This window comes from Tyto alba, unplaced genomic scaffold (assembly GCF_018691265.1).
Source record: "Tyto alba isolate M040663 unplaced genomic scaffold, T.alba_DEE_v4.0 Super-Scaffold_37, whole genome shotgun sequence".
NCBI classification, from domain to species: domain Eukaryota; kingdom Metazoa; phylum Chordata; class Aves; order Strigiformes; family Tytonidae; genus Tyto; species Tyto alba.
Genome location: NW_024881312.1, coordinates 214,467 through 266,475, shown reverse-complemented (window position 1 = coordinate 266,475; position 52,009 = coordinate 214,467). Strand labels below are relative to the sequence as shown.

At 49.8% G+C, this 52,009-nt stretch overlaps 3 protein-coding genes across 3 annotated transcripts; 1 reads left to right on the top strand and 2 right to left on the bottom strand.

Moving 5' to 3' along the window:
• Nucleotides 1–8,948: 8,948 nt before the first annotated feature.
• LOC122154295 (olfactory receptor 14J1-like) lies at nucleotides 8,949–9,866 on the bottom strand. Its single transcript, XM_042801635.1, has one exon. It carries the CDS (start codon nucleotides 9,864–9,866, stop codon nucleotides 8,949–8,951), a length of 918 nt encoding a protein of 305 aa, XP_042657569.1.
• Nucleotides 9,867–28,048: 18,182 nt separating this feature from the next.
• Nucleotides 28,049–29,008, top strand: LOC122154290 (olfactory receptor 14A16-like). Its single transcript, XM_042801634.1, has one exon. It carries the CDS (start codon nucleotides 28,049–28,051, stop codon nucleotides 29,006–29,008), a length of 960 nt encoding a protein of 319 aa, XP_042657568.1.
• A 4,895-nt stretch (nucleotides 29,009–33,903) lies between these two features.
• LOC116960029 (olfactory receptor 14A16-like) lies at nucleotides 33,904–36,838 on the bottom strand (the record flags this gene model as incomplete). The annotated part of the gene is made up of 2 exons (XM_042801633.1): nucleotides 33,904–34,284; nucleotides 36,047–36,838. Coding segments are annotated over 2 exons (1,173 nt in total), but the record flags the coding sequence as incomplete, so codon positions are not given.
• Between the last annotated feature and the right edge of the window lie 15,171 nt (nucleotides 36,839–52,009).

Sequence of the window (52,009 nt, the reverse complement as noted above, 5' to 3'; positions counted from 1 at the left end):
GTCTCTGCTACCAAGGCCTGGAAGGGAACATGATAATCGCATGGAACTGGGGCCTCGTGGCTTCCTTGCAGCCCCCCAGGGAGTCTGGGAGCTGTGGCACCACTGTCCTCCACTCAGCATTGCCCACCCCACCCCACAGTGCCCCAGGAAGAGCCCTGAGCCAGTGTGAGGGAGGATCCCCCTTTTGGGGCTGACCACTTGCCATGATAAAATATATCAAGTTTTACTCACCATCAGCTCCCCTTGCACAGTGCCTTTGCCTACCTGTACTCACAGCCTCCAATTTTCTTCTCTAACTAATCCATGGGGACACCTGGTCTGTAATGGGCCTCAGAGGGGCCAATTAACACTCCAAGACACTTTGGCTTTTGCTTCTGACTTTAACTCCTTGAGAGGTTGGTTCAGCTCCTCTCAGTATCTGAGGTTCAAGCACCAAATACACCACGAGGCTCATTAAATAACAGAAAACATGAGGGAGACTCATTTCTCCCATAATATATTTCAGGACTTCAGGCTTGTACAGGTAATTGGAGAGGCTTCAGGAGTCTACTTAAAGTGGAAGATTTTAATGACAACTTCATAAAATACTTTTTTTTTTTTTTCATTTTGAAGGGGGTTTTAATTCTTTTTTAATTTTACAGAAGTGATAGAAGCTTTCTCCAATTCAGAGGGTCTTCTAAGGAGGACAGGAAATGTAGCAACAGCGGTCTCCTCATGGTCCCCCACTGTATGGGCAACTTTCCTCCCCACCTCCCCAGCCCCACCATTTCCCTCAGGGGCTGCCTGGGACTTGCATTCTTCTACATCAGACTTCCACACTGATGTTCACAGCTGAATGTTACAGCTCCTTTGCACCATTTCCCACCTGATTTACCCTGAGACTTGACTGTAAATAGTCACAGGAATCTTATTAATTTTGAAGAAACGGAAGTAAAATATGAAACAAATTATTAAAAAAAAAAAAAACAAAAACAAACAACAATGAAGTCCTCAACTGTATGCCAAGTCCAAGCCTCCACTAAGGTCTACCTTACTCAAGTGATGACCATAAAAGAAATATGCTAGACAAATAGATAGGAAATTATAAATATACACACAATTAGCAAGTAGGCTAAAAAGAGAGTTTGGCAGTTTAAATCAACTTTTCCACCTTCTTGGCCAAATTTCTAGCCCAGAGCCTTGTTACGACCTCATGCCTCTAGTGATCTCCCAGCCCATCTTCCTGTGCCTCCTTAGCCCATGCCTACCTTTAGCAAATGAATTTGGGGTGTTGTGGGTAACATTTTACAGTCAACAGAAAAATCATTTGTCAATGTTCAAAGCATTTCTGAGGTATAACTGAGAAAGAAATGCACTTGTTTTACATCATGTGCTTGTTAACATCATTATATTTAGCAAAACCCATCATCGAAACAGCCTGTCCTAAAACCCCCCCTGCGACTGGACAGAAATTAAGATGCAAGAATAAACTAATTAGAGTTGCTGCACTCCAACAAGCTCCCAGGGGAAAGTTACTGAGTCTGGAGAGCTATGGGAGGAATAAAGAGTCTTTGGGGTTTAGTGGGGCGTGCTGAGGGGTTTGGGTGAGGAAGCTCCCTCAGGAGATTGACGTGAGCCTCTCTGGGGGCTGATTAGAGCAGAAGAACAGAGGCAAGTGACTTCAGGGTGACAAAGAAAGGAGACAGAGACATCCTGTGTCTTGTAGCCCCTTGGATGTGCCCTGCCAAGGGGCTCAGTGCTAATTCCCAGCCCATTTGAATGGTGATTCCTTTGGTCATCAGCAGCTGAGGTTTTCCCCTGGTCACTCTGAGGACAAATACACGCCGAGTGCCACATCCTTGCCCCTCAGGCCTGGCACTGCCCAGCTCACCCTAAACCTCTGCCTATACCCTAACACCTAACCCTGAAAGGTGAGCTCTCATCCTTAGCCCTGCCCTGATCACTGAAGCTGAAACCTTCACCAGATGCCAGAAATCTAAGCCCTACCTACCTCTCTAATCCTTTCCCTCAACACCGCTCATCTTCAACCAAGTCCTTCCCTGGGCTGGCCTAACCCTGGGCAACAGCCCTGGGTGGGGTGCAGCTCAGCAGAAAAGGCCCTGGGGGTCATGGTGGACAACAAGCTGCACATGAGTCAGCGGTGACGACTGGCAACCCAGAAGGCCAACAGCATCCTGGCTGTCTGAAGAGGAGCATGGCCAGGAGATGCGGGGGAGGGATTCTCCCCTTCCATTCAGTGCTTGCTAGACCACATGCCCAGTACTGCACTGAGTTTGGGGCCTCCTGCCCCCAGTACAGGAAGGACATTGATCAACTGGAGCGAGCTCAGTTAGGAGGCACCAATACAGTCAGGCATGTGTAGACGTGCAGGGGGCTGGAGAGCTTCCCACCTGAGGAAAGGCTGAGGGAACACTGTCCAGTATGGAGACGAGAAGGCTTTGGGAAACCTTGTAGGAGCATTTCAGTACCTGTCAGGCAGCTAAGAAAATAGAGCCAGGATCTTCATTGTGGTGGATGGTGGGAAAAGGAGAGGCAAGGGACAAAATTGGAAAGAACGTTCAGGCAGGAGATGAGGACCATGAGGTCATAACCATGAGGTCACTTACACACTGGAAGAGGTTATCTTGAGAGGCTCTGCAGCCCAGACCCTTGGAGGTTTCCAAGCCTCCTTTCCCCCTACATATGGTCTCCCAATATTGAACAAAACACTCTGGCTCAGGCAAGAATGAAGCAAAAGCCTATGGCACCAGCATGAGCTCTTCCTCCCCTTCTCTTCCCTGTGAGAGGGGTCTTCCACCAACCCCACATTCCTTCACCCTCAGCCTTTGCAGCTGTACGCTCCTGGCCTGATCACTTGACTTTGCAACCATCACCTTTGTATTTAAGGCCCAACACATACCTTGTCACTACTGCTGTAAGCTGGCACCCACCCCGCAACTGGAGCCCACCTGGCCACAGGGGCAGAGAGAGGCCAGACCCACTCTGCTTGCAATGGGCACAGCTTTTTCCTGGGAATGTCCCGAAGGAGCTCTCCTCGCGTGTGTCAGGCTGTGGCCTGGCACGGGTGGCACAGGGACAAGGGCTGCTGGGGCAGGGCTGAAATAGCTCAGCTGGGAGAGCGTTAGACAGAAGTTCTAAAGGCCCCTGGTTCAACCCCGGGTTTCAGCAATGCTTTTCTCCCTTAGGGTCTTGCAGAGCCCGTCTGCCTTCGTCCATCCTGCCCTGTCCCTCCTTACTCCTTCCCCTCTTGCCAGAGTGCTGCCCGTGCACTGTAGCTGCACATCTACAGGTTAGAAGGAGCCTTCCTCTTGCACCACAAGCCCCCAGCCTTCCCCTGGGCAGGACTCTCCACTCAGTGTGTCTTTGGGGTGTTCTCCAGCTGGGTGTCCTTCCCTGCTCCACAGGGATCGGGATCTCTCCACTGAGGGGTCTCTGCAAAGACTCTGTCTCTCTCCTCATGGTCATTCTCACTGGTGCACAGACTGCTCCCCTCCTCACACACATCCTTCACCTCAACCTCAGTTCCCAGACAGGGGCACACTGACCACAGGGAGGCCACTGTCCCCCCAGTCCCTGGGAGAGGCACTTCTTGCAGCTGAACAGCACAATTGTCCCATGTTTACCACCACGAAGACACCACCCCTGCGTGTGGTCAGGCTCTCAGCCTTGGAGTTAACAGCTGCCTGTGCTCAGCCACCCTGCCATCGAGACCCCAGCCAGGGCTGTCCCAGGGCACTGCTTTGCTGTCAGGACAGGCCTCAGCGCTGAAGGAGTTGGGAGGTCCCTGAGCCCACCCCACACCCGCAGCCCCAGGGAGATGGAAGCCTGCTGTCCACCTCACCTCCTGGGATGCTGGTGGGAGGAGTGGTGCAGGGCAAGGCCCAGTGACTGGAGGAGGGGTTATAGGATTTCTGCCCCTGTGTGCGCCTCCACACACACCCTGGGGTGCCATCAGAGCCTGGGGCACCTCACCCCAGGGAGGGAATTTCCCTCACCCTGTTGCACTGCTCCTGCTGTGGAGTTGGGGACAGACGTGGCAGAGAGGGGTGTTTTCCTGGGGGGCAGAGGAGGCTCAGGGGTTTTCTCTTCTCCATCGACCTAGGCCAGAATGGGCCAGAGCATGGGAGAAGTGCCTGCAGCAAGAGCCTCCTCCTGCCCCATTTCCCTGCAGAGATGGTAAAGGGGCAGCACTCTGCAGTGCAGCCCTAGGGCAGGATCAGGCCCCAGTGGAGAGCTAGTCCTGACTTCCCCCATCTCAGGAGGCTTCAGGTGCTGTTTTCTGCAGAGGGTCCCAGGGTACCTGGGGGACAACGGCACTGTGATTGGCACAGACACATCATGGGAGGAGAGTGTCTCTCCTGCTGGCAGGTCTCAGGGGGCTGTATCTCAGTGGCCGAGCAGCTGCTTTGCATGGGGGAGCTCCTGGGTTCCATCCCCGGCACCTGCAGGGGTGCTGTTGCCCTGACTCCCCAGCCACAGGCAGGTGTGGGCTGGAGTTCAGGCTCTGGTCATCTCCAGGCCCTGTGGGTCTGTCCTGCACAGCCAGGGCTTGGCTTTGAGGGCAGGAGGGCGGTGGCATGGCTGGGTGTGCTGCCTCGGCCGAGCACTGTCCTGGAGGAGAAGCGGGCAGCTGTGCTGGACCTGAGCTCAGGTCACTGCCCGGCACCACAGAGCCACCCCACCCTGATGTATGAATGAAGAGGCATTAACCAGATGATTTCTCAAGAAAACATTGACTAGATAACTCCCTTGCGAATGAATGAAAGAAAAACAGGAGGAGCCCACCATTGTCCTTGAGATAAGGAAGGAACTACTGAGCCACCAAGATAAAGGAGCTGCAAGTTAGCAACAAACCGCATCCAACAAGGCCTGAAGGACGAGATGTGCGTAACTACAGAACTGAGTCTGCCCAAAAGCAAGGGTCAGCTAGTGAACACAGTGAAGAAGACTACGAGCCTTCATCAGAAGAGCCCTGCCCACGACCACCAAGAGACATTGCACAGGCGTGATGGGGAGGGACTTGGGGCGGGGGATATGTTAATGATTTCTCAGAATTAATTGTAATATTCCCTCCCTATTCCCGGAATTATAATGCATATGTATTAGGACTGATGAATATGTAACTTTGGTATCATAAACTTTGGTATCATAATTTTGGTATCATGGGGCTGCTTTTGGCTCCAGGGCACACACGCTGTGGAGGAGCGATCCCCCGTGAGCCCAGCGCTGAATAAACATACCTACTTTATAACCTTACTGGTTGTAAAGTCATCCTTCTGCACGTCAGTATTACCCTCATAATTAATGGGGGCACAATCACCTGAACTTCAGACGTTGTCCACCATCCTTCTGGATTTTTCTCTGCACTCAGGAATTGATCTAATTTTTCATTTTCTTTTGAATATCTTGGTGGTTCCTTAGGGAGAATTACAGTTCTAGTAGGAATTACTGCCATTTGTAACCCTCATTGTTTAGCTGCATTCTTAGCAGCTGGGTCTGACAATCTATTTCCTTCTGCTACTTTTGTGTTTCCAGAGTGATGTGCTTTACAGTGCATGACTGCTATTCGGGCTGGTTTCTGAACTGCCAGTAACAATTGTAAGATTTCCTTTTGATGCTTAATATTTGCCCCCTGGGAGGACAATAGTCCTTGTTCTTTCCATAGAGCTCCATGGACATGGACTACTCCAAAAGCATATTTTGAATCTGTCCATATATTCACTTTCTTTCCTTTGCTTAGTTCCAGAGCTCGTGTTAAGGCAATCAGTTCTGCCTTCTGTGCTGACATAGTGTTGGGCAGTGCATTTGTCTCTATCACGGTATTTTCAGTTGTTACTGCGTATCCTGCGTAGCGAGTTCCATTCTGTACAAAGCTACTGCCATCCCTGAACAGGGTCACTCACATTCAGGGTTTTCAACAGGGACATCCTTCAGATCTTCTCGGCTGGAATACACGTGCTCAATAGTCGTTATGCTGTCATGCTCGGGTCCTTCTTCTTCCTGTGAAGCACTCAGAAAAACTGCAGGATTTACAAGGTTAGTTGTTTTAGGACCACATCATCTTGTTCCATAAGGATTACCTGATATTTCATCATTCTGCTGGGGATAACCAATACCCCCCTTTTTGTTCCAGCACTGTAACAGCCATATGTGGAACACAAACCGTGAGGATTCTTCGCAAGGTGAGCTTTCTGGCTTCTTGTATCAGTATTCCCGTTGCCGCTACTGCCCGCCGGCAGGAAGGCCATCCTTCGCTCATCGTGTCCAGTTCTTTAGAAAAGTACCCCACAGGTCTCTTCCAGCTTCCCATCCTCTGAGTCAGGGCTCCCAGGGCAAGGTGCTGTGCTTCATGGACAAACAACTGGAAGTCTTTAGTTAAATCAGGTAATACTAAAGCTGGTGCTGACATTAGAGCTTGTTTAAGTTTTTGAAAGGCCTCTTGTTGTCGATCCCACATGAAAGGAACAGACCTCTGGGCCTCATATAATGGCTTGGCTATCAAGCCAATATTAATAATCCAGAGATGGCACCACCCAGCCATTCCCAAAAATGCTCTTAATTCATGCACAGTTCAGGGTTCAGGAATGGCACCAATTGCTTCCTTTCAGTCAGTTCCCAACTTCCTCTGTCCCTCTAAAATCTCAAAGCCTAAATAAATTACAGTTTAGCTTGCTATTTGGGCTTTCTTCTTAGTCATCTTATATACATTAAGTCCCAAAAAGTTTAAGAGTTCAATGGTTACCTGAATACAGGTTGACTTTTTTTCAGTATCTACTAAAATGTCACCCATGTACTGTAAGAGCAAGTGTTCTGCTCATGAGGTCACTGTTTTTTTCCTTTGTCCAGATCTCCAATTCCTTCGCTAGCTGGCTACCAAAGATTGCTGGCTATTCTTAAATCCTTGGGGTAGTCGTATCAATGTCAGTTGTACTTTACCCCCTGTTTGTGGGCTCTCCCACTCAAAAGCAAACAGTTTTCAACTTTTCTGTTCCAGGGATATGCAAAAGAAAGCATCTTTTAAATCAAGCACTCTAAACCACTGATATGTTTCTTTAAGGGCAGTCAGTAAGGTATATGGATTTGCCACTACCGGGTGGATGTCTTTCACAATATGATTTATGTCTCCCAAGTCCTTTATCAATCTATACTCACCCATGGGCTTCTGTATTGGCAAAATAGGGGTATTATATTCTGACTCACACTCTTCTAAAATCTTATATTGAAGAAGTTATCAATCAGCTTCCTAATTCCCTGTTCTTTGATCTTAAAAGGTTCCTGAACCTTTTTATCCTTTATCATGAGAGACATCACTTGATTAATCAGCCCACATTCTTTTGGCCAACTCCGATGCTGTCTGAGCTGTGTGACCATACAGGGTGAGGACACGTTCCTGTGTGTGTGTGGGACAGAGACCAGTCTCCTGGAAGGGAGCTGAGACATGCAGGTGTAGGAGACAGGAGGCTGCTCTGTTCCCTTGGTGGCACAGACAGACGGACAAGGTGCCTCAGGGTATTTCTCACTCCCCAATCTCCCATTGGCCATTTCCAGCTCTGTCCAGTTGATCCAGTTTATGGGTGGTTTTGCTCTGTGGCCATCTCCTTCCTCCTGCTGGTCCTGGTGCCTGTGGCGGGGGAAGAGCCAGCCCTGCCCCAGCCTCTCTTCTTGCCCAGACCTTGGCAGACCCCAGAGCAGGGCTGAAAAACTAGTCATGATAGGACAGAGAGGAAGAAGGCAGAAATCAAGCAAGTGATTGGGACAGAATTTCAATAATGGTCACCACCATGGGCCCGTGGAACCCTGTGTGGGGAGATGTCCAAATGTCTTGAGGTTTCAGTGGTGGACGGTCGTGGTCCCGCGTGCACAGGTCTTGTCTGGACGGCCCTTTTTATACCTATTCAAGTCTGTGGTTTCCATGATGACGGCATGTACCTGCAGTCCCCACACACTCCTGCACATGCGCACACACTACATGCCCATCCCGCTCTTCACGTGACGTCACATGGTAACATTTTAGGGGACTTCTCTGAGACCTTGCAGTCATCGTTGTATGACAGCAGTCCTCAAGGTAAGCAACTCAAGGCAAACAGTCCAGAGTTCAACTTCTCACAGTCTTTGAGACAAACAGTTCATAGTTCAGTCTCTCACATCATCACACATGGGCACAGCCCAGCCCCTGCTCTGCTGGGCCTTCAGGTCTCTGGCAGGAGGCCTGGCTGTGTGAGGACACTGCTGTGTGCCCACACCGTGCACACTCACACTGCTCAGCACTCCAATGGTGTTTTCATCTGCAGGCCTCTTTCCTGGGCATGTTCGTGAAAGCAGCTTTGGAACAAGACCTGTGCCTTCAGGCAGTGCCCTGAGAAGATCACCTTTCTTCATGGAAACGCTGTTGTGGAGGCCAGTTCTGTCCCAGAAGTGCCCACTGCCTGTCCCTGCCTGCGGTCACAGAGCTCCCACCCAGCAGGAATGGGACCAAGCTGCCAGAGCACTCTGGCCTTTCACCAGTGCAAGGGCTGAGAATAAGAGAGTGGAAATGGAGAGTGAGCAGTTTGGGAAACAACAAGCACTGGTTCTCCCTGGCACTGCTGCTTTTCCGGGACACTTTTCCTCTCCACTGCACACAGACACCTTCCCAGTATCTCAAGAGAAGGTTTCAAAGAAGGACCTCAGGCAAGTCACTATAGAGCTCTTTGTTTAAAAACACAGACAGCATGTCTGCTTATTTACAAAACCTCTATGTAAAATGGAATTTGGATAGATATGTAATTATAAATGCCAGAAAGAATGACATTCCTTATTAGACAACATCACTTCAAGTAAAACAAAAATACACACCTCAAATCAACAACCTAAAACAACAGAACCTGAAAGACAGATGGAATTTGCCCATAATGAGCTACATGGTGAGTGATTTAAGGGAGATGACAAGCAGTTTCTGATTTTGAAAATCATCCAGTCATCAGTTTCCACAGTGCCTCTTTGATCTCCTGGTTCCTCATGCTGTAGATGAGGGGGTTCACTGCTGGAGGCACCACCGAGTACAGAAATGACACCACCAGGTCCAGGGATGGGGAGGAGATGGAGGGCGGCTTCAGGTAGGCAAAGATGGCAGTGCTGATAAACAGGGAGACCACAGCCAGATGAGGTAGGCACGTGGAGAAGGCTTTGTGCCGTCCTTGCTCAGAGGGGATCCTCAGCACCACACGGAAGATCAGCGCATATGACAAAATGATGAAAACAAAGCAAACAAATGAAAAACAGACAGCAACAACAAGAATCCCAACTTCCCTGAGGTAGGAACCTGAGCAGGAGAGCTTGAGGATATGCGGGATTTCACAGAAGAACTGGTCCAGGCTGTTGCCATTGCAGAGTGGTAGGGAAAATGTGTTGGCAGTGTGCAGGAGAGAATTGAGCAACCCAGTGCCCCAGGCAGCTGCTGCCATGTGGACACAAGCTCTGTTGTCCAGGAGGGTCCCGTAGTGCAGGGGTTGGCAGATGGCAACGTAGCGGTCATAGGCCATGATGGTGAGAAGATACAACTCTGTTGAAGCACAGAAAAAGAAGAAATAGACCTGTGCAGCACATCCTGCATAGGAGATGTCCCTGGTGTCCCAGAGGGAATTGGCCATGGCTTTGGGAACAGTGGTGGAGATGGAGCCCAGGTCGAGGAGGGAGAGGTTGAGGAGGAAGAAGTACATGGGGGTGTGGAGGTGGTGGTCGCAGGCGATGGCTGTGATGATGAGGCCGTTGCCCAGGAGGGCAGCCAGGTAGATGCCCAGGAAGAGCCAGAAGTGCAGGAGCTGCAGCTCCCGTCTGTCTGCAAATGCCAGGAGGAGAAATTTGGTTCCTGAGCTCTTGTTGGACATAGGTTTTCTCTGGGCATGGAGAGACATTCAAACAGAAGAAGGGAGAGAAGGTATTAGGACTGACTTCTCTGAGCAAATCTTACTCCATTTCCAGCAAAATCCCCAGCCCCCAGACTCTATCCTTCCAGAAGTGCCTTCCTGCTGCTCCCTGGCTATATCTCTGTTGTTTGCTGGCTGAGGGCATGGTGGGGAACAAGGGATTCTGCTGTGGGCTCTGCAGGAGTCAGTCCTGCTGTGCCCCAACAGGCAGAGAGGAACCCGCAGTGATCGCTCCTTAAATCCCCTCATGAAATCACAGAGATTTCAGCACTGTCCCTCAGGGCACCCGGCTGCAGAGCAGAGCTGTGGGGCTCTGCTTTTCTTGCTTTTTCCCCTATTGCCCTGTCCTACCTGAGCAGTGAGGTTTGAAGGCAAACAGCCTTGATATTTCTGCTACACTCAGGAGTTCTGTGGAGATCCCAGGGATGCAAACGGACAGACCCTCAGTGCAGAGTGAGGAGAGCCACTCTGTCCATCAGACTTGCTCTCAACTGCCCTGGGCTTGTACCTCTTGAATCTGGAGGATTGTCACCCCGAGCTCTGCCCTTGAAAGGCAACTCCATGCTGCTGAGAGCAGAGGAATCCACATTAAAAATCCCCTCCCCATGGAAGATCTCTGAGCTTTTAGATTGCTAGCAGATGGGGTGTTTGGCAAAATGGTCAACTTTCTCCACAGCCCATGGAGAGCTTTTCCCAAAGAGCCTCAGGCTAGAAGGGGGCTGGGGCACCTTGCTCCCATGGACATATCTGCATGGCAGGACCTGCAGGGCCAGTGGCTGAGCTGCAGCTGAAAGCCCCATCCCCAGAGAGCCTGCAAACCAGAGCAGCAGCAGCAGGGGCAGGTGGAGAAACAAGGAGAAATGCCCCAATGCTTCTGCCAAGGGAGGCAAGGCCAGGGAGGGACAGACGGGCACTTGGGGGAGTCTCCTCTGCTGCAGCTCTGGCTGCGAAGGAGGCAGCTGCTGCCCTGGAGCCCAGGGCCTGGAGGGCAGAGGATGTGCTGGCTGGGGGAGGAGACCAGGGGGGCTTCTTAGGGAAAATCTCCTTCACTGAAGGGCTAATAGGGCAGTGCCCAAATACCACCCCTGAGCCATTGCTGACAGCCTGTTTCTGTCCCTCCCTGCCAAAGCGTCTTGTGCCTGCAGCTGTCCCTGCCTGGAGCTGATTCTCTGTCCCCTTATCTCCTCCCTGACAGTGCTTCCAGCCACCATCCCACCCACCGTGTGCTCAGCTCTGCCCTGCAGACCCCTCCTGGCAGCAGGACACTGCCCAGGGATAGCCATGTGTTGTCAAGCTGTAAGAGGACACCACAGCAGTGATGGGGCCTTCAGTAGACAAAACAACAGGTGAAAGGACTTAAGCAGTTTCCTCACAGAACTTCTCAGCTCTCACTCTAATGCTGTAGGAGTCTGGGTCAAACATAATAGCTCCACTACTATTCACACCCTCCCAAATACATCAGGAAGCTGTAGGCACAGATCCTAGAAAGCCCCTTTCCTTCCACGTAGCCCCTACCTTGATGTGCTTCTTGAAAACCTGCCTCTGACAGTGTGGTGGGGCTAATATGCAACCCTGATCCACGCAGCAGCAGCCTCTGGAGAGCAGAAGGAGCCTGCCCTGGCGGGGTTCTCTCCTTCCCCCCACAGCTTCTCCCCACAGCACCGTGGGGAGCTCCCCGGGCAGGCTGAGTGCTGACCCTGGCAGGCGGCAGAGTCCCTGCCCCAGCACACAGCCCCCTGGGGTGCAGGGACCCTGCTGGGAAGGACAGCCCTGGGCACCCCTGCCTGCACACCCGGCTGCACACCCCTGCAGCCGGCCCCGCCAGAAGGCAGCCCTCATGCCCTGGCCCTCGCAGGGGGCACCAGGGAGGCCCTGCTCGGGAGCACCTCTTCCTCCTCCTCCTCCTCCTCTAGGTAGGAGGCAGATTCTTGGCAGCTCTGCGCCTTCCCCAGATCCCTCCCCAAGCTGCAGCTGCATTGCCCTGCACCCCCAGACTTACTGTGGCCAGGGCCCTGATGCTTTCTCCTCCTCGGAGCTCTCAGCAGCCTCCCAGCCCAGGCTGCCTTGAAGCTGTGTGTGCCTCGCTGCTCTGCCCTGGGTGCCTGCAGGCAGTGCCCCCAGCCCTGCTGCGCTTTGCAGAGGAGCTGCTCCTGGGCAGAGCTGTCTCTCTGCAGCGCTGCCCACTTGCCAGGAGCTCCCTCCGGCCCAGGAGCCCGGCCCAGCTCAGCACCACAGCAACAGCCCAAGGCAGTTTAATGACCCCTCAGGAGGGTTTGGTGCCAACTCCATGAACATCAAACACAGAGAAGCTGAAGAAACCTCTGAAGAATTCAAAGTTTTATTCAAACTCCAAAGTTTCTTTTGGCTTTAATTGTATCCACTGAGGACACTATTGACAAAGCCTCCCCAGTGTCCTGTTAGAGCAGAAATCTGAAGGCAGTTATGAGAAGTCGGGAACAAAAAGGAAAAGGTGTCTCTGATGCTGAGTAATCCTCAATTTGTTGCATTATCCAAAGTTCCAAGCCCTAAGCCCACTAACCAAATGGCCAAGCCATGACCCCCAGCCCCTGGGAAGGGAGATCCTGTCCCTCCCACATTCCTCAGGGCTCTTCCTGGGGTAGGGGCTATGGAGATGTGCACCTCCCAGGCTCCTGAGGATGCACAAGCAGGCCATGAGGCCCCCGTGCTGCAAGGGACTGTGCCTCCTCACAGGCATCAGTGGCAGGGACAACACCCATAGCCAAAATCGTGATGGAGTTGACTTTATTAGGGTCTTTCAGCTTTCCCACAGCCCTCTGTCATCTCCACCACAGGCTGTTCTATGGGGTTGCACACCCTGCGCCTCTTTCCCTGCAGGCTGTCCTCATCCCCCCAGCTGTCTCACCTTGCTCCTCCCGAGCATCCTCCTTCCTTTCCTGATCTCTCACCATCCTTCCTGGCTCTTCCTTGAAAAACAAAGCCTTGTTCTGATCCATACTCCTCCTGGGTCATGTGTTGCACCACAGCATTTATCCTGTTGTCTAGTCTGGACTTCCCCAGCTGCACAGTATGACATTATTTCTTTCTCATGCTGTTTTCCACTGTGAAGAAAAAGTCCACCGTCTCTCAAACCACCCTTCAAGGGTTCTTGGGCTACTCCTAGACTGTCCCAAGTCTCCACATCACTTAGCTCAGAATGTTTATATCTAAGCATATTGGACATGTGCTTGAGCCCTCTAAACCCCATCTTGGGGTGATGTCTGGGCAATCTCAAAGGTGTTTGGAGATGAAAACATAGTGGTTACAGGTCAAGAAAGATGGAGTGATACTTTTCACCAGGATCTGTATTAGAAGGATAAGCAGCAATGGTGTTAAAATGAAAGAGGGTAGATTTAGATTTGAAATAAGGAAGAAATGTTTTACAATGAGGATGCTGAGATACTGGAACAGGTTGCCTAGAGAAGTTCCAGGGAGGGGAAATTCACCACTTCTCTGGGCAACCTCTTCCAGTGTTTCACCATCCTCATAATAAAGAATTTCCTCCTTTTATCTAAGCTAAATCTACCCTCTTTCAGTTTAAACCCATTACCCTTTGTCCTATCCCTGCAATCCCTGACAAAGAGTCCCTCCCCATCTTTCCTGTAGCCCTGTTTAAGTCCTGGAAGGCCACTAGAATTTCTCCCTTGGAGCCTTCTCTTCTTCAGTCTGAACAAAACAAACTCTCTCAGCCTGTCCTCACAAGGGAGGTGCTCCCACCCCCCAGTCATCTTCACGGCCTCCTCTGGACCTGCTTGAGCATGTCCATGTCCTTTTTATGATTGGATCACAAGAGCTGAAAACCAGACAACAGGGCCAGTCACATGAGAGCAGAGCAGAATGGGAGAATCCCCCACCTTGACATGCTGGCCACGCTTCTCTTGATGCAGCCCAGGACACGGTTGGTTTTCTGGCCTGCGAGTGCACATTGCTACTTCACAGCTAGTTTTCCATGAACTACCAACCCCAAGTCATTCTCCGCAGAGCTGCTCTCAATCCACTCCTTGCCCAGCATCTATTTGTATGTGAGGTTGTCCCAAGCCATGGGTAGGACCTTGAACTTGGCCTTGTTGAACTTCATGAGGTTTGTATGGGTCTACTTCTCCAGCCACTCGATCCCACTGTCCATGACAGCGACAAAGATGTCAATCAATACCAGCCCCAACTCCAACCCCTGAGGAATAACACTCATCTCTGTTCTCCAATTGGACATTGAGACTGTGACCTCAGCAATTTGAGTGTGACCATCCAACCAATTCTTTATCCACCGAGTGGTCTATCCGCCAAATCACTGTCTCTCCAACTTATAGACGAGGATTTCATGCGGGACCATGTCAAGTGCTTTGCACAAGTCCACGTAGATGACGTCAGTTGCTCTTCCAACTGTTCTTTGGTGAGGCCAGCAACAGGCAAGACGGGTGTGTGTGCATGTCATGTTGGTGTGTCTGCCAGTGGGTGTAACTCATGGTCTGAGCCTGGTCGGCAGCCAAACACCACACAGCTCCCACCTGGGAATGGGGAAGGAAGCAGAGGGGCAAAGAGAGACTCATGGGTTGAGATAGGAACAGTTGAATAATGGTGATAAAATAATACGGTGGTGGTATGAACGGGTAATGTACAGTGCAATTGCTCACCGCCCGCCAACTGACACCCAGCCGGCTCCCAGCCAGCGATCCTGAAACACAAAGATGCCACAACAACAATCCCAAAAGTGAGAGCGTGCCCATTCCCACCCACCCCTCCTTTATATGGTGAGCGTAATGTCACATGACATGGAATATTGGCCAATCCAGGCCCGGTGCTCCAGCTGTGTTCCCTCTCTGCTTCTTGTGAGCCTGTGCACAGGCAGGACACGGGGAGCTGGAGCGTCCCTGAAATCTCCTTGTGCATCAGCACTCCTACAGCTACCAAAAAGGAACATGAACTCTATTCCAGTCTGAACCAGGACCATGTCCACCCCTTGTTCCATATCCTTTGCATTATCCTCAGGTTCCATATTTCCTAATACAGTCTAATTAATTACTGTCCTCTTCCCTGGTCTTAGTCATGTGCACACAGATATAATTCCCTTAGCCCATGGGCCATGGTAAGCCCATAGGTGGAATTACCTTTGCCCAAGGATCTGGGTGCACTTGGTCCTTGCAGTCTATATACTGCAGAATGTATAGTGAGTTCATTTGGTCCATAGCTTCAGGTTCCATCTGTCATAGCAGTCTCTTAAGGCAGGAGGAGGGATGCTCAGTCGGTAGGGCACAGGTGTCCTTGGGCCTGGCAGGAGGATGGCATGCAGTCCCTGTTGCAGTTGGAGCTGGTGGCTGATGCATCTGACGCTGTCTGTACTCAGTCTGCAGCAGTCGATGGGTATCAGTTGCTGAAACCAATCATGACTTTATCGAAGTTCGTGTTTTTCTTTATGAATATGATGCCATTAGCATAATATGTGTCAACCATAGCAATGCATTTATAGGGTTGTTTGGTGATTAATGTAATACAGTTTATTGGCTATTTTCACGTAACATTAAGTCCCCTTGAGGCACACATCGGACTTCCTCGTCCTTCTGCATTGCCCACCAAGTGCATCCAGGTCCTTGGGCAAAGGAAATTCCACGTATGGGCTTATCTTTACCTGAAGTAGGAATAACCCAAATAGTCTTCCCCAGCATGTTCTTAAGGTGCATTACTGGGACTCTATCTCCATCTGCAGTATGTAGAATTTTGACTGGGCAGGGCCATCCTGGTTGGTAGATGCTCTAGTTTTGACTAACCAGGTGGGCTTTGCTAAATGTGTGTCCCAGTGTTTAAAAGTTCCTCCTCCCATTGCTCTCAGCATGGTCTTTAGTAGCCCATTGTACCACCCAATTTTCCCAGAGGCTGGTGCATGGTAGGGGATGTGATATACCCCTCAATGCCATGTTCTTTTGCCCAGGGGTTTATGAGATTATTTCAAAAATGAGTGCCATTAGCTGACTCAATTCTTTCTGGGGTACCATGTTGCCACAGGACTTGTTTTTCAAGGCCCAGAATAGTGTTCCGGGTAGTGACATGGGGCACGGCCTATGTTTCCACCCACCCGGTAGTTGCTTCCACCATTGTGAGCGCATAAAGTTTGCCATGTCAAGTATTGTGGAAGTGCGATGTAATCACTCTGCCAGGCCTCCCCATATCTATATTTTAACCATAGCCCTTGATACCAAAGAGGTTTTAACCTCTTGGCTTGCCTGATTGCAGCATGTGTATCACATTCATGGATAACCTGTGTGACAGTTGTCGTGGTTTAAACCTGGTCAGCAGCTAAACGCCACGCAGGCTCTCACCCACCCTCCACCCACTTGGGAATGGGGAGGGAATTGGAGGGGCAAAGGGAGACTCGCGGGTTGAGATAAAAACAGTTTAATAACAGTAATAGAATAATGTGGTGACAGTATAAACTGGTAATGTACAATACAGCTGCTCACCACCCACCGACCGACACCCGCCTGCTCCCAGCCAGTGATCCCGAACACAAAGACCCTGTGGCAACACTCCAGGAAGTGAGAGCCCCTCCCGTCTCACTCCTTCCTTTATATAGTGAGTGTAATGTCACATGACATGGAATATCAGCCAATCGGGGCCCAGCACTCCAGCTGTGCTCCCCCCGCCCCCGCACACAGGCAAGGGCTCTCGGACCTGGAGAGCCTCTGGGCCCTCAGTGTGCTGCAGCTTTCCTCCAGCTACCGAAATGCACATGATCTCTATTCCAGCCCGAACCAGGACAGGGGCCCTGTGTGTAACTGCGTGTCTGTGTGCCTGTATGCCTGCATGAGAGAAGTGAAACGCAGCACAGCTGCGAAGTGACTGCGGAGTTCTGATCCCCGCTTCCATGTCCTCCACGAGGAGAGCGGCCGGAGGCGAGAGAAGCGAATGAAGTGTATGTCAGATTTTAAAACAGTATTGTTTGAGCCTGTGGTTAACTTTTGGTGCCCCATACACAGACCCGAGGATTTTTCTTGTAATCCAATCTTTGTTTTGGAATGCTTTGGTTGTGACAAGACGTCTGGGTGGAATTTGGAGACGATTTCTGGTGTAGTAAATGTCAAGGGAAGTGGTCTGACTGGGACAGAATTGAGCGCTCAGGTGAGCTTAAAAGTACTTTTTGTGGGAACCTAGGAAACTTACAGAGGCAATAGAAGCAGAATGTGGATAAGCCCTCCAGGCTAACAATATGGGAGGGAAACAGAGTGAGGGTATAGTGAAAAAGAGCCCTCTGGGCTGCATCTTAGCCCATTGGAAGGAAATCAGAGGCACACCAGGTGGAAGTGTGAACTAAAGGACCTTAACTAAATACTGTAACCGGTGGTGGCCCCTGTAGAAATTAGATGACAGGGGGAAATGGCCCTTTAATGGAACCTTGAATTATAATACTTTGTTGCAACTGATGTTGTTTTTGAGGAGAGAAGGAAAGTGGGATGAGGTCTCATATGCAGACACTCCGAAATCACCCTGAGTATCAAACTGACTGTGGATTAAAGACCCCACAAGACACAATGGTTTTGGCTCTAGAAAAGGAAAATATGAAAGAAGGATACCCCAGGACAAAATATTTAACCAGTCCCATGCTCCAAATGGTGTTTTGAGGTCACCATGGAAAAGGGTAAGACAGGGAGCTTATAACCCGCTTATAGAGAAACCGTTAGGGTTTCATAGCTTCACACAGTGGTTCTTACCCTGGTTGGGAGTTAGTGAGATTGAAAAAGCCATAGTAAATATTTTGGCAGAAATGGAAATAATATCAAACACAACTACTGATGCCCTTTTATGTTTAGACCAGGAGGTAAAATCCCTGAAGGGAGTAGACTTTCAAAACAGAATGGCTCTAGATATAATCACAGCTCACATGGTAAGGGTGTGCACCTTGATCAATACAAGCTGTTGTATTTATGTAGATGAATCAAGTAGAACAGAGATTGACCTTCAGAAGATTTGGGAACACTCAAAAGTCTTACATCAGGTATCCCTGGATGATACCTCGTATGGGTTTTCTAACCTCTGGGAAAAGCTCACCTCTTGTCTACCTAATGTCGCAAAGCTTAAGCAGCTTTTTGTTGTAGTTATTGTGATTATTGTATTAGGATTATTAGTCTGTTGTGTGTTGCAATGTTTTATGTGGATGGATAAACAAACTGGGAATACCAATGAGGAGTGGAAGAAACACAAATTACAGCAAAACAATGAAAATGGCAAGTATTTTGCTAAAAAGAATGGTGCCATATAGCAAAAGAATTGGCAAGGGTAAAAGAGAAGGGGGGACTTGATATAGAAAATAAACGCTTAGCAAAATAACTAGCAAGATAACGGGATACTTGGTTGCAAAAGACCTTGAAAGATAACAGGAAACTTCTTTACAGGAGGCTTCCATAGATAACAGGATATCCATCTGTTAATTAAGGCGTCTGCAAGAAGGAGCCATCTGGCTGGAACCGGTTCTGCAGTTACCGGCTGAGGTAACTCACCATTCTGGGACAAAGGTTTAGAGTACATGGTGAAGAAGACCACAAGCCTTCCTCCAAAAGACCCCAGCCCATGACCACGGGATGGCAGTACGCATGTGGCAAGAGGAGGAGATTAAGATAATGAGTCCCCGGAAATAATTACAATAATCACACCCATTCTTAGAACTAATTGTAATAACCCAGCCTATACTAACGAATATGCATGTTTTTGTATCATAAATGATGCCTGCTTCATGATATTGTGTAATAACTTGGAGGAGAGATTGCCCTTGATCCCAGCGCTGCAATAAACATACCTGCTTTATAACTCTTTGTGAATTGTAAAGCGTGTTTCCACACGTCAGAAAACAGCATGAGGAAGACATAACAGAACAAAGTACAGGAGGGGAGGTAGAGAATGGAGACAAAGAGAAAGAAATGTCACCCCAAGGGCAGTGCTGTGCTGCAACAAGTCACCCAGAGGGAGTCTGGAAGAGCCCACAGCTTTGTGTTTCAAGGAACAACGAGGAGGATGGATAGATACTCAGCAGTGGTGCGGCCTCACCTTCGATATTGTGTGCAGTTCTGTGCCGCACAGTTTGAGAAGGATATGAAGGTCCTCGAATGCATCCAGAGGAGGGCAACAAAGCTGGTGACAGGGCTGGAAGGAATGTGCTATGAGGAGTGACTGAGGAGTTTGGGTTTGTCTGGTTTGGAGAAGAGGAGGCTGAGGAGTGACCTCATTGCTCTCTGCAGCTTCCTGAAGGGGGAGGACATGGAGTGGGAGGTGCTGATCTCTTCTCCCTGGTATCCAGTGATAGGACATGTGGGAATGAGCCAGGGGAGATTTAGACTGGACATGAGGAAGCATTTGTTTTACCGAGTGGGTGGACGAACACTGGAACAGGCTTCCCAGAGAGGTGGTCGATGCCCCAGGGTGGTCAGTGTTTAAGAGGCATTTGGCCAATGCCGTTCATACCATGCTGTAACTTGGTCAGCCCTGAATGGGTCAGGCAGTTGGACTAGATGATGGTTGCAGGTCCCTTCCAACTGAAATAGCCTGGTCTATTCTATTCTCTACCAGTGAGGGCAGTGAGATGCTCAGGTGAGAGCGAGGTGGGGAAGAAAGGCTGATGTTGAGAGTCTGCAGGGAAAGAGCTGCAGGTGTGGGACACTGAGGACAGCCTGTGGGAAAGACAACTGAAGGCTCTGGCAAGGCTAAGAGCCCCCAACAGAGCCAAGGTCTATTCCCCCTTGCCTCTGGCCATTGCTTCTGCAACTAAGGCCTACCTTGACAAACATTAACTTTATGGCACCAGGACTTTAACACCCCTCTGCCCTAGCCCAGAGAGACCCATAGGTGTCACCATAGTCCTGCCCTTGTCACTGCATATTCCCACATGACACTGCCCCAAGAATAGCCCTGGGCAATGTGTGAGGGACAGGATTTCCCTTCCCAGGGGCTGATGGTTGGGCTTTGGCCCTATGGCCTAAACACATTAAGGTACAGTAAGCAGCAGAACCACCTTAACATTGTGTTTGTTTGCCTCTTTGACACCTCCAACTTCCTGCTCTAACCAGCCCCTGGGGAGGCTTTGGTGCTGATGGCCCTCACTGGGACCCATTCACACTCCTTGAAACCTTAGGGGTTGCTTCTGATGTTGATTTCTTCAGCCCTTTGCTCAGGCTTCTCTTGGTGTCTGAGGCTCAGGACTCAGCATCAAAGACACCATGGGGCTCATTCAAATGCAAAAAGCCATGCCTCTTTTAATTGTTTTCTTCAGTTTTCAAGCCTTTGACAGATACCTGGAGAGGTCTCTGGAGTGTATGTAAAGGGCAACAATTGACCGAGCATTTACTACAGAAGTATTTTTTAGGTTTCAGTTTATTGTATTTTTCTGTTTACAGAAGAAGTGTTTGCAGTGTCCTCTGATCTTGATGCAGAGGGTCTCCTAGTGCTGTCAGGATGGATAGTACAAGATCCTGCTGGAGATCAGACACTGCATGGACCGCTAGATTCCTCACCTCCCCAGCCCTGCCACTTCTCTCATCATCCCCCTGGCACCTGCAGCACTTCTCCTTCCATCAGACTTCTCCACCCAGGCCCGCAGCTGGACGTTACAGCTCCACTGCACCAGCTCCCACTGGCTTTCCTCAGAGACCTGGCTGCACACGGGCACAGCAGAATTTACCTTCATTGCAAACCAACAGAAGGAAAACATAGTAAAACAGAAAGGTCTTGGTGGGTTGGAGAGGAGGCAGCTGTGTGCCCTGGCAGCAAGGGAGGCCAGCTGCACCCAGGCCTTTGTGGCCAGCAGGACGGACAGGAGATCAAGAGAGGGGCTTGTCCAGGTTACTGTGTCCGGATTGCAGATCCCCAGTACAGGAAGGATGTTGGCAAGCTGGAGGGGGTTCAGTGAATGGCCCCCAAGACAGGCCGGGGCTGGAACACTTTGCCTGTGAGGAGAGGCTGAGGGAGCTGGGCTTGTGCAGCCTGGAGAAGGGAAGGCTGAGGGGCACCTCCCTGCAGCCTCTCCACACCTATGAGGAGGTCTTCAAGAATACAGAATGGGGTTCTCCACCATGGAGCACGTTAAGAGGCTGAAAGAGGAGGGTTGGATGAAACGGGATTTTCACCCTGGAGATAAGGAGAAGATTTTCCATCAGTCTCAGGGCTCGTCCTGAGCAGGGTGGCCATGAGCCCTGCCTGCCCTCCTGTCTGCCATGGCTGCTCAGGTCACAAGAACAGAGGTGCCCCCAGAATCAGAACGCAGGTGGGCCTCTTCCACCTGCCTCAGCCGTCCCCTCCCCAAGGAGGTCGTTTCTGTTGGGTGCCTTCTCAGATGCACTGGATGACCTAAGAATGCCTGCTGACCAGCATGTCTCCTGAGGGCCAGTCAGGCTGCTGCAGTGGAAGCCACCTCAGCATCATCACCATTCGTGCCACCTGCCCTTGGTCTGTCTCTCCCCTGCCTCTCTGTCCCTAGCTTCTCTCTGCTGGGATGAGTGGTTTTGTGATGCACGCCTTGGCCCCAAATTTCTGGGGCCAGCTGCTGGCCAATCAGGCTCCTGTAGCAGTCGTGGCCTCACAATCACCACCACCATTGGTGTTGCCTTTGCCTGTCTCTCCCCATCCTATCCCTTGACTCCTCATCTCTCCTGCAGCCCATGTTCAACAGCCAAACCCAGCCCCTTTCCTGGACTTTTCCTCTCCCCTGCCCCACGGCTGGACAGAACCAGCCTGGGACGTGGTGTGTTTTGGCTTTGCATTTATTGTGACTTACGCTTGTGATTATGTGTTCCTGTTTTACGAACTGAGCTGCTGTTCCAAACTTCTCTAGCTCATTTTCTAAAATCTGTAGTTCTCTTTCTAAATCTTGCACCTGGCCAATACCTAACTGTAGTTATTTAATCTGTAACCAGAGTCTGTGTCTGTGGACCATAAGATCATCCTCATTTGTGATTAAGACTGTTCCCTTCCTTTGGGAAATTGCTCCTTCAATTTCTTCATGTCTTTTTGTATGTTCTTTAGCATCAGTTCCTCTCAGGAGAAATCTATTTCTGTATGCAACAGCTCAGGGCAAGATTCTCTATTGCTGGGGCAAGTGGAGGAGCCCGAGGAGCCCCTGGGCCAGGAGTCTTTTCCTGGGAGAGGGGCTGGCACAGAGGGGCTTGCTGGCAGGGGACAATAAGGATGCCTGGGAGACCGGAGCAAGGGACACAGGGAGACACTGGCCTCCGTCTCCTCATGCCATGGCTGACCCTCAGCCCTGGGACTGATGGGGAGGCTGAGACACTTCTCTTACCTTTCTTCACTCCCCACACTTGGATGGGCCTCAGGAAACATCCAGGAGCCTGGAGAATGAACAAACCTCCTGGTCCAAGGGAGTGGGGTTATGTGTGACAGTGTGTGTGTGAAAGAGATGAAGAAGATGTGAGGTGTCTGTGTGAAGATTCTTGAGCATCCCCTGAGGGGAAGGATCCCCATTCCCAGGCTATGGGGGTCAGGGCTTGAACATCCTGCATGAGGAAACACATCAAGGGCTTTCACAGTCACCTGAACATTTGATTTTTAGCCCGGCAGCAGTGCCTCTGCCTTCCTGCTTCACCACCCCCAAGGACAGGAACCTTGTCTCCTCATTCCCTCCATGGGCTCTTCAGTGATGGCCCTCGGTGGCGATCACTGACACCCTCAGGAACTTGGAGGGTTCCTGCTGACTCCTACTTCTCTAGAGGCCAGGTCAATCCCTTTCCAGGATCTGCAGTTCAGCAACTTGGCACCAGAGGGGTCATTAACATGAAAAACGGCTGCACAAGAGAAGTCTCTAGGTAAAACAGAATTCCTCAGTTCCCATGTGGTGAATTTGGGTGGTTTCAGGAGTGTAGTCATAGTGTAAATCTTTCCATAATACATATCAATAGGAAACAATATCTTCTTTTTCGATTAGTTCTTACTTTTGTGCTTACACACTAAGAGACATCACCCAACTCCAATTGATACTGATCCTGAACTTCTCCCTATCGAGTCTGAATATAGGGGGAAGTGAAAATGGTGTATATCAGACACTCTCTGGACAGTGTTTGTCCCTACCTCCAACCCCACATGTCTCTCACCAGCCCCCTGGGACTTACAGCACCTTTGTTCCAATCTGAGCTTTCTCCACGACAGGCTGTAGCTGCACGTTTCAGCACACAGACACCAACTCCCACCTGCCATACTTGGGAATCAAGCTATACGCAGACACTGAAGGATGTTTCTTAATTGCCAAAAAAGCAAAACCAAATGCAGGCAGAGTTTAATAAAACATAAAATATACATCTCTGCTGTATATGAAGCCCAACTTCCCTCGTCTGTAGTCCAATTTCCATAGCAGAGATGGCCTTATACCAAAGAAAATCACATTTTCTGTCAAGCAGAGATCCCAAGAACCCCCAGAGCACTCCCTGACCCAGACTCTGTCCATTTTCACTCCCAGCTACTCACACCCTCAAGTCATGAGCTCCCTCGATTCACAGAGGGAAGAAAAGAATCAAAAGAAATGAATCGCCCCCTTTTGCACAGCCAAATCCATACTCAGCCCAGTGTATCAGAGTTACAGATGCATCTTCAGGTAGGCTCTGCAACACCTAGATCCACTCATTTCTCTTTCTCGTCCAACACGCGACAGCTTGAGTGCAATTGTCCAGGCTTCCTCTTCTACTCAAGAGAGAGAAATTTGTTCTCTCAACTGCCTGTCCACCAGGTACCCCTCCAGAAAGTCTCCCATCAGCCCAGGGTCACATTTCCCTCTCCCATGTCAGGGTTTCATCTACCCTCATGTATCTTGGAGGTGGTGGCCACAATTTTGTGATCAATTGCATCAAATCTGGAGTGAAGATATTAGGCAAAAGTTTCAACATTTCCAGAAAAGTCCTTGGTGCAATCAGTGTGTAAGAGGAGTTCATTTTCAGAACTTTGACATTGTTCTGTACATTCCCGTAAATATTTTCATAGGCCATGGACAAGAACGAGCAAGCTGATGACACTTTCTTTCCCCTATGTATAGACAGATTGATAAATCTTGTTCTTTTGGACAGGTGACATTTGAGTTTGCTCAAGTAGCCCCTGATTTGATTCCTCTCCACCTTCGTCTGTTTTCCTCCAGATGCCTGCCTTGAGGCACAATGGCTTAGGAGAACTTGGTGAAAGATGAGGCAAAGAGGACATGAAGTATCTCAGCTCTCTCGCCATCTACGTGTGATAGAAATAGGACAGGGAAGTGCAGTCCTGGATAGATTCAGGTTAATTTTACTGCTGTTTTCTCTGCTAGGGATGGACATCATTGGATGTGGAGGTGATCTGCATGAACAACTAGGTTCTGCTGACAGGCCCGGTGTGAAAATTGTTGGTCATTTCCTTGACTGCATCTTCAAGGGGGTGGGTAATGTTTGTTGGAGATAAAACCCAACAGTCTGAGAAGATAAACACTTGTGTGGAGTCCGCAGTGTGATGTGCCTGGTGTTCCTGGACTGCTCTCCATCTCCTGGATAGAGAAGGGACAGACCTTGCCACGCTGCAGTGGTGGCAGTCGGTGGCTTGCACAGCAGCCCCGAATCTGTCTGCAGTGCTGTGCGGGGGGTCTGTGACAGCCCCGATCTGGAGGGAGATTGCTTGCATGTATAGTACCAGTGCTGTCCCAGCCAACCCCATGGAGCTGTGTGAGAGAGCCTTGGCACCTCACGTAACACTGGAAGCCCCTGTTTGGCATTAAACAGCATAAATGCCCTAAGATTGGTGAAGTAATGTGGAGGTGTTCATGAGACCACTGTTGTGGGGATCAAGTAAATTCAGCTGATGGAAAAGACAGAGAGAAACTGAGCTCTCCCAAATGTACATGACTCCATTTGCTCAGAGGAATCCTTGCACAGCCTGCCCGGAACAAAACAGACAGTGGCAGAGTCACTTGTACTAAATGTGGGCATCTGCTGTCATTGCTGTTGGCCAAAGATGTTCCCCTTCAGACACCAAGAAGATGCCCCCAGATGCTGTCCTGTCTCTCAGCATTGCTCCATTAGAGCTTGCAGTATTCTGCACATTTCTTGGAACACCTCCTGACCCTCAGATATCTCTAACTGTGTCTGAACAGCTCACTCCTGATCTCCATCTCTATCATGACCTGAGATGACAAAAGGAGGTCAGCTACAGGTGACTCCCAATAAGTGTCTGGATGTCCTATGTAATGATAGGACAATAAAAGCTGATTATAGGAACCAAATTGTAATTTGTTAGGAGAAATGGCAGTGCTGGAAAGTAGTGCCTCTCCCAGCTGAGGGAGAAATTATCAGTGATTGCATGAGGCTGTGTCACAGCAGGTTCCCCTGGAGCCCCAGGGACAGCTGGAGGGAGCCCAGAGGGGCCACAGCAAGTGGCACCTTGGGCTGTTGCTGTGGTGCTGAGCTGGGCCGGGCTCCTGGGCCGGAGGGAGCTCCTGGCAAGTGGGCAGCGCTGCAGAGAGACAGCTCTGCCCAGGAGCAGCTCCTCTGCAAAGCGCAGCAGGGCTGGGGGCACTGCCTGCAGGCACCCAGGGCAGAGCAGCGAGGCACACACAGCTTCAAGGCAGCCTGGGCTGGGAGGGCAGAGGAGATCTCACTGCAGGAGAAATCTTCATAGGCCTCTATGTGGTAAGTGTCTGGGAGCAGGGCAATGCAGCTGCGGTTCCTGGGAGGGTCTCCTAAAGCTGTCATAACCCTCAGCCTATGGGATCTGTCAGGAGGACTCCCAGTCCAGGGGCGCATGTCAGACAAATGTGAAGGGGTGAAGCCAGGGTGTGCACCCAGAGCTGCTCATGGTGTTTCAGGGGGACTCTTCCAGAGGAAGATCATAGCAGAGGCTACCTTAAGTGCTTTCTGTTTCCTGCTGTTTCTGGGAAAAGGGAAAAGGAGCTGCTACACTTGGAGAGGGAGACAGAGATATGAACCATTATAGCAAGTGATCAGTAGGTCTGGTAGGAACCACATAAACTGCTTTTACCCACTCCTCTACCTACAGAGAGCACCCGCATAATTTTTTTTTTTTCTCCTCATCAATGTTTGTCTAACCTGCTCCTTACTGCCTGCAAATGGGGAGAGGCACTGAGTGAGTGCCTGAAACTGGGAGGTCTCTTCAGGTCAGAGCTGAGCATGCAGCAGTTGCTGATGAAGTCTGTCATCTCTGATAGGAAAGGAATTTGAGGACAGAGAGAGTTCTGGGCAGGCACAGCTGCAGGCAGCAGGGACATGGGCAGAGAGCTATAGGAAACTGCAACCATAAATGTCATGGGAGGAAGAATTTGTAAATCTCCCTGTCATCCCCTCCAATGCAGACACCTTCCTCTGAGAAACCCCTCAGATCAGTAGGTCTTTGAGGAACCTGATAAAGCCCCTTCACCCAATCCTTTGACTACAAAATCCCTTTGCTTTTGTGGTCTCTTCAGCATTGTGGTCTCTTCTGACCTGTTCCTTAGGACTCTACAACACAGAGCTGTCCCTTGGCAGTGTCCTGCTGCCAGGAGGGGTCTGCAGGGCAGAGCTGAGCACACTGTGGGTGGGATGGGGGCTGGAAGCACTGACATGGAGGTGACATGGGGACACAGAAACTGCTACATCCAGAGACAGCCCCAGGCAGCAGAGACATGGGCAGGGGATGAAAGTGCTGACAGCAAAGGCTGGGAGTGGGGATTTGGCCACCTCCCTGTCACACCTTCAGTGAACATGGTTTTCCCCAGACAACACTCCCTGGTCTCCTCTCCCACCCAGTAGAGTCTCTGCCCTCAGGGCTGTGGGGACCGGGGCAGGAGCTGCCTCCTCTGCAGCCCGAGCTCCAGCACAGCAGAGGTCCATCTCTCCTGCCACGTGCCCATTTCCCCTTTCTGAAGGGGCCGAGAGTGACTGCCCTGGGCTTTTGCTGCCTGGGAGGTACTGTTCTCTGCTGGGTAAGCAGAAGGCTTTCCTGAGTGCCTGGCTGTCTCACCTCTCCTTGTTTCCCTCAGCAGGAGAGCCATGCAGATTTTCTTTATTTCTCCACCGATTTGTGCTGCTTTTCTTCCTTCTCTTGGGTTCCCTGCAAATAATGGTGCTGGTGTGGCACCAGGCGTAGGGATGCTGAGCTCCTATTTTGATACTGACCCAGAGGGTGCTGCCCTGGAGGTGTGTGCATGGGCCCAAGGTGCCCGAGCCCTCTCTTCACTTTCCAGGCTTGAGGCAGTGCTCTCAGTGGTTGGGCAATGAGGCACCGCTCTCCATAAGAGATGTCACCTTAATTCGCCTGATTATGCTGGATGCAGAGTCCTGTGGGGGTGCAGACATGGCTCCAGAAGGGCACAGCTCTCATGTAGGACCCTGGTGATGTCTGAGAGCCCCTGATCTACCCATGTGAATCAGCATTCTTGCCCTGGATAGAGGTTTACACAGAGAGCAATGGGGAGATGGGGAATTGATAAGGGTGACCAACAACATTTCCCAAATGGGATGGGGGTGTCTGAAGACTAAAGCATTGTGTAGTGGCACATATTTTCTGCACCTTACTTTCCACCTTCACCTGCAGAAGAAAATGTCCTTCAGAGTTTTTTACCTGCTGATAACCATATAGTACAGATGGTACAGGGATGAGAAGATGGCATCTACCTCACCAAAACAGGAACTTCTGTATTGAGTTGGGACTGCTCTGCCTGCACATGCCTATTTCTTTCCCTTGCCCAGCATAGGAGCTGATGGTGTCTGATTCTGAGAGGGATTCCTCTTGCCAAGGACTGTATAGTAGGAGGAGATGTTTCCCTTTCATCTCCTTCGAGAAACAGCTGGCATGCAGGCTAATTTCATCTCTCTGTGTGGTGAATAAGGAATAGCCACAGACTCTCTGAACTGAATTCCTCTCACTCAGCCCAGGGAAGCCCTCCCCAGGCACTCTCCCTGCAAAGACACTGGGCTGTTGTTACCTCCACGTGTCACTGCTCTAGAGCAGGGATGATCCATCAGGATCTCATGGTGCCGCTCTGCAGGGCACACTCAGCCAGCACCACCCAGAGCTCCAGCCAGGGAGTCTGTGGGCTTTTGGGTGGTGAAGCGAGTTCTGCTCATAAAAGCTTCTTTTAATATTTGTATGTCTTTTCCTCCTTGGGCTGACTCCATATTAAAAGGGAAAAAATGTCCAATGTCAGCTCCATCACCCAGTTCCTCCTCCTGGCATTTGCAGACAGACGGGAGCTGCAGCTCCTGCACTTCTGGCTCTTCCTGGGCATCTACCTGGCTGCCCTCCTGGGCAACAGCCTCATCATCACCGCCATCGCCTGTGACCACCACCTCCACACCCCCATGTACTTCTTCCTCCTCAACCTCTCCCTGCTCGACCTGGGATCCATCTCCACCACTCTCCCCAAAGCCATGGGCAATTCCCTCTGGAACACCAGAGACATCTCCTACTTGGGATGTGCTGCACAGCTCTTTTTCTTTGTCTTCTTTGCTACAGCAGAGTTTTATTTTCTCACCGCCATGTCCTATGATCGCTATGTTGCCATCTGCCAACCCCTGCACTACGGGACCCTCCTGGGCAGCAGAGCTTGTGTCCACATGGCAGCAGCTGCCTGGGGCACTGGGCTGCTCTATTCTCTCCTGCACACTGCCAACACATTTTCCCTACCCTTCTGCCAAGGCAATGCTGTGGAACAGTTCTTCTGTGAAATCCCCAAGATCCTCAAGCTTTCCTGCTCAGACTCCGACCTCAGGGAAGCTGGGCTTCTTGTGGTTAGTGCCTGTTTATTTTTTGTTGGTTTCATTTCCATCGTGTTGTCCTATGTGCTGATCTTCAGGGCCGTGCTGAGGATCCCCTCTGAGCAGGGACGGCACAAAGCCTTTTCCACGTGTCTCCCTCACATGGCCATGCTCTCCTTGTTTATCAGCACTGGCACGTTTACCTACCTGAAGCCCCCCTCCATCTCCTCCGCAACCCTGGACCTGGTGCTGTCATTTCTGTACTCAGTGGTGCCTCCAGCAGTGAACCCCCTCATCTACAGCATGAGGAACAAGGAGCTGAAGGATGCCCTGAGGAAGCTGTTTTCATGGACATTTTTCAGCAGTGATAAACTCCCCATTTCTCTCTGGAAATGATTTCCAATATATCCCACACCAGGCCTCAGGGTTGGTTTGGTTTTTTTTTTTTTTTTTTTTCATGTATTAGTATTATAATTATTGATAATACTTCTATTATTATCATAATCAACTTCATTATCATTATGTTCCCACTATGTTCCCATTGTGTCCATCCCACTTCTGCAGAAGCATTAATCTTTTCTGTTTCCGCTGGAGCCCATGTAAATGTATTTTGAACTCTCTCACAGCATCTCTATAATAAAATCAGATCTCAGCAGTAGAACATTTGAAGTCTGGGCTCTTCTTCCAATGTGGATGTGAACAATAGGACCAGGGAATTACATTCTGAAAAGAGACTTTTTGGTTATGATTCTCCATGGCTTCAGGAGCAAAGAGCTTCCAGACACCTTGTGACCTGTTGAGACTGACCTCTGCACTCCGCTGTCAGCACTTGTGACAGTGAAGATGGTGAGTGGGCACTGAGGTACATACTCAGGCCTGTCCCACATGGGAGGTGGCAGGTGATGTCCTTCAGGAGGGGAACCTGAAGCTCGATGGAGAGCATGGGGGGTCTCCAGGGACACTGTGTGACTGGGGTGACCAGGGAATGGAGCCCCACAAAGTGTGAGATTCTCTGAGGTCGAGTCACCCAAAAGTTTAGTCCCAGTATCCACAGGAGAACGTGGATTCTGAAATCCCAGGAGATGGGGAAGGGAGGCTGGTGAGTGATTCATGTCACCATTAGTAAAGTACAGCTGATAGAGCTAGAGATAGACCTGGTGCCTTTGGAAATGCTCCACGGTCCCTCCAAGCACCACTGTCAGGGCCTCGGGAATCCATCCAGCCCGCACACCCCACGTGGTCCTCAGTGATGTCACAGCCCCACAGGGAACCCCCATCTCACAGAGTTCCCTGTGATGTCACTGCCCAGGCAGGGACCCCCCCACTCCAGTGATGTCACAAACCAACGGGGAACCACTCCCACCTTGAAGGATTCGCTATGTGAGAAGTAACGGTAGAATTTTGCTTTCGCTAACAGTAATGAAAGAGGTACTTTTATTGAATTAGGCTAAAGCTGTTATTAAATTAGTGTTGCTAAAATTATAACAGTTGAGCACGCCTTTTTTGATCAGAGGTCAGGCATAGGGTTGGGCATTGTGGGGAGCTGGGCAAGCAGGAGGATGGGAGGTGTGTCTGTGGTTAGGTATCTTGTAAAGAGGAATGAAAGCCAGCAGAAAAGGGTTAAGCGAAGAACTCCTGATGAAGTGGAACCTGGACTTCATCCCCTCCACCAACCCCCCCACACTCAGAGGACCACCGACACCAACTGGAAATGCCAAAGAAGAGGGGGGGGAAGGAAAGCGAGTGGAGTTGTTGCTTGGCTTGGTTGTGTTGCATTGTTCTTTGTTTGATTTCATGTTTAAACCGAACAGTTACATATAACACTGTGGATGCCTCCCCCGCTCAGCAGCTGCCTGTTTTGTGATAAGAAGTACTGAAGCAGTGGAAAAGTACAGAGAGAGAGAGACAGCCTCAGAGAAACCAAGGAAAAGGAACTGCGCGGGTGCAAAAAGGAGGACTGGAACTATAAAAAGAAGCCCCTGCTGGGGCAGGTTGTGCCATTGTGCCCAGCGCTGTATTCTTTGCTCCACTGACTCTGTCCCCAATAAAACATATTTTGAAATATACGTGGGCTTGTTTCTCACAACTGGGGGCTCCCCCGGGATACAGAATTCATCACCCCCAGCCTCTCTCACTGGCCACTTCCAGCACTGGCTGCTCACCCAGGTTTATGGGTGAGCGTTGCTGCTAAACCATCTCCATCCTCCTGCTGGTCTCAGTGCCTGTATGGGGGGACCAGCCAGCCCTGCCCGGCCTCTCTTCTGGTGCAGACCCTGGCAGACTGAAGAGAAGGGCGGTCTGTGAATCCCCACAGGGGACACAGCTGGGGTATGGAAAGGGTTGGATAATGGGGGAGTCTGCAAAATGTACGTTATGAGGTTATGTCCTGCCAGGGCTATGGGGGGGACGATGAACTGATTGCTCTCATGGACAACGTAATGGGGGGAACTTCAGAAACACCTGAATACACCAATAAGCCCATGGCACTTTCATTCCCTCTTCAAAAATATAGACTTATACATCCATTTCTAAACCACATTTCCTATTTATATTTTGAATGGAGAAATTGTTTCCAAGACATATTTCTATTAAGACATTTAATGTCTCCATTGCATCTAAACAGAGCTGAGAGCAATGGAGGTTGAAGAGGTTACATAGAGCCCACTAGTGTTTCCTTGCTATCAAGCAAAGAAAGCATTTGTAGCATTTTCCTCATATGTCCCCTGGGTTTGAGCTGGCCAAATCTGTATGGGGTGGACAATGAGTTCAATGTACTCAGGGTTGTCAGGAAAGGCAGGCCTTGCCACAACAGTGGTCAAACTTTCCGGCAGTTCAGAAGTTACAGCCTCATTTGAGTACTGGTTTAGCAATGCTTCCTCCCTGAAGTGCCTGGGGAGAGCTGAGCTGTGCCTGGATCCTTGAAGGAACTGTTGGTGCTATAATCTCCAGGTCACAGTGCAGAGCAGGGGGCTTTTTTTTTTTTTTTTTTTTTTTTTTTGCTGCTGGTGCATCACTGAATCAGCAAAGGGAAGGGGCAGAGCAGGGCATTAGGTCTGAGTAAGGGTTTGCAGAGAGATCACGGAAGGGATGATGTGGTGGGGTAGAAGCAGAGAGTGAGGCCCCAAGGTCTTTGTTCCCAGGCACCATCAGCACAGAGGTCAACCGTCATGCTGAGCATTGCAGGTGGGTGCTGGATGTCCCGAGTCAGGGAACTGCTGATTTTGCTGTGGGTGTTTGGGCAGTGAAAGTGTGTGAGTGAGAGCTGAGTCTCAGCCCTGTCTTGTGCTGCACATGTCCCCAGCCCAGCTCCCTCTTTCCCCCGATACCCTGAGACCCAGTAACTTCCAGCAGAGATGCTGGGGAGGGGCTGGTGGTGCTGAGTTCCAGCTGGGCTGGGCTGTGTTGGAGCCAGCCCGGGCACTCACCCACCTCAGCTGGGATGGGGGAAAAGTCAGTGCAGGGTCTTTGGCGCCAGACCACCTGAGCCCTTCTCCTCCCACAGGACTCTGTCTTTTATTAGCTTTCTTTTTCTCTCCCTTCCTCACCATTCCACAAGCTCAGACCCTCAGCTTTCTGACATGGACTCTCACTCGTCCAGTGGGGAGGGCTGGAGGCTTTACTCATCCTTGTCAGCTCTGCCAAAGCTGTTTGTCCTTCTCTCTTCCAGAAGTAAAACTTTCCCTGTTGGGAGTTGGGTTTGACAACACTGAGAGCACCATGTATTTCAAGGAGCACAGCTGGTGAGGCTGCTTCTCAGGCAGGCACTTTCCCTGGCTGTGCCCTCAGGCATGTCCCGGGCATCGCCCATGGCCCTGAGCCTGCTACTCTCCCACCTCAGCCCCAGGCACCCCCAGGACACCCCACCCAGTGCCCGGCAGTGCTGAGCAGGGAGCCCTGCGAGCACAGCTGGCTGTACCAGGTCCTGCTGCTGGGCTGGATGTACAGGGGGGCAGTCCCAAAGCCCTGGGGACCCTGTGCCGAGGAGGTGAGCATGGGGAGTGAGTGGTCCTCACTGGCATTTTCCTTCCTCCTTGCACAAAGTCTCTCATGAGATTTCTGCTTGATGCACAGTTGTGTTTTTTTTTTTTTTTTTTTTTTTTTTTCTCTTTGTTTCTCACCTTTTCTTTTACTGTCTCACACACAGTTTGGGCTCAAGCATCCTCTGTCATGATCTCATTGAACAGTCCCTTTGTCTGAGCAGGTAACTCATGACCTGCTCCTTGTCAATGCAAGAAATTGGCCTGCTCAGGGCAGGAATGCTCTCCTCAGAAGGGCAGCATTTCTCCTCAGAAGAGCTGAGACCACTCACCCAGCACTGTGCTCAGCCTTCTCCCAGTTGGAGAAAGGACATCTGCCTTGATCTTTTCACAGAAACAATTTATTTCAAAACATGGCACTGGTTTTCCTTGTCAGAGCACAGAGGATCTCAGTTCTAAACAGCTATTCTGGTCATGTTGAGAATCTCCTGAGCACAGAAAAGCAGGATGGCAAAATGTGAGCAAATGCAGATGATGTTTGCATTCCAGGACGAGGAAGAGGCAGCTCCATGGGGCAAGTCAGCCCTGTGGTCAGAGGGAATACTCTTGGGACAAGTGGGTTTCTCTGGTCCTGAAGAATCCAGATACCTTCTTTGAGGTTAGAGAGAGACAAAAATATACTATAAACAATGCTAGAGTATGAAATTTTTGTTTCTTTGCATATTTTTAAACCATATTTCCATCCAATCTCTTCTTCCACTTAGTGCAGAAATACAGGTGTTTTGTCACAGGCCTCCTTCCTGGCAAGTAGGGAAAGAAAGATAATCAAAGCTGTATGGAAAAATGGGAAGAGGAGAATCAGACATCACCCAAGGAGTTCCTGCTTCTTAGAAAGGGGAATGTGCCCTCACTCCAGACTCCACTCTTCCTCCTATCACTCATCATGTCTGTGATTGGGCACATGCTCATCATTGTTTTGATGGTGTCAGAGCATCATCTGCACACCCCCCCGTACTTCTTCTGGGGTAATCTGTCCTCCTTGGAGACCTGCTACAGCTCCACCCTCCTGCCCTGGCTGCTGGCCAGCTTGCTGAATGGGGACGGGACCATTTCTGCTCACAGCTGTATGGCTCAGCTCCACTGCTCTGGCTGCTTTGCAACTACCGAGTGTTACCTGCGGGCCATGATGGCCTATGATTGGGATCTGGGCACGTGCCAGCCCCTGCTCTATGCAGGCTTCATGACCTGGAAGGTCTGCCTTCAGCTGGTGGTTGCACCTTGGCTACGTTGGTGTGTGCAACAGTCCCAGTCTTCTTATCCCAGCTGAAGTTCTGTGGCCCCAGCGCAACTGACCACTTGTTCTGTGACCTCTCTGCTGGAGATTGCCTGCAGTGGCACCAGCGTGGTCACACTCACATCCTTCATCCTCTCTTTCCTGAGCGTTGTCTTCCCTTTCCTGTTTGCTTTTGCATCCCATGTGTGCATCATAGCTGCCATCCTGAGGATCCCATCCAGCATGGGCAGCAGAAGGCCTTCTCCTCCCACTCCTCTCCCCTCATTGTCGTCTCTCTTCTCTCCTGCACCCTCCTCACTGTCTACCTGCTGCCCAGAACAGCCCCGCTGAGGCAGCTCAACAAAGTGCTCTCCCTCTTCTGCCACTGTCCTCACGCCCCGGTCAATCCCCTCGTCTACAGCCTGCGGAACAGGGAGGTCAGGGAGGACATGAGGAAAGCTCTCAGGAAAGACAAGGCCTGCACCCAGGGTGCACAGTAATGTTCCACCTGCAGGGATGAATGCTTTGTGCTTCTGTTTTATCTCAGTAGGGAGGCCTTGGGCAGGCCTATGGTGTCCAATGCCCCAAACATTGTTTTAGGAGGGTGTGATATTGAGCACGTCTGTGGGATGGGAAAGGTCGAGACATTTCCTTTTAGAGAGGTCATAGAATCAGAATCAGAATGGTTTGGGTTCGAGGGGACCTTTAGAGGTCACCTGGTCCAATCCCCCTGCAATAAGCAGGGACATCTTCAACTAGAGCTGGTTAATCAGAGCCCTGTCCAACCTGACCTGGAATCATTCCAGGCATGGGGCATCTATCATCGTTCTGGACAATGTGTTCCAGGGTTTCACCAATCTCATTGTAAAAACTTTCTTCCTTATATCTAGTCTGAATCTGTTCCCTTTTAGTTCAATACACCTACACACAGGGCTGTTCAGAGACACGAGTCCTTCCCTTGCACACGCAGAGGCAGTGCACTGCAGGAGCCATAGTGTCTCTCTGAACTCCTGCTGCCACCCCCAGAGGCTGGGAGGCACCTCAGCCCTGCGCTGCTCGCCCTGCTCTGCACCCGTGGGAGATGCCCCGAGGCACGAGGAATGGACACAGGGACCGTGGTTCAGGGAAGCACCTCCCAGTGCTGCATTCAGGGGGTTCCCCAGGGGATGTGACTCTCTACATGAAGTGACCTCAAGACACAGTCAGTGTCACAGGCCTTCATGGCACCCCCAGGAATAGCTGATGGATTTTGTGCTCACTCAGATTTATTTCAACACACACACATGATGTGCAGGTTTATGGTTTGTAAAATGCAAAGTTGAACTTCTGACATAATCATTTGGTGTCACTCTGTCGAAGGATAAACAGCCTCTCTGTGCTGCAGTGAGAGGCCCGTGCTGTAAATGGTGGTGTTATTGTATGGTCTGTGACAATTGCCATGGGGCAGCTTCCCCGGGGTGCCCAGCGCACATGGGCACAGGTTAGTCCCCACTTTGCTGTTCCTTCAGGTCTCTCACAGGAGCCTGGCTGTACGAGGACATTGCTGTTTGCCCCCACCCTGCACACACAGACACACACTTCCACTCCTCACTGGTGGTTTCTCTCCTGGGCTATTTCCTGGGCATGGTCTTGAAAGCAACTCTGGAAGCAGACCTAAGCCTTCATGCACTGCCCAGAGAAGATCCCCCTGTCTGATGGAAACGCTGTCATGAAGGCCAGCTCTGTCACAGAAGTGCCCACTGCCTGTCCCTGCCTGCAGTTAAAGGACTGCCACACCGTGGGACAGTGACCACAGCACAAAACCACTCAACATCTTAGACCAATACAAGGGCTGACCTAGCAGGACCAGAGAATGACTTGGAGGAAGGATCTCAAAGCATGTCTCTACAGTGTCCTTTATTTTGTTTAACCACAATGAGAGCATGGATCCTCATTTACACAGACTCTGGGTCACACAAAAGATTAATAGATACTTAATGAGAACAGGGAAAAATAATGACACTTTTTAGCAGAGAACATAACGTAAAGTAAAACAAAGAAAACAAAAAAAATCAACCCCCAAAAGACCCAACAAAAAGCTACAGACTGGGATCCTGTATGCAATCAGTTACACTTAGAGTTGTTTACAGAAGACACATATTTTATTGTTTCTGAAATTCATCCTGTTACCAGTTTCCTCAGGGCATCCTTCATCTCCTGGTTCCTCATGCTGTAGATGAGGGGGTTCACTGCTGGAGGCACCACCGAGTACAGAACGGACAGCACCAGGTCCAGGAATGGGGAGGAGATGGAGGGGGGTTTCAGGTAAGCAAAAAATGAAGTGCTGATAAAGAGGGAGAGCACAGCCAGGTGAGGCAGGCACGTGGAAAAGGCTTTGTGCCGTCCCTGCTCAGAGGGGATCCTCAGCACGGCCCTGAAGATCTGCACATAGGAAAAAAGAATGAAAAAAAAACACCCAAAAGCTAAACAGACACTAAGCACAATAATCACAAATTCCCTGAGGTCGGAGTCTGAGCAGGAGAGCTTGAAGATCTGGGGGATTTCACAGAAGAACTGGTCCACAACATTGCCTCCACAGAAGGGTAAGGAAAATGTGTTGGCAGTGTGCAGGAGAGAATAGAGCAACCCAGTGCCCCAGGCAGCTGCTGCCATGTGGACACAAGCTCTGCTGCCCAGGAGGGTCCCGTAGTGCAGGGGTTGGCAGATGGCAACATAGCGATCATAGGACATGGCGGTGAGAAAATAAAACTCTGCTGTTAACATGAAGACAACAAAAAAGACCTGTGCAGCACATCCCAAGTAGGACATGTCCCTGGTGTCCCAGAGGGAATTGGCCATGGCTTTGGGAACAGTGGTGGAGATGGATCCCAGGTCGAGCAGGGAGAGGTTGAGGAGGAAGAAGTACATGGGGGTGTGGAGGTGGTGGTTGCAGGCGATGGTGGTGATGATGAGGCCGTTGCCCAGGAGGGCAGCCAGGTAGATGCCCAGGAAGAGCCAGAAGTGCAGGAGCTGCAGCTCCCGTCTGTCTGTGAATGCCAGGAGGAGGAAGTGGGTGATGGAGCTGCCATTGAAAATTTGCTTCCACTGGTCATTGGGCATTGTCCATGGAGGAAAAGACATTGAGAAGTTAGGGTAGACTTCTCTGAGATAAAATCTGCTCTGTATCTCTCAGCAACTGACTCTTCCTTTCAACCAAGACCTTTGGCCAGTCCCTCCTGTGAGCTCTGGTTGGTGCTGGCTGAGGGTGCCCCATGGAGCAGGGGCTCTGCTGTGAGCTCTGGAGGAGTCGGTAGGGCTGGACAGTTATAAATAAATCAGAACACTGATAATCATACATTAAATCCACTTGTATTATCAAAGAGGTTTACAGTACTGTTTCTCCCATTTCACCTGACTGCAGGGTGGAAACATGGGGATTTAATTTTTTACTGTTCTAGTTGCACCACTATAACTGAGGAGTGGTTTCAAGGCAGAAATTCTTGGCATTTCTGCTGAACTCCTACTGGAACATTGTGTTTCTTGAGTGGCCAAGGGGCTGTCCTGAAATTCAGAGTGAGGTGAGGCATTCTGTCCCTCAACCCTGGTCTCATCTGCCCTGTGCTGGCACTGCTTTGGGCTGGATGATGATAGACACAGCTGTTCCCCACAGAAACAGGGCACTGCTGGGACTAGAGGAATCCAGTCTCCAAGCACAGCTCTCCAAAGCCCTCAGCCTCTCTCATCACACCTGAGGAGGATCTCAGCTCTCCCCTCCCAGCCAGGGACACAGAGGGCTCATTGCAGCTGCCTGTGTGCAGATGCCCAGCAGCATTTCCATGGCCTTAGCACTGAGGTGTTTCCTCCCTGGGGCTGCTGGATAACACAGAGATGCCCTGGGAAAGCTGTGCCCACCTGGAGAGAAACCTGCAGCCCAGCACGATCCCCTCAGAGCAAGAGTTGAATGTCCTAAAGAGTGAGTGTTCTGAATGGAGTATTGTGTCCTTTGTTTTGCCCTGAGCCCACAGATTATGAGGAGACTTTACTCCCATGGACACATCTGCACAGCAGGACCCACAGGGTTGGGCTCTGAACTGCAGCTTAAGCCCAGCTCCCCATCCCAGCAAGTCCAGGGATGACAGTAAGGGGAGCAGATACAGGAGGGGGAAAATGGACAAATACTACAGAGCTGGTGCTACTGGAGGCAGAAGGGGACAGGCGGTTAGGTATTTGCTAAGTTTTTTTCCTTCAAAGCTGAGGCTGCTGGGAAGGTGCCCCATGGCCTTCAAGGCAGAGACTGTGTTGAGTGGGAGGGGACAGCAAGGGGTTGCTCCATGGAAGGCATCTGCAATGTAGGGGATGGCAGCGAGGTGCCTAAATCCCCCCTCTCACTGCATTCCTGACAGCAACTCCATCTCCCTCCCTGCCCATGTCTCTGGTACCTGGGGCTGTCCCTGATGAGACCTACTTTTTTGTCCCCTTATCTCCTCCCTGTCACTGCTTCCAGCCCCCATCCCACGCACAGTGTGCTCAGCTCTGCCCTGCAGACCCCTCCTGGCAGCAGGACACTGCCCAGGGACAGCTCTGTGTTGTAGAGTCCTAAGGAGCAGATCAGATAAATGCCGAAGAGACCACAAAAGCAAAGGGATTTTGTAGTCAAAGGATTAGGTGAAGAGGCTTTATCAGGTTCCTCAAAGACCTACTGATCTGAGGGCTTTCTCAGAGAAAGGTGTCTGCATTGGAGGGGATGACAGGGAGATTTACAAATTCTTCCTCCCATGACATTTATGGTTGCAGTTTCCTACAGCTCTCTGCCCATGTCCCTGCTGCCTGCAGCTGTGCCTGCTCAGAACTCTCTCTGTCCTCAAATTCCTTTCCTATCAGAGATGACAGACTTCATCAGCAACTGCTGCATGCTCAGCTCTGACCTGAAGAGACCTCCCAGTTTCAGGCACTCACTCAGTGCCTCTCCCCATTTGCAGGCAGTAAGGAGCAGGTTAGACAAACATTGATGAGGAAAAAAAAAAAAAAATGATGTGGGTGCTCTCTGTAGGTAGGGGAGTGGGTAAAAGCAGTTTATGTGGTTCCTACCAGACCTACTGATCACTTGCTGTAACGGTTCATATCTCTGTCTCCCTCTCCAAATGTAGCAGCTCCTTTTCCCTTTTCCCTGAAACAGCAAGAAACAGAAAGCACAAACCTTTAAGGTAGCCTCTGCTATGATCTTCCTCTGGAGGAGTCCCCCTGAAACACCATGAGCAGCTCTGGGTGCACACCCTGGCTTCACCCCTTCACATTTGTCTGACATGCGCCCCTGGACTGGGGGTCCTCCTGACAGATCCCATAGGCTGAGGGTTATGACAGCTTTAGGAGACCCTCCCAGGAACCGCAGCTGCATTGCCCTGCTCCCAGACACTTACCACATAGAGGCCTATGAAGATTTCTCCCGCAGTGAGATCTCCTCTGCCCTCCCAGCCCAGGCTGCCTTGAAGCTGTGTGTGCCTCGCTGCTCTGCCCTGGGTGCCTGCAGGCAGTGCCCTCAGCCCTGCTGCGCTTTGCAGAGGAGCTGCTCCTGGGCAGAGCTGTCTCTCTGCAGCGCTGCCCACTTGCCAGGAGCTCCCTCCGGCCCAGGAGCCCGGCCCAGCTCAGCACCACAGCAACAGCCCAAGGTGCCACTTGCTGTGGCCCCTCTGGGCTCCCTCCAGCTGTCCCTGGGGCTCCAGGGAACCTGCTGTGACACAGCCTGGTGCAATCACTGATAATTTCTCCCTCAGCTGGCAGAGGCACTACTTTCCAGCACTGTCATTTCTCCTACCAAATTACAATTTGGTTCCTATAATCAGTTTTTATTGTCCTATCATTACATAGGACATGTAGGCTCTTATTGGGAGGCACCTGTAGCTGGGCTCCTTTTGTCATCTCAGGTCATGATAGAGATGGAGATCAGGAGTGAGCTGTTCAGACACAGTTAGAGATATCTGAGGGTCAGGAGGTGTTCCAAGAAATGTGCAGAATACTGCAAGCTCTAATGGAGCAATGCTGAGAGACAGGACAGCATCTGGGGGCATCTTCTTGGAGTCTGAAGGGGAACATCTTTGGCCAACAGCAATGACAGCAGATGCCCACATTTAGTACAAGTGACTTTGCCACTGTCTGTTTTGTTCCGGGCAGCCTGTGCAAGGATTCCTCTGAGCAAATGGAGTCGTGTACATTTGGGAGAGCTCAGTTTCTCTCTGTCTTTTCCATCAGCTGAATTTACTTGATCCCCACAACAGTGGTCTCATGAACACCTCCACATTGCTTCACCAATCTTAGGGCATTTATGCTGTTTAATGCCAAATAGGGGCTTCCAGTGTTATGTGAGGTGCCAAGGCTCTCTCACACAGCTCCATGGGGTTGGCTGGGACAGCACTGGTACTATACATGCAAGCAATCTCCCTCCAGATCGGGGCTGTGACAGACCCCCCGCACAGCACTGCAGACAGATTCGGGGCTGCTGTGCAAGCCACCGACTGCCACCACTGCAGCGTGGCAAGGTCTGTCCCTTCTCTATCCAGGAGATGGAGAGCAGTCCAGGAACACCAGGCACATCACACTGCGGTCTCTACACAAGTGTTTACCTTCTCAGACTGTTGGGTTTTATCTCCAACAAACATTACCCACCCCCTCGATGATGCAGTCAAGGAAATGACCAACAATTTTCACACCAGGCCTGTCAGCAGAACCTGGTTGTTCATGGAGATCACCTCCACATCCAATGATGTCCATCCCTAGCAGAGAAAACAGCAGTAAAATTAACCTGAATCTATCCAGGACTGCACTTGCCAGTCCTATTTCTATCACACGTAGATGGTGAGAGAGCTGAGATACTTCATGTCCTCTTTGCCTCATCTTTCACCAAGTTCTCCTAAGCAATTGTGCTTCAAGGCAGGACTCTAAAGGAAAACAGCTGAAGGTGGGGAGGAATCAAATCAGGGGCTACTTGAGCAAACTCAAATGTCACCTGTCCAAAAGAACCAGATTTATCAATCTGTCTATACATAGGGGAAAGAAAGTGTCATCAGCTTGCTCGTTCTTGTCCATGGCCTATGAAAATATTTACGGGAATGTACAGAACAATGTCAAAGTTCTGAAAATGAACTCCTCTTACACACTGATTGCACCAAGGACTTTTCTGGAAATGTTGAAACTTTTGCCTAATATCTTCACTCCAGATTTGATGCAATTGATCACAAATTCATGGCCACCACCTCCAAGATACATGAGGGTAGATGAAACCCTGATATGGGAGAGGGAAATGTGACCCTGGGCTGATGGGAGACTTTCTGGAGGGGTACCTGGTGGACAGGCAGTTGAGAGAACTAATTTCTCTCCCTTGAGTAGAAGAGGAAGCCTGGACAATTGCACCCAAGCTGTCACGTGTTGGACGAGAAAGAGAAGTGAGTGTATCTAGATGTTGCAGAGCCTACCTGAAGATGTACCTGTAACCCAGATACACTGGGCTGAGTGTGGATTTGGCTGTGAAAAAGGGGGTGATTCATTTCTTTTGGTTCTTTTATTCCCTCTGTGAATTGAGGGAGCTCATGACTTGAGGGTGTGAGTAGATGGGAGTGAAAATGGACAGAGTCTGGATCAGGGAGCGCTCTGGGGGTTCTTGGGATCTCTGCTTGACAGGAAATATGATTTTCTTTGGTATAAGGCCATCTCTGCTATGGAAATTGGACAGCAGACGAGGGAAGTTGGGCTTCATATACAGCAGAGATGTGTATTTTATGTTTTATTAAACTCTGCCTGCATTTGGTTTTGCTTTTTTGGCAATTAAGAAACATCCTTCTGTGTCTGCATATAGCTTGATTCCCAAGTATGGCAGGTAAGAGTTGGTGTGAATGTGCTGAAACGTGCAGCTACAGCCTGTTGTGGAGAAAGCTCAGATTGGAACAAAGGTGCTGTAAATCCCAGGGGGCTGGTGAGAGACATGTGGGGTTGGAGGTAGGGACAAACACTGCCCGGAGAGTGTCTGACATACAGGGTCTTGACTTCCCCCTATATTCAGACTTGACAGGGAGAAGTTCAGGATCAGTATCAATTGGAATTGGGTGATGTCTCTTAGTGTGTAAGCACAAAAGTAAGGACTAATTGAAAAAGAAGATATTGTTTCCTATTGACATTTAGTACGGAAAGATTTATACTTTGACTACACTCCTGAAACCACCCAAATTCATCACATGGAAACTAAGGAATACTGTTCTACCCAGAGACTTGTCTTGTGCAGACTTTTATGATGTTATTGAGCCCTCTGGTGCCAAGTTGCTGAACTGCAGATCCTGGAAAGGGATTGACCAAGACTCTAGAGAAGAGGGAGTCAGCAGGAACCCTCCAAGTTCCTGAGGGTGTCAGTGATCACCACTGAGGGCAATCACTGAAGAGCCCATGGAGGGAATGAGGAGACAAGGTTCCTGTCCCTGGGGGTGGTGAAGCAGGAAGGCAGAGGCACCGCTGCCAGGCTGAAAATCAAATGTTCAGGCAACTGTGAAAGCCCTTGATGTGTTTCCTCAAGCAGGATGATCAAGCTCTGATGCCCATATCCTGGGAATGGGGATCCTTCCCCTCAGGGGATGCTGAAGAATCTTCACAGAGACATCTCACATCTTCTTCATGTCTTTCAGACATACACTGTCACACATAACCCCAGTCCCTTGGACCAGGAGGTTTGTGCATCCTCCAGGCTCCTGGATGTTTCCTGAGGCCCATCCAAGTGTGGGGAGTGAAGGAAGGAAAGAGAGGTGTCTCAGCCTCCCCATCAGTCCCAGGGCTGAGGGCCAGCCATGGCATGAGGAGGCAGAGGCCAGTGTCTCCCTGTGTCCCTTGCTCTGGTCTCCCAGGCATCTTTATTGTCCCCTACCAGCAAGCCCCTCTGTGCCAGCCCCTCTCCCAGGAAAAGACTCCTGGACCAGGGCCTCCTCAAACTTCTCCACTTGCCCCAGCAATAGTGAAACTTGTCCTGAGCTGGTGCATTCAGAAATAGATTTCTCCTGAGAGGAACTGATGCTAAAGAACATGCAAAAAGATATGAAGAAAGTGAAGGAGTAATTTCCCAAAAGAAGAGAGCAGACTTAATCACAAATGAGGATGCTCTTATGGTCCACTGACACAGACTCTGGTTACAGATTAAATAACTGCAGTTAGGTATTGGCCAAGTGCAAGATTTAGATAGAGAACTACAGATTTTAGAAAATGAGCTAGAGAAGTTTGGAACAGCAGCTCAGTTTGTAAAAGGGGAACATATAATCACAAACGTAAGTCACAATAAATGCAAAGCCAAAACACACCACATCCCAGGCTGGTTCTGTCCTGCCATGGGAAAGGGGAGAGAGAAAGGCCAGGAAAGGGGCTGGGTTTGGCTGTTGAACTTGGGCTGCAGCAGAGATGAGGAGTCAAGGGAGTGGGTGGGGAAAGATGGGCAAAGGCAACACCAATGGTGGTGGTGATTGTGAGACCATGACTGTTACAGGAGCCTGATTGGCCAGCAGCTGGCCCCAGAAATTTGGGGCCAAGGCGTGCATCACAAAACCACTCATCCCAGCAGAGAGAAGCTAGGGACAGAGAGGCAGGGGAGAGACAGACCAAGGGCAGGTGGCACGAATGGTGATGATGCTGAGGTGGCTTCCACTGCAGCAGCCTGACTGGCCCTCAGGAGACATGCTGGCCAGCAGGCATTCTGAGGTCATTCAGTACATCTGAGAAGCCACCCAACAGAAATGACCTCCCTGGGGAGGGGAGGGCTGAGGCTGGTGGAAGAGGCCCACCTGCGTTCTGATTCTGGGGGCACCTCTGTTCTTGTGACCTGAGCAGCCATGGCAGACAGGAGGGCAGGCAGGGCTCATGGGCACCCTGCTCAGGACTAGCCCTGAGACTGCTGGAAAATCTTTTCGTTATCTCCAGGGTGAACATCCCCTGTTTCACCAAAACCTCCTCTTTCAGCCTCTTAACATGCTCCGTGGTGGAGAACCCCATTCTGTGTTCTTCAAGACCTCCTCATAGGTGTGGAGAGGCTGCAGGGAGGTTCCCCTCAGCCTTCCCTTCTCCAGGCTGCACAAGCCCAGCTCCCTCAGCCTCTCCTCACAGGCAAAGTGTTCCAGCCCCGGCCTGTCTTGGGGGCCATTCACTGAACCCCCTCCAGCTTGCCAACATCCTTCCTGTACTGGGGATCTGCAATCTGGACACAGTAACCTGGACAAGGCCCTCTCTTGATCTCCTGTCCGTCCTGCTGGCCACAAAGACCTGGGTGCAGCTGGCCTCCCTTGCTGCCAGGGCACATGGCTGCCTCCTCTCCATCCCACCAAGACATTTCCTTTTTACTATATTTTCCATCTGTTGGTTTGCAATGAAGGTAAATTCTGCTGTGCCCGTGTGCAGCCAGGTCTCTGAGGAAAGCCAGTGGGAGCTGGTGCAGTGGAGCTGTAACGTCCAGCTGCGGGCCTTGGTGGAGAAGGCTGATGGAAGGAGAAGTGCTGCAGGTGCCAGGGGGACGATGAGAGAAGTGGCAGGGCTGGGGAGGTGAGGAATCTGGCGGTCCATGCAGTGTCTGATCTCCAGCAGGATCTTGTACTACCCATCCTGACAGCACTAGGAGACCCTCTGCATCAAGATCAGAGGACGCTGCAATCACTTCTGTAAACAGAAAAATACAATAAACTTAAAACTAAAAATTACTTCTGTATTAAATGCTCAGTCAAATGTTCCCCTTTACACACACTCCAGAGACCTCTGCAGTTATCTGTCCAAGGCTTGATAACTGAAGAAAACAATTGGAGGAGACATGGCTTTTTACATTTGAATGAGCCCCAAGGTGTCTGTGATGCTGAGACCATGAGCCTCAGACACCAAAAGAGCCTGAGCAAAGGGCTGAAGAAGTCAACATCAGAAGCAACCCCTAAGGTTTCAAGGAGTGTTAATGGGTCCCAGTGAGGGCCATCAGCACCAAAGCCTCCCCAGGGGCTGGTTAGAGCAGGAAGTTGGAGGTGTCAATGAGAGGCAAACAAACACAATGTTAAGGTGGTTCTGCTGCTTACTGTACCTTAACGTGTTTAGGCCGTAGAGCCAAAGCCTGATCTCCAGCCCCTGGGAAGGGAGATCCTGTCCCTCACACATTGCCCAGGGCTCTTCCTGGGACAGTGTCATGTGGGAATTTGCGGTGTCAAGGACAGGACTACAGTGACAAATATGGGTCTCTCAGGGGTGGGGCCGAGGGGCGTTAAGGTCCTGGTACCATAAGGTTACCGTTTGTCCAGGTAGGCCTTAGTTATGGAGGCAACAGTCATAGGCAAGGAGGAAAAGACCTTGGCTCTGCCGTGGGCTCTTAGCCTTGCCAGAGCCTTCAGTTGTCTTTCCCACAGGCTGTCCTCAGTGTCCCACACCTGCAGCAATTTCCCTGCAGACTCTCAACATCAGCCTTTCTTCCCCACCTCCCTCTCACCTGAGCATCTCACTGCCCTCACTGGTAGAGAACAGAATAGACAAGGCTATTTCAGTTGGGAGGGACCTGCAACCATCATCTAGTCCAACTGCCTGACCCATTCAGGGCTGACCAAGTTACAGCATGGTATTAACGGCATTGGCCAAATGCCTCTTAAACACTGACCACCCTGGGGCATCGACCACCTCTCTGGGAAGCCTGTTCCAGTGTTTGTCCACCCACTCGGTAAAACAAATGCTTCCTCATGTCCAGTCTAAATCTCCCCTGGCACAGCGTTGAACCATTTCCACATGTCCTATCACTGGATACCAGGGAGAAGAGATCAGCACCTCCCACTCCGTGTCCCCCCCTCAGGAAGCTGCACAGAGCAATGAGGTTACTCCTCAGCCTCCTCCTCTCCAAACTAGGCAAACCAAAAGTCCTCTGTCACTCCTCATAGCACATTCCTTCCAGCCCTGTCACCAGCTTTGTTGCCCTCCTCTGGATGCATTCGAGGACCTTCACGTCCTTCTCAAACTGTGTGGCACAGAACTGCACACAAGTATCGAAGGTGAGGCCGCACCGATGCTGAGTATCTATCCATCCTCCTCGTTGTTCCTTGAAACACAAAGCTGTGGGCTGTTCCAGACTCCCTCTGGGAGACTTGTTGCAGCACAGCACTGCCCTTGGGATGACATTTCTTTCTCTTTGTCTCCATTCTCTACCTCCCCTTCTGTACTTTGTTCTGCTATGTCTTCCTCATGCTGTTTTCTGACATTTGGAAACACACTTTACAGTTCACAAAGAGTTATAAAGCAGGTATGTTTATTGCAGTGATGGGAACAAGGGTGATCTCTCCTCCAAGCTTGTACACCGTATCATGAAGCAGGCATCATTTATGATACAAAAACATGCATATTCGTTAGTATAGGCTGGGTTATTACAATTAGTTCTAAGAATAGGTGTGATTATTGTAATTATTTTCGGGAACTCATTATCCTAAGTCTCCTCCTCTTGCCACATGCGTACTGCTATCTGGTGGTCGTGGGTCGGGGTCTATTGGAGGAAGGCTCGTGGTCTTCTTCACCATGTACTCTCAAGCTTTGTCCCACAATGCTGAGTTACCTCAGCCAGTAACTGCATAACTGGTTCCAGCCAGATGGATCCTTCTTGCAGACGCCTTAATTAACAGATGGATATCCTGCTATCTATGGAGGCCTCTTGTAAAGAAGTTTCCTGTTATCTTTCAAGGTCTTTTGCAACCAAGTATCCCGTTATCTTGCTAGTTATTTTGCTAAGCGTTTATTTTCTATATCAAGTCCCCCCTTTTTTTTTTTTTTACCCTTGCAAATTCTTTTGCTATATGGCACCATTCCTTTTAGCAAAATACTTGCCATTTTCAATGTTCTGCTGTAATTTGTGTTTCTTCCACTCCACATCGGTATTCCCAGTTTGTTTATCCATCAACATAAAACACTGCAACACACAACAGTCTAATAATCCTAATACAGTAATCATGATAACTATAACAAAAAGATGCTTAAGCTTTGCAGCATTAGGTAGCCAAGAGGTGAGCTCTTCCTAGAGGTTAGAAAACCCATACGAGATATCATCCAGGGATACCTGATGTAAGACTTTTGAGTGTTCCCAAATCTTCTGAAGGTCAATCTCTGTTCTACTTGATTCATCTACATAAATACAACAGCTTGTCTTGATCAAGGTGCACACCCGTCCCATGTGAGCTGTGATTATATCTAGAGCCATTCTGTTTTGAAAGTCTACTCCCTTCAGGGATTTTACCTCCTGGTCTAAACGTAAAAGAGCATCAGTAGTTGTGTTTGCTATTATTTCCATTTCTGCCAAAATATTTACCATGGCTTTTTCAATCTCACTAACTCCCAACCAGGGTAAGAACCACTGTGTGAAGCTATGAAACCCTAACGGTTTTTCTATAAGTGGGTTATAAGCTCCCTGTCTTACCCTTTTCCAGGGTGACCTGAAAACACCATTTGAGGCATGGGACTGGTTAAATATTTTGTCCTGGGGTATCAAGTACCCCTCTGCACATGTCCCTGTCTAATTAGCAGGCAGGCTTTTTCTGGCCACTCCATCTCCGCAGAGCCACCAGCACCCAGGACCTAGACTACACTTTTCAGTCTGTTTACTAAGGAAAAACAGAGCTTGTCCTTTACCTGAACTTTTCTCTTGGATATCCTGAATGGTCCCAATTAAAGTCTCCAGTGATCTGAATGTCCCTACATCCTGTCCTCCTGTGCTATTTCTTCTGTATATTGTGTTTGCTTGATCCCATATCTGCAAATGAAATTTAGGCCCTGTCCTTTTATCTCTATCTTCCCCAAAAGTGCAACTTTTTGTAGTCCTGAGCATTCATAGTTGAATTCTTACATATTACTCCAAATAAGGGTGGTCCTGAATTTCCTCCTCTGGGAAGAGCTGTACATACCCAACAATCTGTTAAATTTAGTGAACGAGCTGTCTTCCCAGTTTGTTGCAGAAACACATTATCCCTCCATGCTATTACACAGGCACTGAAAAGGAGCAGTATTACAGGCCTCTTGGTCCTCATCTTAGCTCTGCTTTTGAATGCGGAGCTTCAAGGGTCCAGTAGGTGCTGATCGCCACTGGGTTTTAGAGGCTTTCTTCCCTCTGGTATACTGTATCCATGATGCTCGTTCTTTAATCTTGATAGCTGTATGGGATGTCAGCAACACCTGGAAAGGGCCTTCCCACCTTGGCTCCAGAGGTGAATCTGAAAGAGATCTGACATACGCATAATCTCCAGGCTCAATATTATGCACAGGTCCATCAAGACCTCAGGCACTAGTTCCCAAGACTAGCTTCCTAACCTCCTGAATCTGTTTCTGCAGGGTTATCACATAATCGGTTAGTATTTCATTCCCGACCTGGGTTGATGTTCCAGCCTGTATCATGTAGGGTCTCCCGTATCCTATTTCAAAGGGACTCAGCCTTTCTTTGGCTCTGGGTTTGGTTCTCATTCTCAAAAGAGCCAATGGTAGGGCCTGAGGCCAGAGCAATTCAGCTTCTTGTCCCAATTTGACAATCTGTATTTTAATGAGGTGGTTCATTTTCTTCACCTGGCCGCTTACTTGTGGCCTATATGGGGTATGTAATTGCCAAACTATCCCCAGAAGTTTGCTAACTTGTTGAACAACTTTTGCAATGAAGTGCAACCCTCGGTCTGAGGATACAACCACTGGAACCCCAAACCTTGTTATTATTTCTTGTAATATGACCTTGGTCACCTCTCGGGCTTTACTGGTTCGGAAAGGGAATGCTTCCAGCCAACCTGAGAAGGTGTCTGTTAGGACCAATAAATACCAGGATCCCTCCTTTTCTTGGGAGCTCTGTGAAGTCAATTTTCCATTGCTGTCCCGGATAGTTTCCCCTCCCTATTTCTCCTAGTTGGGCTTTGAGGCCCATTTTAGGATTATTCTGTAAACATATTTCACACTGCTGGGTCACCTAGTTAACAGTAGTGTAAAGGTTTCGGGCAATTACACACTGGTTCAAATACCTATACAGAGCCTCTGCTCCCCAATGAGATTTTCTATGTTCTGCCATGGCAATGGCCTACAACAATGTGAATGGTGTGATTAATTTTCCTTGCAGAATTTTAGCCCAATTACCTGTCCTCAATTAGTTTCTGATCTTCTTTTGAATATCTGGGTTCACAATCAATCTGTATTTTACCATCTGGGACCAAAGACTGTACCCTTACATCACCCTTCTCTGTCACTCTTTTAGCCTCGCGGTCCGCCGTGGTGTTGCCCAACTTCCGGGCAGTGTTTCCTTTCTGGTGAGCTCTGCAATGCATAGTAGCCACTTTCTTGAGCAGCTGGATGGATTCCAGGAATTTAAGAATCTCTTCAGCATGCTTTATAATTTTCCCTTGGGTATACAGGAGTCCTCTTTCTTTCCATATGGCCCCATGGGCATGGACCACCCCAAAGTTGTATTCTGAGTCCGTCCAGTTGTTTATCTTTTTGCCTTTGGCTAGTTCCAGCACTCTGGTTAAGGCTATTAATTCTGCTTTTTGTGCCAAGGTATCTGAGGCAAGGGCTGCGGAGTGGTTACAGCATACTGTGCTTTGCAGACGCCTTGTCGAACGAAGCTGCTCCCGTCTGTATACCAGGAGTCCTCCACGTCTGCTAAAGGTTCCTCCTTCAGATCGGATCCGCTACTGCTTCAATCGTTTCCAGGCAGTCATGTGATACCGATTCCCCTGTATTTCCACTGAGGAAAGATGCTGAGTTGACAATGTTAGTAACGACTACTTCCACTTCATCCTGTTCCACTAGAACAGCCTGGTACTTAAGAAATCTTTGGGGTGAGAGCCAGTGCCCCCCTTTTACCTCTAATACTGTAGGTATGGTATGGGATAGCAACACTGTGATCCTTTGGCCTAATGTGAATTTGCGTGCTTCCTGAATGTTTAGCACTAGTGCTGCTACTGTCCTTAGGCAGCTAGGCCAACCTTTACTTACTTCATCAAGTTGTTTGGAGAAGTATGCCACTGCCCTTCTGCATGGTCCCACATTCTGAGCCAGGATTCCCAGGGCTAGTCCCTGCTTCTCATGGGAGAACAGCCAAAATGGTTCAGTTGTATCTGGTAGCCCCAAGACAGGGGCCTCCATGAGCTTCCTTTTCTGTTGCTGGAACGCTTTATCTGCTTCCCCATTCCACGTGAGGCTTCCTAGACCTGGATTTTAATAGTTCATAGCGTGGCCCTACCAGGAGCCCGTAGTTGTATATCCAGTGGTAACACCATCCCATCATTCCTAAAAATGTATGGAGCTCCTTAGCTGCCTGTGGTCGAGGGGTCTGGCAAATAGCCGCCTTTCTTGCTGTGCCTAGAGATCTTTGTCCAGCACTTATCTCGTACCCAAGGTAAGTCACCAGCTGCTGGGCCACTTGGGCTTTCTGTGGAGAGGCTCGATAGCCATTAAGTCCAAGGAAATTTAGCAGACTAACTGTCCATACTATGTATATCTCACTCATTTCTGCTGCTATCAATAAATCATCCACATATTGTAGTATTATCCCAGCTCCATGTGGTCGTTCCCACTTCTCCAAATCCTTGGCTAATTGATTTCCAAAATGAGCGGGGGTATTCTTAAACCCCTGTGGTAACACAGTCCATGTTAATTGTCTTTCTTCCAGAGTCAGGGTTTTCCCATTCAAACGCAAACAACAACTGACTTTCAGGGCTCAAGGGTAGGCAAAAGAAGGCGTCTTTTAGGTCCAATACGGTAAACCAGGCCAATTCAAGTTCTAATTTGGTTAATAATGTGTATGGGTTGGCCACAAGAGGGTGCAAGTCTTCAACCATCCTATTGATAGCTCTGAGATCCTGCACTATCTGATAACTCCCATCCGGCTTTTTGACTGGTAAAATGAGAGTGTTATATTCTGATTCAGACTCTGTTAACAACCCAAATTTGATGAATCAGTCAATTATTGGCTGGATTCCTTCATTATCTTCTTTCCTAAGGAGTTATTGCCTAATTCTCACAGGCTGCCTTCCTGTTTTAAGTTTTACTGTTATTGAGGAGGCATTTTTCACCCTTCCTCGTGTTTCCGAGGCCCATACGCCCGGATATACTTGATTCCAGACTTCTTCAGGCACTCCTGGACTGACAGGAGTGTCTATAAGGGCCAGACTCAAAAGTTCAATTAGCTGATCATTCCCCACTTGAAATTCTATTTTTCTTCCCTCAAAAGTTACTTTTTCTTTCAACTGCTTCAATAGGTCTTGGCCAAATAGAGGTCTTGGGGAAATAGGCATATGTAAGAATTTATGTATTCCCAATTGTTTTCCTAATTTAAATTTAAGGGGTTTAAAAAGTATGCCTTTTCACTTTGGCTGATAACTCCTCTTACCGTTACATAATCATGATCCATAGGTGTTAAAGCCTCATTCAAAACCCAAAGTGTTGCTCCAGTATCTACTAGAAATTTTATATTCTGTTGTCGTTTCCCTAGCTTTAATGTAAGCAGTGGATCTGCTAAGGTAGATTCCCCAGATCCTCGTCAATCTTCTTTGACATGGGCCTGTATCCTCCCTTTCCTTTTTTGTTTCTCCGGATATTCATTCTTCCAATGTCCCCTTTGTTTACACCATGAGCACTGATCCCTTCCCACAGGCCCCCTTGGTCCCATACTCCTGAATTCTTTATTTTCTTGTAATGCTGCTACCAACACCCGCTGGTCTCTTCTTCGACCATCCTCCTCTCTGTTGCTAAACACTCTCCATGCCTCATCTAACAAAGTCTCCAAATTCCTGCTTTTCCACCGGCTTCAATTTCTGCAGCTTCCTCCAGATGTCGCTTGTTGATTGTCAGATGAGCAGAGACACTAATTGCTGAGTGCCTACTTCCCATCCTGGGTCTAAAGGGGTGTACTGCCTCATAGTATCCTGTAATTTATCCAAAAATTCCGAGGGAGTATGCCTTAGACCTTGCTAAATGCCATACAAAGTTGACCACTTAATTGTTTTTGGAATAGCCAACTCCATTCTTCTCACAACCCAATCTCTGTATGTATTCAGCAACCTTACATGCGCCCCTCTATTAGGGATCCATCCTGGATCCTGTAAGGGGAAATGAGCTTTTATATCTTCCCCCGTATTCTTAAGAAAATCACTAGACAGCTCTTGGGCTGTTTTTAATATTAAT

Excerpts from the sequence above, each read along its gene's own strand:
- LOC122154290 (XM_042801634.1), top strand. The coding sequence starts at position 28,049 with ATGTCCAATGTCAGCTCCATCACCCAGTTCCTCCTCCTGGCATTTGCA.
- LOC122154295 (XM_042801635.1), bottom strand. The coding sequence starts at position 9,866 with ATGTCCAACAAGAGCTCAGGAACCAAATTTCTCCTCCTGGCATTTGCA.